This window comes from Hippopotamus amphibius, chromosome 14 (genome assembly GCF_030028045.1).
Source record: "Hippopotamus amphibius kiboko isolate mHipAmp2 chromosome 14, mHipAmp2.hap2, whole genome shotgun sequence".
Taxonomy (NCBI): Eukaryota; Metazoa; Chordata; class Mammalia; order Artiodactyla; family Hippopotamidae; genus Hippopotamus; species Hippopotamus amphibius.
Window position 1 is genome coordinate 12894793 of NC_080199.1, and position 60948 is coordinate 12955740.

At 38.9% G+C, this 60948-nt stretch overlaps 1 protein-coding gene across 1 annotated transcript; it reads right to left on the reverse strand.

The window, feature by feature from the left end:
* Positions 1-20749: 20749 nt before the first annotated feature.
* Positions 20750-56982, reverse strand: RAP2A (RAP2A, member of RAS oncogene family). The gene is made up of 2 exons (XM_057707565.1): positions 56663-56982; positions 20750-24509 (listed from the first exon to the last, which is right to left on the reverse strand). The coding sequence occupies exons 1-2, from the start codon at positions 56974-56976 to the stop codon at positions 24272-24274; spliced, it is 552 nt and encodes a 183-aa protein (XP_057563548.1). The 5' UTR covers positions 56977-56982; the 3' UTR covers positions 20750-24271.
* Between the last annotated feature and the right edge of the window lie 3966 nt (positions 56983-60948).

The following is a 60948-nucleotide window of genomic DNA, read 5'->3' on the forward strand; positions in this document are numbered from 1 at the left end:
TCTGTATGGTGATTAAGGTGATTAAGGACAGACCCTGGATTTAGCTCTGTATAATGTGACCTTCAGAACACGCCAGTGATGTGACCTTAAGCAACATGGCTTAAGCATTATGGGTCTCAGTTTTCTCATCTCTAACATAGGGGCTGCTGTGAGAATTGCATTGGCTAATCATTGTAAATGTTTAGAACAGTGCCTGGTACATAGGGAGGTATGATAGACATTAGCTACTATGGCTATTGAAGGAGACACTCTCCTTGCTATCGTCTGTGTTGAAATCTGCTTAGTTACGCTTGGAACCCCAGATGCACTTTTTAAAAAAAAAAAGTACCCATTTTAAGGCACAATGACCTGGTATGCTTTGCAGAGATTTTTATATTGGGCCATAATATCCTTGTTGAATTCAACTCTCAGTCAGCGAGAGTAGACTGTGCCCATCTTCACTGTGCCTTGCATCACGCTAGCTATGAGAGACTGCAGCAGTGAACAAGAAAAGCCCGGTCCCCACCGTCATGAAAGTGCTACAGAAATCTATAGCTCAGGCTGGGAGTCACATGTCCTCACAACGACATTTAATTTAAAATCAAGCCACTTGAGAAAATTCAGCTGTAAGCCTGGCCTTCTCTCAGCTACCTGAGCACAGGGCAGAGAGCTGCAATAAAGCTGTGAGTCAGACGTTTACCCATCAAGACCTTTAAGGTCTTTCTGTAGATTCCCTTGAGAGTAAATAGAACATCACGGGTCCTTAGCACCTCTATTCCGGAGGAGTCTTCTGGCAGCACGAATGGATTTTCAATCTAAAGTGCTTCAAATCAGGAGAAAAGGGCTTCTGACTACTTTTTCTACAATGAACATGTACTGTTTTTGTAATGAGAACTAAAGATGCTTTAATGTTTTAAAAGTTTACAGTTGCAATAGAGAGTATCCTTATTGAGGTCTTGTGAAGCACATCATAAATTAGACACACAAGGTAACACTAATCATGTTCCAATGATGTGTCTAAAACAAGTAGGAAAATTCTCAATTGTTCATACTTCTTTTTCAACTTTAAGTTGAGAATTGGGAGCCCCAGGATGAAGGGGTAGACTGTTGGAGGCCATCTAGGCAGGTATCGATAAGGAGTAAGAATATCTCTAAGAAAGTGAAAGGATGTCAACAAAAATACTTTTGTTTGTAAATCAAGTCATAAGATGTGCAGAAAATACAGTTAAAATTGCATGGCAACAATTCTTACTTGCTTGGTTTGGGAACACCTTGTAGAAAGTGGAAGTCAACCCTTGTAATCTGACTAACCTTGATCCATTTCCCTTCCACCCTTGTTTTCTAGCAGAACTGAAAGTTCCTGTTTTTACCAAAGTGACCCATGGTGGGTCATGCTTGACTTACCTGGAACTCCAGGACCACTCTTTTCCCTCTTGTCCTAGGTCTGGAGAGCAGACACTGTATTCTAGTTAATCTTTATGTCCAAAGGGCCTAGCATAGTATCTTTACATAGTCAATGTCAAATACATTTGATGGATAAATAGGTGGATGGATGGATGGATGGATGGATGGATGATGGATGGATTGATGGAGATGATATAATTTGGGGATAAGTAAAAGAGAATGCGCTAATGATATAATTTGGGGCTACTAAGAGAATGCGTCCACTATTACTTGAAATAGAGAGTATAGGAAAAGGAAGAAGTTTGCTGTACCATTTTTGGCTCCGTGAAACATCTATGGATCTTGGGTAGTTGTAAACTTCTAGGCTTCAGTATCCTCATGGACAAAACTGAGGGTTTGGAGGAGTTGATCTCTAGGTTACCTTAGGACAAGTCCTAAAGTAACTAAGTATGATACTAAGTATAATGATTAAGGATAAAGAAAAGTAGAATTTACCAAGGTTTAACAATGCCTTAAAAATGTGAGAGTGCTCTGTCATCAGTAAGAAGGCAACTGGATGTTGGGTTTTTCTTTTAATGTTTGGTTTCCTGATACATTCTTCCACTCTTCAAAATGATATAAACCATTTCTGTTTAAATGAAAGTGAATTCAGATTGATTTATCTTTAGCAGATAATTCTTTAGATACTTGTTCAGCACCCTGCAAAAATTAGGTTGGAAGTTATTCTTTTAATGTTTGGAGCTGAATTCTAAGAGAGGTTGGAAATGGCTTCTGAGGAATCATTCAGCTAGGGCAGGGCACAATGGTAGGTTGTTTAAATAGCATCTACCTTTTTTTTTTTTACTGAATTGAACTTGGGTCTGCCTACCTGATGCTCAGCAAAGCCAATCTATTGACACCCAGTTGTGGGGGGAAAAGTACAGAATTTATTGCAAGACGCCAAGCAAGGGCAGTTTGTGCTCAAAAGACCCAAGCTCCCTGAAGGCTTCTGGGAAAGGGGTTTTAAAGGCAAAGTTAGAGGTGTGGATTGCAGGGTACCCGATCAGCTTGCACACAGTTCTCTGATTGGTTGATGGTGAGGTGAGGGTGATGTGCCAGGAATCTCAATCATCCACATTCTGGTTCCAACCTGTCTGGGGTGTGCACCCCGGTGGTCTGCATGTAGTTACCTTCTCCCACCTGGTTTGGGCTTTAGCATCTGCAAAATAACTCAAGGATATGGCTCAGGATATTATCTACAGCCTCTGAGGAGGCGCTAAAAGCCCTTGACCTCGTTTTATGGCTAAACTATTATTTTGTCTTGCTTGACTGCTTTCCTTTGTTTCTACATTTTCTCCCTTCTCTGATTAAATTTGCTCTTTGGAACTCGGGGGAGGCCTAGGGGGCTACAGTTTGTTGCCATAGTCTCTTTTCCCAATCAACAATAATCAGGGGACACAGAGGCATCTGTCACTGGGAAAGCCCCACAGAGTCCTGCTCGGTTTCACTCTAATGAATGAACAAGGTCTCTCAAATCTCGTTCAACCCTTGGATTTTTTGGTTTTGTGGTCTCCACCTTCTACCACTGAGCCAATGTCTTCATTGTCCAGGCCCACTATTTTGCAAACTCTACAGCTCTTTCTGCCAAAACCAAATACTATTTCTTTTCTCTTCCCAATATGATTAACTCACACAACCCTGGACCAACATATACAACCACATGCCAGCAGTCAATGTTTTAGCTCCTCTTCCATCAACATTGTCCCTCTGCTCAGGGCCAAAAAAAGTCAGAAAGATCAGTGCCAAATAGAAATGTGCTTTTCATATTGATTCTCCTGCTTAAAATTAATTTCTTTATAGACTTTTGAATATTTTATTTGTATTAAGTATTCCTTTTCTTTTTTTTTCCTCTTGAGCTCTCTCTCTAGCTGCTTTTTATTTTTTCAAATACTTTAAAGACAACAGGGTTGGATTTAAAATATATCCTGCTATGTTCTATCTATTTGTCTAGGACCTGAAAATTTCTGACTTTCAAAAGGTCAATTGCACATTTACAATATACATAACCAAAATAAAAATGCCATTTAATTTTTATTCACTTTTCAAGCCAACTCTCCAAATATAGTCATTTTTAATATCTAAGTCCTCTATATATATCCACACAAAATCTGCCCCAATTTGTTCCTGGTCCAGTATGGGAGATTCACAATGTATTGTAATTTATCTTTTTCAATAGCTACAATTATAATACTTGTCACAAACTCCTATTCAAAAATTACATAAAAAGTAGACAGAAAGCCATACAGTGAAAATAATCAGGCTTTTATTTACTGTGTATATAAGTCATGTTTAAATGGACAACCTAAGGATTGTAAGATCTCAAACTAATTTTTGAATCTACAGAGATTCAGATACAATCTACGATTCACAGTCTATGATTATGTTCAGAGCAGTTTCAGACGAAGTACATTTTATTAAAAGTTTGTAGTTATTTGGGAATGTGTAAGCTGTCTTTGGTACTTATTGTAATATCAGTGAATCAGAATATTCAACTTACCAGAAAATTCAATTTCTAATTCTCCGTGACATAAAGGAGAAAAGTGGAGGAGCAGGGTGAGGGGGGCAGTCCCCCCGCAAGAAGCCAAACTAGCAAATGTAGCTTCAAACCCACCGTCTGGTCTGTTATTCCAATTGTAGCCATTTGTTTTTGCTAACTCTGTCCTAAACTTAGCTTTTTCTGTGCTGCTATAAGAGTATGCTCTTATCTTCTAGATACAACACATTTTAAAATTGCACATTGTTTTCTATTTTTCTTTAAAAAATTTTGTCCCCTAACTTTAGTTTTCCGGGGCAGAGCCTGGATTTTCAATCCTAGCCACAGGTGTGTCAGGAATTATCTCAAAAAAACTCTTAAAATTGTCCTGATTGTTTAGTTGTGATTACTGAAGTTGGTAGAGGTGAAATAATTTGGACAAAGTCAAGACCTACAGTTTGCAAGTGAGTAACTTAGAATTTTCACCAAGATATGCCATGTCCCAAGGGCCGTGTTCATTTCCTCACTAGTACAGAATGTAGGTACTCTGTACTTTTCATTATATAGAGAATCTCCCTTAACAAGAATTCAAATAACTGTGATCCTCATTTTTTTAATTGAATATCTGTTTCAAGAGAAAGGAAAAAATTACAAGAATGGTAACTCTATTAATAGCAATTAAAATATAGTCATGTATATCTACAATTCCAGGGAGTATTCTGTACTTCCTTTAAAACATATGAGGTCTAATATTCTACTCTTTAATATTATAAATATCATGGAATGATTAATATTTTCAGAGATAACTCCAAGGCTTTTAAATAACTCAAATCAATGCCACAATATTAATTGTGAATTAAACAATACTAACTCAGGGAAGTAGACTTACATATTTTATATCATTTAAAGAAAGTTTAAATCTTATACTTTTCTTGATTTACAGCAGCCTAACTGTTCTCATACATATGCTTTTTTTTGAGGGGGGGTGATTGACATATACACACTGGTTTATTTAAAATAGACAACAAGGACCCACTGTATATTGAACTCTGCTCAATATTCTATATTAACCTAAATAGGAAAAGAACTTGAAAAAGAATAGATACATGTATATGTATAACTGAATCACTTTGCTGTATACCTGAAACTAACATGACATCATTAATCAACTATACACCAATATAAAATAATTTTTTTTAAAAAGTGACATATATTTCTAATTTCTTTTGCAGAATATTTAGAAAACACAGAAAAACATAAAGAAATTCAACATATGCATTCTTTATTCTGCTGCGAGCATTTTACCATGTCACTTATAATTCTTTACTTGCATAAATATACATAACCTAAAATATTCTCATGTGAGTATGTCATATACTACTTTATACTTCCTCGGTTGAATATGAATATTTGAATTGTTATTTATGATGAGGTAATTAATATATTTGGGTTAGATTCCTAGAAATAGAATTATTGGGTCAAAGGGTAGAAACATGTTTGAAGCTCTTGAGGAGTCTTGTTAGATTACTCTCCAGTAACTTCACACCATTTCTCACTCCAGGGTCCACCTTACCACAGCATTACCAGAAGTGGGCATTACTGTGGCCAGTAAAGATTCATAATACGACTCCATTCTAAATTATTTGCTTTACCAGGTTTGAAAAATGACCCTCTTTTTACTCATGGAACACATTTCCCTAAAGGTTCTGTTACCTATTCAATAACAGTAGAACTGTAGCAGGTATTATAAGAGAGAAAATTATCTCAAATCTAATCACACTTCATATAATAACATATATTTATATCAAATATAAATTATATAAAAATATACACGATATAATATAATGTAATATATAATATGCTATATAATAAATATATAATATATTTATACATAAATAAATTCTCTGTATAACTATAATGATTTTCTAGATGAAGAAATTGTCTGCCTTAGAAAAGTTTAGCCCCTCAGGACTTCCCTGGCGGTCTAGTGGTTAAGATTCTGTGCTTCCACTATAGGGGTGAGGGTTTGATCTCTGGTTGGGGAATTAAGATCCCGCATGCTGCAAGGCCGGCCAAAAAAAAAAAAAAAGAAAAGAAAGAAAAGAACAGTTTAGCTCCTTCCCTAAGATAACCCAGCTAGTAGTAGTCGGTACAGCTTCAATCAGGTCTGACTCTGAAGCATATATAAGATTTTATTTATTTATTGTTCATCACGCACTTTAAGATCAGGCACCCAAGATCCACTCCACCGACGTTTCTCTACCTTAGTAAGATGTTTTGATCTCTTCCTTTCCACTTATTTCTCAGATGAACTGTACACAATCATTTTATCAGTTTCCTCAAAATTGGCAGTTTGACTGATGTTGCATTCAGGGAATACGGTAAATTCAAGAAAAACAGCACCTGAATAGTATTGGATCTTCCGCAGCATCATGTCCTTAGGTGCCTTCTTTAATTTTGCAGTTCCCTCCAATGTAGTTTCTTCATGTCTCTTGTTCAGGTGTTTTTATCTGCTTCTTTGCTTTTTTTTTTTTTTTCTTCTCCGTAATGAACAGGAACTTTACTGTATTTTAATTGACCATAGTTAGCACGGAGTCGTGTACATTTACTTGTGTTCCTTTTTAGGTGTAATACTTTTCTAATTGATTTTCTAAGGTTTTCCAAATGAACAATTGTGTACCTGCAATATTTTCTTCTCTTTGTTTCTACTATTTCTTATCTCTATCTCTTCCAAAGAATTATGCAAAACGTCTAGAACAGTGCTAAATATTGATGATATGTAATTATAAGGAACATAGCTTTTTTCCTTTACCATACTGAGATTCTTTCTAGTATTTTGCCTTTAAGTTAATGTAGATGTGTGTGTGAGGGTGTGTATGTGTGTGTTTTAAACTGTAGTAGAATATAGGAATAATGCAGTTAGTAGAAATCCTAACTTGACTTTAGCATGTTATCAATTTTTAGTTTTTAGTATTTTCATGGGCAATTTAATGGGGACTTGGAAACAGGTACATGGCTTCCAAAACTTGCTGCTATTTAAACTCTGAAACTGAATAATTTTTAGGAAGATTTTCAACAAATGATGCAATATATTAGTGCCTAATTAACTTTAAAATTCAATTCATTTCCCTAAGCATCTCAGTCTTCTGAGGTAAGATTATAATCAGCTTTTCCTAATTAGATTTATCCCACACTCTATTATTTTCCATTATGAGTGTTCTTTCCACCGCTCACTAGAATGTATAGTTTTCCAGACCAGGACTAGAGAAAGTTAAACTTGGAGTTAATATGGAAAAAGGCCTTGAGCTGAGAAAGTCCACCAACCACCCCACTCCAGTGCCCTAGAACCCACTGATTTCAGACAGAAGCACTTGGTTCTGGCTGTTCTCATATCCTGAGCTCTTGATAACCTCACACTCAAGTCTAGCCAAAGACTACAAAGAACTGGGACTTCCTGAAGATACAAATATATGGACTGGGACTTTCCTGGTGTCACAGTGGTTGAGAATCCACTTGCCAATGCAGGGGTCATGGGTTCGTTCCCTGTCCAGGAAGATCCCATATGCCTTGGAGCAACTAAGTCCGTGCACCACAACTACTAAGCCTGTGTGCTGCAACTGATCCCACTTGCCCACGCGCCTAGTGCCCGTGCTATGCAACAAGAGAAGCCACTGCAATGAGAAGCCCGCGCACCGCAACGAAGAGTAGCCCCCACATGCAGAAATTAGAGAAAGCCCACGCAGCAATGAAGACCCAATGCAGCCCCCCGCGAAAAAGGACTTTTCCGTCAGTGGATGAGCGGATAAAGAAAATGTGATTTTATACACACACACACACAAATCAGTGCTAACTATAGTCAATTAAAATATAATAAAGAAAAGCTCTCATTCATTACGCTATTACATGTCTGTTGTCGCACATTTGTCCAAACCCATAGAATGTACCATACCAAGAGTGAACCCCAATGTAAATGATGAACTTCAGGGGATAATGATATGTCAATATAGGCTCACTGATTGTAACAAGTGAACCTGTCTGGTGGGTGATGTTGATAGTGGGGGAGGTCCTGCACTTGCAGAGGGCAGAGGGTCTATGGGAACTCTCTGTACTTTCGTTCATTTTTCTCTGTGGACCCAAAAATTAAGTTTATTAAAAATATACCAAACTAATGTAATTTTATATGTCAATTGTATCTAAATAATAAAAAAAGAAAGTAAAACACACATGCACACATATATGTGAGCTTATTTATTTATTTATTATTTTTTTTGAGGTACACCAAGTTCAATCGTCTGTATTTATACACATATTCCCGTATTCCCTCCCTCCCTCTACTCCCCCCCACCCTCCCCGTCCCAGTCCTCTAAGGCATCATCCATCCTCGAGTTGAACTCCTCTGGTTATACAGCAACTTCCCACTGGCTATCTATTTTACAGTTGGTAGTGTATATATGTCTATGCTACTCTCTCACTTCATCTCAGCTTCCCCTTCACCCCCCGATATATATGAGCTTAATAGTACCTCGACGTCATGCCTGGAGAGTTCGTGGACTCCATCTCTGCTCCGGCTGAACGTCTAGCATCTTCACACAGAACGTTCTCTGGTGTCACTGGGTAGGATTCTAAATCCAACAGGGCTAAATTCTAGGAACTGCTCTCTCCTCCTCCTTAATCTGTCTTCCCGCCCCTTTTTCCTTTTGTTTCTTCTTTTATTCCTGCACTTTCATCCCACACCATTCTCCCTATTATGAGAGATCTGAAGAGGATCCTTCTGTAAGATAACCTTGACCTCTAAACTCTGAGACACCTCACAAGAGTCCTTTCCTCATTCACCTCATTTAAATAAGTTCACGGTATTTCCACTGTGCCTGAAATATGAAGCTAACAGAAATCCTCATCTTTCTGTCATACTCTACATGGAATACTTAAAACCTTCCCCATTGCTGAAAATTCAGAAAATTATTCTTTAAACAGTATGCAATGAAATGAATAAAAGAGTGACAGGGAACTCAAGACTAGCAACAGAATAGTCCCTATTCTGGAGCTGATGGTGTCATTTGCTCCATCGTACAGCATGCACTTTATGGAGATCTATGGGAACCTCTGGAACAAATCTCCAGAATTGGTTGTCTTCATCTCAAGTACATCGTGAATTGTACAGTTTTGTTTTCCTCTTTGGCTTTGACTTTGGCGGCCAGGGAACTCAGAGTCAAGTAGAAAGAGCTCAGCTTTCAGTACAGGACCATCTGGCATATATTGTGAATAATAACTTCACCCCCCCAAGTTTTTTTTTTTTTCCTAATTTTTCTACTTTATATTCTGTTTTCCCTTATTTCCTAGTCAATTTTTGTGGTATGATTTTCCAAGATATAGAAAGGAGAGAAGAATACTTTTTAAAATGACAGTTCAATTCTCAGCATGAGTGTCTCTGGCTTTGCAAATTTTTGTTGGCCAGTTTAGTCACATAATTGCCTTCTCTCTGCTATTCGGTACACACTTGAATTACTAAGCTCACAGAATGCAACATCAATGTGAGTGTTCGTTTCATTCAAACATAATAAGCAATCGAAATTTTCAGAAAAGCACCTCCTGCAGTGAATTCCCAAAGTAAGTGAAAATGACTTTAGTATTTACTGTGCTGTTATTCCTAACACTGCTATTATCTGTCCTATTTTTTTCTTTTTTTTTTTTTTTGGCAGGTACACTGTACTTATTTTGAAAAAAAATCTAACCAAAATTTGGTTTGGAAGAAAACTTTCCCCTTCGTAACACAATACACGGATCAGTCAGAACTGTTGCTGCATTCGTTCTGTTTGTATTGTTCTTGTTTTAATGTGACCATGGAAACGTGGATAGTAGCTAATAAATGCTTGATGATACTTAGGCTGTGTTTGATTTTACTGTCCTCCTGTATCTATCGTTAATGTTGGGTTAATTGCAGCACATAATTTACCAGATGGCAACAGTAGCTTTGTGTCATATAATTTTCTTATTCAGACCCGTAACGGTGTCTTGTATATAATAGCTGCTCCGTGTTTGGTGAATGAATGATAGTGAGAATAAAGGAATGAATGAGTGATGAATAAAACCACTCAGACTAAAGCTTAAACATGAACCCTGGCAAGGCTATTGCATGGAAAGGAATTCCACTGTGGGCAACTATGCAACCTTATTAGAAAACACCTGCTCAAAAGAGAACTCAATTTCCCCTTAACATTGAAGGTGCCAGGACATAGCTGTAGGCTTCTGGCAGTCCTGGGAGCAGACATTATTTAAACTGAATCCCTGATGAGGGTCTCTAATGAGATGGCCTAAAGGATTCCAGGCACCTAAATTTTATCCCATGTGCCAACTGTCTTTCCTTACTCACTAAAGATTATAGGGAAAGGAGGTTGGAAAAAACCTGTTACAATGGAAGAGAAACAAAAAACTCAGCATCCAAGCACCATCTCTTATGTGCAGGGCTGCCTACATAATTTGAGAGGAGCCCAGTGCCTAAATGTGAAGTCCCTCTGTCAAAATTATTAAAATTATTAATTTAAAGATTGTGAGAACAGAGCATTAAGCCAAGCATGGGGTCCTTCTTAAGAGCAAGGCCATTTATGATGACACAGTTTGCACACCCATAATACTAGTTTTGCATATGTGTCCTTACTTCGCTTGTTGTTGCTGAGGGAAGAAAATTGAATAGGTCTGATGCAAGCAATTTTTATTCTAATGTAGTGCCATTCAATAGAATTTTCTGTGATGATTGAAATGGTCTATATCTATGCTAATATAGCCAGTAACTACCTGAGGCTATTGAACACTTAAAATGTGGCCAGTGGGACTTGAAATTCTAGTAATACCACTGAAGAATTATATTTCAATTTTATTGAATATTTAATTTTACCTAACATAAATTTAAATAGCTACATGCGAATGAGGCTAGTGGCTGCCATATTGGACATACAAATTTAATGAATCAACCAACCTACAGACAGTAAAGAAAATAGTTCCATATAGAATTTATAGTAATTTTTGTAGCAATGAAATTTGTAACAATGAAAAGCAAACAATGCCTTTTACATTAACTGCTTTGAGCCACTGACAACAGCTGTTTGCCTGTTATCCTAATGTGAAGTTGCAGAATATCTTCTAAACTCATAAATAGAACCAGAAATTTCTTTAAGATACAGAACTGTGAAATTTGGAGGAGATCCCTGCCGCCAAAATTTCCTAAGGATAGAGAGTTTCCATGGCAACAAAGAATCCATCCAAATGTAATTAAAAGTGAATGACTAGGGTATCTGTATCATTCAGTTCTAGTACATTTTACCTTTAATTATATTTTTCTAAGCTACTGATGTGCTAATATGTCAAACAATATTTGTTCAGGACTGAGGCTGACAAGGCTTTGTAGGAAGAAAAAGAGAGGACACAGTCCTCATCTTGACGGAACTCTGCAGATAGAATAAAGCGAGAAGAAAAGATGTGTTCTTTTGCTCCTCTTTGGAATTCCTTGAAGTAGGAATGAGAGGGCCAGCCATTATTTTGGGGTTTTCCACTTCTTGCTATCAGATTTCTCCATCTCCGACTCCTGCCAGGACTTACTCTTGAAAAGACTTTCTGTTGAGTCCCAAGAAGCATCTGTCCTCGTTCCCCAGCTGGTCCAGTATCCCAGCCAATCCTGCCTGTGGCCCTGGAGCTTCTTTCCTGTGCTTCCCACCTGGTCCCAGGCCATGGCCTTGGGCAGCTTTGGGAGGTCCTAGAGGTCACAGTCATTATTGTCCTTCTTTAAAGTAAATGCCGAGAAATCAGTTTTGTTACCTATTTGTGGGGAAAAAAAAGTTTCGGTTTTGTTATGCATTTGTGGGCAAAAAAGTTTGTAATTAAAAAAATTATGCAATGAATACCAGAGGTGTGAATGAATGAGAAGAGTTTCTTATATCTTTATTTGTTTTGTTTTAGTTACAAATCACAGGTCCCTGAGCGGGGAATGAAAACACCGGAAATTGCTGAAGTGAGCTAATTTATTGCTAGAAAAAACAACCAGAGCCACCACCAGACCAAAATCATTCTCAAAAGGAAATAATGTGAATGCTTTAAATAGCAACTGTCTGCGTTTAGGATGTAGAGAAAATCCAGCCACACGGGGCCATGGATGATATGGTGGCAAACGAGGCCAAAGGAAGGAACGAAGGGAGGGAGGAAGGAAGGAAGCCTGTGTTGAAGCTGTGAATCGGTTAAAAGGATAGACAATGGATGTCTACCCTAAATTTTCCACTCAGGTTTCACAGGGTAAACTCCATAATTACTTGTTTGCCCTGGCTTTGGCCACAGGGCAACAGTACCCCAGGGTTTTCTTTCGTTTGTATTGTTCAGCCATAAAGGTGGCAAAAAACCAGAAGTCTGGCTCTTTGGACAGCAACTCTTATGAGTATCACTTGTGTTAATGGAAAAACCTTCACTAATTCCCTGATTCTCAGCAGGAAAGGAGTATAATTCGCAGTCGAAGGAGGTTCCCGAATTTCCAGATCAGGGGAAAGGCTGGCTTTTTCTGCAGAGGTCCACACACAGATTTTTATGCACCCCCTGAGGGGGTGGGACCCCGTTTTCCTTCTTTCGAGATGCTCCGTATGCAATACAATCTGCCTGTGGGACCACGTTGCACACGTGAAAGATGAGGCAGGAAAGATGTTTTTGCTGATCTTTAAAATGTCTCTTTTATTTCCTTAAATCTAGAATAACTCCCCCCCACCCCCTTTTTGTATTTTTTTTTTTTTTTCTTTCGGCCATGCCACACGGCTTGTGGGATTTTAGTTCCCTGACCAGGGTTCAATCCCAGGCCCTTGGCAGTCAGAGCCCACAGTCCTAACCACTGGACCTCCAGGGAATTCCCCATTTTTGTCTTTTGAGACAAATCTTCTTGAAGCGTTCACAGCTGTTTTTGTGGAATGCCTGTGATGTGGATGTGTCTGATGCTTCCCCATGATTCGATGCAGGGGTGATGTTTTTGGCAAGGATACCACGTAGGTGACATAGGATGCTTCTCCTGTGTCACAGCAGAGAACCATGATGGATTTTGGTCTCATTGTTGGTGGTACTAAGTTTGATCACCTGGTTCCATTGGTGTCAGCCAGATCTTTCCACTGAAAAGCTACATCTTTCCCTTAGTAATTAAGAAGTAATTTGTGGAATGCTGTGTTGAGACCATGAGAATGTTTCATTTCCCCATAACATTTTTACCCAGTGGTCTTAGCAATCATGGCAGATCTTTGCCTGAATCTACTTTTACGTGGGGGATTAAAAAATAATGATTTCCCGATTTTATGTCTTTCTACATTCATTAACTAGTATCCTTCTATAAAAAATGGCTAATCACCTTCCTCCTTTATTTTTAGAGATATTTTAAAATATCACTATGGACTTTTGGATTTGGTTTTTTTTTTCTGAAAGATTTTTTTGATGTGGACCATTTTTAAAGACTTTATTGAATTTGTTACAATATTGCTTCTGTTTTTTTATGTTTTGCTTTTTGGCCACAAGGCATGTGGTATTTTAGCTCCCTGACCAGGGATCTAACCCACACCCCCTGCATTGGAAGGCGAAGTCTTAACCACTGGACCACCAGGGAAGTCCCTGGTTTGTTCGTTAATTTTTAACCTCTTTTCTGTTGGACATCAAACAACATGTCTTTGCTGTTTGTCTTAAGATATATTTACTAAACCAGTCACCTGTAAAACACTAATGCTGTGAAATGCTCTGGGGCAAAAGCATTCTGTGGCCAAATTATTTGGGGACAGAATGGATCTTGTATCTCTCTTGAAGTTACCTAATGTACATTAGTATATTGAAGACTCCAAGGCATTCTACAGTAAAGAACCTGCTTAAATTTGTTTAACCAGGTTATTTCTCAAGCTTATTTGATCACGGAATTCTTTTTTTTTTTTTTTCCAACACAGACATAGTGTTTGGTGAAATACATTTAGGGAAACACTGGCCAAGAGCCAAACTTGTCAATTAAATATTTCAATAATAATATAACAAAGACTAATAACAGTAGTTGTATTTTTCTTTGCTCAACAATTTTGGTATGATTAATTATTCTATAATTATTCTATGCTAAGTTCAACTCAGCATACCATTAAGGGCCTGGAGGTCAAGAGCAACCCTGAAGTAAGGAAAGATTTCTTTAAAAGAATACAAAAAAAATAACTAATCATAAAAGAGAAGATTGGTATATTGACTTCATTAAAATTAAGGACTTCTGTTTATGAAAAGACTCCACAACAGTGTGAAGAGGCCAACTTTCCACTGGGATAGTATATTTACAAATATGCATCCAGAAAATATAAAGAAATAATACCAATATACAAAAAAAGACAAACAACCCATTTAAACAATGGGCAAAAGATATGAACAGGTACCTCATAAGAGAGGATAACTAATGGCCAATAAGCATATGAATATTATTGACCTTAGAGAAATGCAAAGTAAAATCCACAATGGCATGCCACTACACACCCACCAGCATAACTAAAACGAAAAACACTGACAGCACTAGGTCTGCATGTGGGTGTGTGGAGTAGGTAGACACCGCGAGGCACTGCCTGGATCTCCTTTCAATGAAGCGATTGTTGCCCCGATACTTAGAGTGCTGAAACCTCCATCTTTAATCCTTCCACGACTGCTTCAGCTGCATCTCATCCAAGGTCACAGTGACTGATGTAGGGCACAAAGGGCTAGCCCACTTGGCCCAACTGGGATCATTCTGAGGGGCCATTCTAACTCCCCTGACCCCAGGTTGTTGTTGGCCCTTCACTGCAGCTCAATTTCTCTCTCCCTCTATCCAGTCTTACTTCCTCCTACCGCCTTCTGCAGGAGTTGATTCCAAGGGTGCTCTGTAATAAACCCTTCACACTAAGCTCTGCTGCAGAACCTGTTTCTCAGGGAGCCCATCCTGTGACGTGTGCAACTTGAGTTCTCACTCACTGCTTGTTCTGGTGTGAACTGGTACAACCACTTGAGAAAACTGTCTACTGTGACCTCGCAATCCCAGTTCTAGATACTTACCTGGGAGAAATGAGCCTTGTGTCTGTCCACCGCCAAAAGCCAGCTAAAGGAATGTTCATAGCAGCTTTTTTTCGTAATAGAGCCGATGTGGAAACAACACAAATGTACATCAGCTGTAGACTGGGTAACTAACTGAAGTATGTTCACACACAGGAATGTGGTACACGGTAAGAAAGAACAAGCTACTGTCTGAATCTCACGGACAAAATGCTGAGCCAAAGCATCTAGACACAAGAGAGCACACACTGTATGATTTAATTTACATGAAGCTCAGGAGCTGGCAAAACTGAGCCCTGGTGATGGATGTCAGAACAGTGGTTACCTGTGGGGCGTGGGTATCGACTGAGCGGCAGCATGAAGCAGCCCTCTGGAGCGACAGGAACGGTCTCTATCTTGACGTGGCTGGCGGTTACATATGTAAAAGCTCCTTGGGGTATACACTTAATTTGGGGCATTTTACTACGTGTTATAGGTCAGTTAAAAAAAAAAAAAGCAACCTCAAACTGTAGTCAATTCCTTATTAGCCCATTGTAGAGTAACTGGCTTGTAGGCTAAATCTGGTTAAGGTGCTACAGTCATCTGTGATATTGTCATTTTCTAGGGAAATTTGGGTGGAGTGGGTTTAGTAATGAGGTCGTCCTGATTAGTCCATTGACTCCTCTGCAGCAGAAAGGACCAAGCTTTAGGCCTTGGTGCTCTGATGGGGGAGGAGAGGAACCCTCCAAGTTTCTTGCTCCTGATTTAATCAAGACAGCTCCTCCCACTCAGATATGTACCACCTGACCTTATCAACTGCCTCTTAATCACCAAGACTCTGGGAGAAACCTCTCTAGGGAGGAAACAATCTCTTTTCATGGGCTGTGAGGATAGTCTGCAAAGCAAACCAGCTAACCTGCAGCCAGGTAAATCCAGGAATTGACAGTAAATCAACCATCACTGGACACTTGAACTGCTTCCTTATTGATATTTATGAACCAATTTTACAAAGAAGAAAAAAGGAATCAGATATTTACTTTTTTAAAAATTAATTTCATTAATATGTCTTCATTAGCCTTGACCAAGAGAGGTTAAAGCAGTAACTTAAAGCTAAGACTTAACCTTCCCACTCCTCACTGCAAACAGCAGAATAACTTCAAGGACCCACCAGTGGAAGAATACTCGGTTGAAATGCTAGTTTATCATTTAATGAAGGCCAGTCAATTTCCTTTGAGTACCGTACTGGTATGGTAGACGGATAGTTGCTTTAATCAGGAAAACTGAATTTAATTTATACCTACTTAATATTCAATACTTACACATAAGTAGTTCTTGCCGTTTTAGTTAACATTGTAGTTAATAAGGACTTCCTGCATGTTTGTGGCACACTGGACATTTTTTTCTAGATGTAGTGGTATACATGAAGGTAGGGGAGGAATTAAAGGCAAGATAAATGGGAAAGAAAGGTATACAGTGAAATCCTTAGGCTGTAAATTATAATTCTCTAAGTAGGGAGATAGTATGTAATAAAACTCACAATAGCGTGTGGTAGGCAGGCTTCTAAGATGGCACCCAATGATACCTGCTTCCTGATTTTCATGCCTGTGTTAGCCAGGGTTTTCCAGAGAAACAGAACAATGGGATCTATATCTATCTATCTATCTAATCTATCTATCTATCATCTATCTATCTATCATCTACCTAAATCTACCTACCTACCTACCTACGTAGCTACCTATCCACCTATCTCTCTATCATCTATTTATACGTAGAGGGAGATTTATTATATGGAATTGGCTCATGAGGTTACAGAGGCTGGCAAGTCCCAAAACTTGCAGGGTAAGTCAGCAAGCTGGAGACCCAGAGGAGCCAATAATGTCGTGCCGGTCTGAGGTCTGAGAACCAATGGGAGAGTTCCAGTCTGAAGGCTGGCAGACTCCAGGTCCAGGAAGAGCCAATGTGTCTCACTTTGAGTCTGAGTGCTGGGAAAGGCCAATGTCCTAGTTCAAAAGCAGTTAGGTGAGAAGGATTCACTCTTACTTGTAGGAAGGTCAGTCATTTTGTACCATTCAGGTCTTCAATGGATTAGAAGGCAGGGCAACTGCCCACATTAGGGAGGGCAATCTTGCTTTACTCAATCTATCCATGTAATGTTGATCTCATCCAAAAATACACTCAAAGAAACACCCAGAATAATGTTTGATCAAATATCTGGGCACCCATGGCCCAGTCAAGTTGACACATAAAATTAACCATCACAGGACTCCTGCATAATCTCCTCTTAAGTGCAGGCTGAACCTAGTGACTTGTTTTTAACTAAGAACAAGGCAAAAGTGGTGAAGTATCACTTCTGAGTTTAAAACACAGGACTAACTTCCATCTTGCTTACATTCCTCTCTTGCTTTCTCACTTGCCCGCTAGGATGAAGCCAGTTGCCATGTTGTGAGCTGCTCTATGTTAAGGCCCATGTGTGCAGCCTTCAGCCCAGCCAGCAGGGAAGTGAGGTCCTCAGCCTAAAAGCCCTAGAGGAACTGAATCCTGCCAACAACCACTGAGGGAGCTTAGGAGTAAACCTACCTTGAGTCCACCCTTAAGGCTACTGAAATAGCCCAGCCCACAGCTTGACTGCAGCCTAGTGAGTGACCAGAGTCATGCCTGGATTCTTGACCCACAGAAACTGTGAGATAATAAATGTTTGCTGCTTTAAGCTGCTAAGTTTTGGGGTCATTTGTTACACAGCAATAGATAACTAATACAGAATGTGTTAATGAACTGAAAGGTAGTGAGTGACAATGCAAACAAAATAAACTGAAGAAAAAAGAAATTCAAACTCTACTTACAGAAAGGTGTTGTGGATTCTGGTGGAGGAAAGGCTGTCCTCCCACCTGTGTTTGTCCTCACTTCCATCTCTATTCCTCTCCCAGGAGGAGGCCAGCTGCTGGATGATGGGTGGATTAAGCCCCCTTTGGCCACAATAGCAGACTGCTCAGGAGGCCCCCTGCAGAAGAAAGGCCAGGGTCTCCCTGCCTTTCTTCCTTCTCCCTTGTGAAATGAGATGATCCTGGAGGGAATTCCTCCGGGAGGGTCCTCTGCCTGTGATGCCTCCCCCATTCTCCCATCAGGACTGGGTAGACGGCCTAGGGGAGCACCTTGCCAGACTCTGGATCAAACTTGCTTCTTCCCTTTCGCTTCTTCACACCAGCAGAGGTGCTCTGGCTTTTCTTTGTGTTGCAGAGGCAAGATTCAGAATCTGGATTCAGGTCCAAGACAGAAGTAGTCAGAGGTCTTTGGATTGCTTCTCATTCTAGGCTCCTCTGGCAACTGGAGCCTGTGGGGGCCACTCAGTGCATTAGTGTTTTGCACCGCAGCTTTAAAATGCAAGCTCCAGCAAGCAATTGCCATTCTCTCATCTTGGTATTTTAGGGGGTGTGTGTGTGTCATTGTGTGAGGGTGGGAACACAGGAGCTTATACCTCCCTCAGGGATGATGTGGATTCAGGAATTCTTGAATATTTTGGCCAATGCTTTCTTAATGGTACCCTAACTCATCATTTCCTGATATGGGCCAAATGCAATGGGGTGGGTACTACGGTGTGGGCAGTGGGGTCCAGGCTGCTGTGAGTTGGCCTAGGAGTAGACATATACACTGGCCAGTATAGGCTTTAAGGAGAAAACTGTCACTATTTTAGATGACTTTTTTCTTTGGTTTTATCCTTCTGCCTTCTTCTTACCTCTCTCAAAAAGGTTAAGCTCTGACGCCCAAGGTTAAGTATGAGTCTGAGGAAAGTGGACAGAGACCACAGTGCTTCTTCTCTCTCTCAAGACTAAACTTCTCAGGTTCAGAACTGATCCAGGCCCCTCACCTGGACAGTCCCCACCGCAGTGTTTGTAGGGAAAACATCTAATAGTAATATTTCCCAAATTTTTCTCCAGAGCATGCTATCACATATTATTTGAAGAAAGTATCCTGCAGTCAGGTTAGATATAGAAATACCAGTGGAATTTTTCTGAGCCTTTTCTAAGAAGTGAGATCTATTATGCAGAGTTTTCCAAACTTACTTGACTCTAGAATCATTTTCTAAAAAATATCTCATGGTGTAAGACTACTTCAGAATACGCTCGGGGTAAAACTTAACCAAAGAAAGAAATGATGCCCACGTGCTGTAACAGCTCAGTAGCTCTCCCTCTGGAACCTGGACTCAGAGTCTAGGCTATGACTTTCTCACCTTCTTACCACACGGACGTGACTAAGGACTAAAATGAAGCCCCTGGCTCCTTTGGTTCACACTTTGTCATTTCTTGTCTAACAAAAAGCAGGGGGAAAAGTTAATATCGAAAAATGTATAGAAAACCAGTTTAAATCATCCGTTTAACAAATGAAGTGCCACTATGTTTTATTCCTAGTTACATGGAAACAGATATTTTAAATTAAGAAACAAATAGAAGGTTAGCAGCTTTTAAAAAAAATTAATTTATTGGCTGCGTTGGGTCTTCGTTGCTGTGCTTTCTCTAGTTGTGGCGCGCGGGCTCCTCATTGTGGTGGCTTCTCTTGCTGTGGAGCATGGGCCCTAGGTGTGCAGGCTTCGGTAGTTGTGGCACGTGGGCTCAATAGTTGTGGCTCGCAGGCTCTAGAGGGCAGGCTCAGTAGTTGTTGCACACGGGCTTAGCTGCTCTGTGGCATGTGGGATCTTCCGGGACCAGGCTTCGAGCCCATGTCCCCTGCACTGGCAGGCAGATTCTTAACCACTGCGCCATCAGGGAAGTCCAAGTTTAGCAGCTTTTCTAGGGCGTTTGTGACAACCTTCTCTGCTTCACAGCTCCCAGAGGTCAGACGGGTTCCTAATTGGTGGCACTTTATTCCTTCAGCTATTTATATTTTTATTCATGGACCTCTAACTATCAGTAAACAGTACAACTTGAGAGAATTTCAAAATACTATTTGCCAGCCACAAAGAAATTCTCCCAATTGAAATTAGAATTTGATAGACTTAGATACTTTACAAATGCTTCAAATGAGATTATGAAGCCAACCAGTAGATATTTATTTCTTTTACTAACATATAGGAATGTTTCCCTTTAAATATTTGAGATTCTGTCTACAGTGCCTCTGTTATAGTCATTCACATTATTCTTATATTCCAAAACAATGAGGCTTCTAAACTGGTGGATTGTTGCCAGGAAATTTCAACAGAGTTTGAAGGCAACATGACCAAAAGGCACAGTTTAAATTGGCTCAGGGAATGAATGGGCTTCTTATCAGAGCAGCTGAAGGCTGTATATAATTAACAGCATCTGTCAACATTCACAGCGTCACAAGCAGGCCCTACAGCCTTACTAAACAGCAACCTTCAGCTTCTGGTACCTTAAAATCCACAAGACCTAAAGAAAAAGACAGCCCCAAGCCATCACTGGAAGGACACTGATACATTTCAGTGATACTAGCAGGGCCACAAAGCAACTGCTAATTCATGTTAATTACCTAGAACAATTCTGTGAATAATAGCACTGAGATTTCAAATTAGCCAGCTACCATTAAAAATATAAAATACCATTTATGAAGATAAGTTTATGTTTGTAATTACAGGTTAAAAAATCTCATGTTATTTTTATTTTTAAGGGTATGAGAATGATCTACTAACCTCCCTTTTTATATGAATTCTCAATTTAATTCAGCTTATTTCTGTAAGAAGAGTATTAAATACATTCTATAGCAGTCTTTAGTTTGTTTTTTTTTTAAATACATTAAATCATTTCACTCACGAACATGTACACAATAACAACAAAAAATCCAGAGGAAATTTCATTAAATAAATTTATTTGTTAAAATAATTTAACTCCAAATACAACTGTTGAATTTGCATTGTTATAACTACAATTCATGTTTTAATTGAAATGTCAAGGTTTTAACAACTGACATTGTTACAAAACAATAAACTGTTGTTCAATTTTAAATGGTCAGTTGTATTAGAGCTCAACAATTAACTGTGAACTATATCTCTGGGAAACCCCAAATCAATAAGGATAAGTCTGTTTCCAAAACCCACTGCAGTCATTCTTGAAACCCTGATCAAGATTTAAGATGCACAATGACACGTTAATTCAAAAAAAAAAAAAAGACCCCCATAGTCTTTAACATTTGCTTGGCTAAGGAGACAATTAAAGCTTACGCAAGTGCTAACACAAGACTACCGAGAAGAACAAAAAACTACAACACCAACAAAAAACTGATGGCAACAAGCAAAATAAGCACTTTCATAGTCACACATATAGACAATATTCCCATGGGACAACTCCTGAAAACAAACAGCAGACATCCTTAGGCAACATTTCTTTATACAGAAAAGCAAGTATCAGTAGTTTTACCACAGAAAAGTGATGGCGACTGTAGCTATTAGAGTCAAAAGTTCAGTCCTAATTCTACAAACCAAAGGAGAAAATCATCAAAGCACCTTTCAACAGTTTAAGGAAGATTTTATGTAATACTTTTGATCAGATGCTGGCTTGTATAAGTTGAACAACATGAAAGGCATCAGTTACCATCACTATCACAGCTTAAAAGAACCAAAAAAAAAAAAAAAGTTGCAACACAGAACAAAAAAGCTTAAAAAATGCTGCCTTTCTTTAAAAGTATAACAAAACAAGACGAAACCAAAAAACAAAAGAAAACCTTATCATAGTAGCTAAAGAAAAAGTGGGTCTTTGGATCAAACCATAACATTGTTAAGGCATGTTAGAAAAACTTTCACTTATCTAGTTGCTAGTCTGATCAGGGCATAAAATAAATAGTGACACAAGGTCACCAACTTTTAGCCACTATTATGTCATGTGCCAACAAATTTCACCTTCCTGTTCTTAAGCTTTGTAGTAACATCTCCACAAACACATTCATTCAAGCAGAGTTATATTCACACCAGATGAGCACATGAGGGTTTCCACGTTTCTGGATCTCCCTGATGCTTTGTCTTTAAATATGCAGGACTGTGTGGAAACGCTGATCAGGCAGTCAAATCAGTGATTAAAATCTTTACAGTAAAAAACCACCTTACTGTCTCACATAAACACTTCTAACTAAAACCCAAATTTTTAGATAATCTTCTCCACCTTGTATTTTGCCATACTTTTCATATTATTTAACTTATTTTTCTTGTCTGCATAGCAATCCACAATGTAAAACTGTAGAACCTTTATAGATGTTTTTAATATGTAATCTTAGTTGCCATAAATTGCCACTAAACATGGAATTCTAAAAAACAGAATCACTGTAAGTCAGAGGCTTCAAAACTCAAATGGTGCACTAACAAATATTTCTATTTCAGTTGATAAAGTCATATTTCTTGAAACTTTGATTTCCCTATAGGACTGAGTCAAATCACCTTTTACATGATGAAATTTGTTTCAATAAAGTTGGTTAGAACTTTTTGTCCTGTAAACAAGGTGCTTCATAATTGTGGATTATAAGAAAAAACTATATTGAAGAACACAAATATTCACAATTCAAAGACTTTTGACAACCACGGCCTGGTTTTACCCATATATCTCTGTTTTCTCATCTATGAAAAGCACTAGCCACCTTTTCTCTCTGCTCTAAACTTAATGTCAGTTTATGAAACACTTGGGAGGTTACTGATGGTTTCAGTAATGTATAAAAAAACAAATAATTTAAAAGAAAAAAATATTTTTGATACACTATATTCTTCAGTACAGATTCTCAGTATAGGCAATTATCTCTGACTTGTGCCGAATTCTTAGGAACAATAAACACACATGCACACGCAAACATACTCTTTGCTCAGTTACACACATAAGACCCGAGGTTACTTGCACAAGAGTGTGAAACCAACAAAATGTGGGGCGGTATGTAGATCACAGGCTCAGTGATATTGCAGTTCTGAAGGCCAAATTTATCTCCAGAGGATCAGCTCAAGATACTCTTCAGCGTTTATAACTCTAAAGTGAGTTGAAAACCTCCTGCACTTGATTGTAAAATTTATGAATAGGTTTTTCCTGTGCCATTAGTCATGCAAATGATCAATACTTTACGGCTATGAAAACCAAAAATGTCAGAACTTGAGCACCTTTTCAAAACAAAATATTCACTCTAGCTTTATTTACCACTTCAGTAATCAGGGCAAAATTGTAATAAGAAAATCTTTATATAATTCTCCAGGAAAATTAAAGTTTTTTTTTTTTGTCTCTTACCTGCCACGCTATAATTTATGTTCTACTTTTAAGCCCCAATTATTTCACATGGTTATTCAACTTTTTAAATGCCTGCAATAAAGCTCTGCTACAGAAAACTTGATTTCAAAAGCAGGTTAGCCAAGAATCACACCACAACCATAGCCCTTAAAGGCAAGAAGGAATTTGCTGCTTTAATGAACGTAAAAATGCGAGATACTTGTACTGTCCTGTGAGGATTCTGCAAACGGGAACATGTGGATGCAACATGGCTTCGTTTTCCTTACACGATGGTACTAGTCAATCTACTAGAATGCTTCTCCTTAGTAAGGCTAGGCAATCTCTTTCCATCACAGTTGCTCCCTTCTTGTTCAGTAAAGTAATAAAGACCATCCCTGCTTGGTTAACAGAGGGTGGGTTTGAGGTTTTAATTTGGCTCAAACCCTTGTGAGAGTCTCCACTTTCTGGGCAAAGCAGGTGATGACCCATTCTAACACCAGGCTGTATTTTGACACCACCTGTTGTGACTTTTGCTCTATCAAGGACCGATGCGTGAGTTAGTTCCGTGTCACAAATTAGGATAACATCTACAATTAAGCATCGATCTTGAAAAACAGAAATGTGTCAGCTGAGCAAAGAATCTCTCCCTGTAATGCTGTAGGCAGATCTGCTGTTGTTCTTACTTGATGCAATACATTGGTTAGAAGCACTATCTCAGTTTCTGAAATTCAGTACTCTCGTAGGAAAATATTTCTCCTTTACTTATTTTTTCTCTAAAGAAGACAAAATATTTTAATTGTTAAGTGGTCATAGGAATTCTTCTGGTTTCTCTCCCGTGATTATTTTTAACGTATACCATAGTTGCTTCTGTCAACGCAGTGACAATGCCATCACAGCTTTCAGAGGAGATCACCCTGTAGATCGACTTGGCTCCTCCTGAAGCTGCAGGTGCCTAGAGAAGACTGAGGACAACAGTGAAGACTGCAGTTACTGAACCCAAATGTTACTCGGAGATGTCAACTGACAATCACTGCTCAACTCTGAACAAGGGCTGCTGTTTCACTGGAGGTTCACACCACACATCCTGCAAGCTCCACGGTCAAGCAGATGAGGTTGGTATCGCCTACGATCTGGGGCAGCTCCTGACCAGGACAGCCACATGTGAATGCTATTGTATGTTACATGCAGAACAGCATGGGTCGTCCTTGTCGGGCTGCGCGGCATAGTTCATTTGCCTCACGATTTCTGCAAAGAGTTCGTCCACCATTGTTTTACTCTTGGCAGACGTCTCCATGAAGGGGCAGCCCCACTCTTCTGCAAGGGCTCTGCCTTCATTGGAGGACACTTCTCTCTCACTTTCCAGGTCTACTTTGTTTCCGACCAAGATGACTGGCACTTTCTCATATCTACGAGAGAATAAAAAAACCACAGATATTGAAGAAGTTAGCACAAAGTTAAACAGGTAAAGAGTATTTTCTCTTTTTTCACTGTATTCTACTACAAACATTCTTCTTAGTTACATGAAGAATTACTTGCTCCAGTTGGTCTGACATTTGCCAGAAGGCATTTAGAAGCAGCTCTCATAGTAGATCATAAATGGGTTTTTCGAAATGATGTTTTTAATTAATCAATTATACATCTTTTCAAATCAATTTACTTTTCCAGATATACTTGGAAAATTATTCTCAGAATCTCAGAATGAATCCCTTTGGATGGATTAATGTAAACTTTTTTCATTATGAGATGCTTACTCAAAATTTCAGATGAGGTAATAGCTCTAAGTGACTAAACAATTTATAATTTCATGTAATTTCAGCATTTTACTATGTTCTAAAAATATACAAACTGCTCACGTTCTAATAGTTCCTAAATAAGAAAAAAGCTAGTAGAACTCATTAAATGGAACCTACCAAATACAACTACACTCTATCCCTTTATACAAACTGCTACAGATTAGCTTGTTGAAAGACAATTACCATTCTTTTTAGCCTAACAAGAACTTAAACATTCCAATTACTAGCTTTATTTGATGTTATCACTTCTTTTCCTTCCTAACGAGAATCAGGGTGCTATAGACTAAATGCGTGTCCCCTTGAAATTCCTATGTCGAAACCTAATCCCCAATGTGTGGTATTAGGAGGTCGGACCTCTGGGATTTGTGCCCTTCTAAAAGAGACCCCAGACAACTCCTCTGCCCCTGCAGCCACGCAAAGATACAGTGAAAACATGACAGTGTATGAACTAGGGAAGTGGGCCCTCACCAGACACTGAATCTTCCAGAGTCTTGATTTTGGACTCCCCAGCCTCTAGAACTGTGAGGAATAAACTTCTGCTGTTTAAGTCACACAGTCTGTGGTATTTTTTGTTACAGGAGTCAGATGGACTAAGATAAGGTGTCTATAAGTAAAGATGTTTAGAAAAAGCTAAACTGACAGATGACAGATAATATAAAAAGAAAAGAGGTCCTAAATCATTCTGGTACTAAAGATGATTCTCTCTGCAATGGTTATTCATGGTGTAAAAATACATGGTGCTGCAGTGCCTATTTATTTACTATTTGTGTTTATGTTGTTCTAAGCAATGTTGCCAATACATTTTTACTTTATACATCATTTTAAAAGTTTTTTGTGAATTCAGTATAAATCAATATGTATGTCTGTGTGTGTCTGTATTTTCCCCAAAGCAGAATGTATCTCTAATTTGTAAAGAAAGCAAGCTGCAAAAGTGCACACGAGCAACAACAAATGAGACTAGACACAGCCGATCCGTTAGAAGAGAAAACCACGCACAGTCAGGAGTTACTAAGGCAGGATATGTACAGCGTTTTTCTCACTCAGGAGTAACAGGCCAGCAGCTAGTGTTAGCGACAGTACTTCCACAACTTCATCATCCTGGCCAGATGGTTCCCTCTACTCACCCTACTTCATAAAGCAAACTATATTCCCAATAGAGTCTCACTTGTTTTTCTTTGGCACAAGGTCAAACTGAGAATGGTCTCAACACAAGGGCACACTCCAGGCAGTGTGCCCCTTAGCAATCTGAAACACACAAATGGCTTAAAAATGAGTGGGGATAACAATATCAAAGGTAAATCAAAGATCTGGATGTTATCATTTTGTAGGAAATGGAGCTGGACAACTCCAATTTTTATCAAAGGACTTTACCTGCATTTACTGTATATCCATGGTGCCTACGCTTTCTGATCGCAGATCATACTGACAGCACTGAAGATATGACCCAAGAGCTTTTCACATCGTCTAGGACCCTCACATACAATTCTGTGAAGCCCTTGGGCTCCGGGAGGACAAATGGCAGCGAGAAAGAAGCTGCATTACAGACACTGTAAATCAGCGGCTTCGCACGCGAGCCCTCCTGACCTGCTGTACAGAGAAGCCTGGTAGGGAGCTGATGCTGCCAGTCCCATCGGGACAAGGTCAGTTCCTAAAACGTTTTACTTGCAAAGACATAACTGCATTTTGTTTTCTTATGAGAGGCTATACGTCAACTGTGTGCCCGAACACTTTGTCTAGCCGTGAAGTAATGTAAACTAATACAATTTAGTAAAATGTATTGATTGAATTTAACTTCATTCTCTGTTTACAATACTTAATAATAAAAAGGAAAGTGATACGACGTCACTTTCTATTACTAATCAAGCAATAACTTTAAAAAAAACTTACAAAAATTTTTATTTATTTATTTATTTATTTATTTGGCTATGTCCGGTCTCAGTTGCGGCACATGGGATCTTTCGTTGTGGCGTGAGGGCTCCAGAGTGCACAGGCTCAGTAGCGGCAGTGCGTGGGCTTAGTTGCCCCATGACATGTGGGATCTTAGTTCCCCCACCAGGGATCGAACCCTTGTCCCCTGTGCATTGGAAGGTGGATTCTTAACCACCGGACTTTACTAGGGTAGTCCCTCAAGTGATAACTATTTTAAATTATACTTTTTTAGTTTAGATACAATAATTAAGTATTATATCATGCTTTATATGTAAAGAAATATTTCTTACACTTTTAATTAAAAACTACAAATATGTGGATTTTAAAAACGTGTAAAAAAAACCATCATAAACCGTTGTATGATACACTGAATCAAGAATCTGAATAAATCCAACAGATTCTCAAAAGGGTAGTAACTAGAACACTGCAAACATAGCTCCACATGTAAGAGTATTGAAAGATTGTTAAATGAAGATGTCCATTTAGTCAGTATCAGAGACCTTGTCCATTACACCACACACTAAATTGTCAGTGGTCTTTTCTAAAACCAAGACGCTGAAGACGCTAGAGAAATCCAGATTAATATCCTCGGAAGACTTTAAAAGACTGAACAAGATGTTCAAGGAAGAAAAGGTATTATGTACACTTCAGAACACCAGACGGTGATAAATTTTGTGGCTCTTTCTGTTAACATGAGTATATGAGACAGGAACTGGAGGCTCAGCTTCCTGTCTGGCCGCTGAGAGGCTGCAAGACTGAGCATATCATTTCCTCGCCTATATTTCATTTCCTCATCAGTAAAACAGGAGTAAGAATATCTGTTCACACTTACACAAGGTTGCTATAAAGGTCACATGAGAGAATCTAGAAAAAACCAAGTGCTGGATAAATGAAGGGTGGTGTTCTTCTCCCTCCTGCCCCCTGGTATGAGACCAGGGCCTCAGGAAGGGTAAAGGAGGAAGAACTGACAGGGAGGTGAGGAGCTCCGGGGTGGGGTGGGGCAGAGGCAGGCCTGGGGTCAGAGGGATAAAACAGACCCCTGACATCAGTGTCTTCTACTCTACCCCCATCTCTCCCCCGGCTGCGCATCGTAACGTGAAACAAGAAAAGAAGAGCCTTCTCCAAATATGGGCACCCGTGGGGAAGGGAATCTGAGAAGGCGCTGGGATGGCAGAATCGGTCCTCTACGTGGAGGGGAGATTTGGAGAAACCTGGATCCTCCTTCAGGAAGGTGAGTGAGAAAGAAAAGGGAAAGCGGCAAAGGATTGGCTTGACAGTGTGAAGTGAGGGCGGGAGGAAACTGGTCCTGCTCTTTGCTGTCGGTGTATAAACATACACAAATGCACGCCCAGACCAGGACTCCAGTTCCAGAACAGCCTCTCGCCAGTACGTGTGAATTTAGAAAATTAACTTAATCTCCTGATTCCTTGGTTTCTTGAACTATAAAATGAGCTGGACGACATAATTTCTAAGGGGTTCTTAAGCTCTGAGGTTCAAAGTCAGAAGAGACATAGTGGATCGCTCCCAAAACAACACTTCTCATTTACTGAGTCATTGCTGAGAGCTCAGCACTGCTCTAAGAACAACACCCAACAGGCTGATCTTTCCCAGAGATACGGATAGACACATCAGGAGTAAGGCCAACATACAGGGGGAGCCCCGTCAGATTCTGTGGGGCCAAGTCACCAGGCAGCAGAGCTTTTCGACTCTGCGAGCAGAGCGGGCGCTCAGCGCACTCTGCCTCCCAGGAAGGCGAAGACGCACACAGGCCCCCGGCAGATCCACTTCACGGACAAAAACATGGGATGTCTTTACCTATGTAAGTACTTAAGGCTCTACTGAAAACTGCCTGCCGCTGCATAAGTAGTAATAAACAATCAATGTATTGTATATTTATTGACCCATTTAACAAAAGTTTATTTGATAAGGGCCTACATGTGCTAGACACGATTCTAGGCACTTATGATACATCAGTGAACAAAACAAAGAGCTCTGACCTATGTAGTCTAGCAGAGGAGACAGTTGTCCACAATAAACCCAAGTAAGTAAATTATTGGTTTACTAAATGGTGTTAAGTGTAATGGAAAAAAAAAATGCAGAACAGGGAGGGGGCTGGGAGCACAGGTAGAACTTCAAAGGAGATGAGCAGGGTAGGGGTGAACAAGATGCGAAGGCAGTATGGGAGTCTGTCAAGCAGGTATCTGGGGAAGAGCATTCCAGGCAGGACACAGACCAGATAGTGTGAAAGCTGGTGGGAGCGTGCGCGGTGGCTGGAGGAACAGCAAAGGGCCCGTGGGGTCCATCTATATAACTTCCTGCCACTCCTGCAGCCAGAAATCCCGAAGCATAGAAAACTCATTCATCTGAGGCTAAACAGAACTTTGGAACCTGGCTGGCAGAAGTGGCCTCAGAAGACAAACATGACATCTGTGACAGGGCCAACTATATTATCTAGGAAGACTAGGTAATTGGTTGGCAGGTGACGGTAGTACTTTCATTTCATGCTCTATATTTATAACAGTTTTGTGAGTTGTCTTTTTTTTTCCCCTTTTCTAAACCTATCACTTGGGAATGAAGTTGAAGATGCAAAACTCCAAAAATATTTAATATACGTATTATTGTTAACATGATCACGAGCGGGATACCACCTTGTCTACATCTTAAACATCAGTTGGTTTCTCACCAGCTTCAGAACATCTTCCTTGATGTTTCCTTTGAGAGCATGACCAGGGGTTTCTGCAGCTCAAATACTTTTATTTTTGTTTATATTCTGAGAACTAACACTTGTTTTATTACCATGAATGTTCATGTTGTTTACTGTATTCATAAGCATGATTACATAATATATTAATAGATAATACCAGTTCTCTTGAGCAGCTCTGCTTAATGCATTGAATGAAACATCTGAAATACCAGCTTGAGTATCACTTAGCTGTAGAATGCTGATGGGCTTCTCAGAAGCTGCTTTGTAAATACGAATATTTCAAAAGTGTTTGATGTTTATCAATGGTCTTTATGTAACTGTCCTGATGTGGGTATATGGGTATGTATATTTTATTCTGGTCGTGTCTAAATTCAGCTGATTACCAAAACAGCTTGAGAATTAAAAATACTGATTCCCAGGCCCAATTCCAGAGCTACTGAATCTGAATTTGTGGGATCAGGACCCAAGACCATGTTAAAAATATGCACCTATATCTATAAGTTCCAAAGACTGTGAGGTTCAGCACGGTTTAGGAATCAACGACCTGATCTACTACTTCGTGACCCCAAACAATACTGTATGTGTATAGTTCATGGTTTTATACTGTGGCAAGTCCAGGATCAATTCCTTCTTCCCTTTATTTATCCACCAATGGTAAGTTGTGGACAGATACTGCTACACTCAGTTCCTTTAACTTCCTTTTGAGGGTGTTGCATTGTAGCATATTAAAAGAAGGCTATGCTTCACATGAATTTTATCACGCTGCCGTCTTCTTAGTCACCTTTGCATAAGCAGGTTGAAATACAATTCTCATTGAATTCAGAAATGAGAATCGGAAAGATTTTTACTTACAAGGTCCCCTTGTTCAACCTTCCACCCATTGTTAAAAATCTCACCTGCCAAGCAGAGTCTCAAGACAAAATGTCAAACACCTGATGCTTTAAACATTTCCATGACAACCCTACCAAATGGTTATATTTGAACATCTTTACTGATGTGGAACTCACATCTCAGGCAACCCATTTTGTCCTTTCCGTCAGTTCTGTTAAATGTTAGTGTTAGAAAGTCAGTGCTAAAAAGTTTATCCCTATCTGACGAGCTGTGATCTATAGCACCTTGTCCCTCCTTTTACCTTTGAGAACGTAGAAATCTTTTCTCCAAAATGAAAACAGGTTTTCTTTCCCAACTCTCTGCTCAAATTAAATAATACATAATAATTTTTAAAAAATCCATGGCAATATTTAAATAGGTAAAGAGGAAAATGAAAAACATTCTTAATCTCACCTCCATGAGAATAACTGCAATAACTATTTTGGTGTGTATCATTTCAGACTATTTTCCTATGCATATCTATATAAATGTAAAGTTTTATGAAAGGGGATTATACCAGTTATATTTAGTAGCTTTGATTTTCACTTATTATCATGGACTATGTATATCAATAAGTGAGACACACCATATTAATGGTTAAATAGTACTCCATTTTATAGTCTCTGTGATAAACGTAACATAATTTAATTACTCCTTCCCCATCTGTACGTGGACTGTTCCCCTCCATTTATTTTTTCACTAACAAACAGCAATCTGATGAACTACACCTAGAGCTATAACTTCTTTCTCAAAGGTATGCATAATGTTGCATAATGCATATACATGTCACATTTCTAGATTAGTTCATCAGATTGCTGTGCACAAAATATGCAGTCTCAACTGACATCTAGAAATTTATACTACAACCAATAGCGCTTAAGTGCCTGTTTCCTCACCGTTGGGATTTTACTTATTTATTTATTTATTTATTTATTTATAAAATGTATTCATTTATAAAATTTATTTGGCTGCGTTGGGTCTTAGTTGCGGCATGCAGGCTCTTCATTGCAGCATGGGGGATCTTTCATTGTGGCATGGGGGAATCTTTCATTGTGGCATGTGGACTCTTTACTGCAGCACACAGGCTCTGTGGTTGCAGTGCATGGGCTTACTTGCCCCGCAGCATGTGGGATCCCAGTTCCCTGACCAGGGATCGAACCCACATCCCCTGCATTGGAAGGCTGATTCTCAACCACTGGACCACCAGGGAAGTTTCAGGATTGATATTTTTAATTTTTCAATAAAATATTATGGTAATTATGAAGAAAGAGAATAGTTGGAGTTGAAGGCTCCTACCAGAGCCTGCCAGCATAAAACATCAATATTTCTCGTGAGGATGGAAAACATAAGCTAAATAAGGCTTCCCTCTTTCTTATTTGTTTTGAGGTGACTAAATATTTCATATGAAAAGGGCATTTCTGGTAATTTAGCTTGAATAATGAAAGGAAACCACAATTCTGTGCTGCGACTTTCTCTTGGTTTCAAACTGAATACTGAAGAACACAAAGAAATTTGTAGATGTGATAGAAAAATTACGTAAGGACTGTAATGACACTAAAAAGATACTGAAAGTTGCTAGGGATACTCCATACTGATGTAAAAAAAAATCTGTTTTTATAGAAATTAAGAGCTGACATTGTATCACAAGGACAGTTTGATGGTGAGGGATGAATTAATCATAACAATGCAACTCAGGCATTTTGAAAGTTGTATGAAAAAGCCATTTGAGGGAGAAAATATTTGCAAAAGACATCTGATAAAAGATTGTTATCCAAATATACAAAGAAGCCTTAAAACTCGACAAGAAACAAACCACCCAATTAAAAAATGGGCCAAAGGCCTTAACAGACACCTCAGCGAAGAAGATACATACATGGCAAATAAGCATGTGAAAAGATGCTGCACATTATATTTTGTCAGAGAAATTCAAATTAAAACAAAGATACCACTACATACGTACTAGAATGGCCACAATCTAGAACACTGACAACACCAAATGCTAGAGAGGATGTGGAGCAACAGGAATACTCATCCTTTCCTGGTGGGAATGCAAAGTGGTACAACCACTTGGAAGACAGTTTAGTGGTTTCTTAGAAAACCACACACACTCTTATCATACAATCCAGCAATCCTTGGTGTTTACCCCCAAAACTGAATATTTCTGAATACAAAAAACCTACACATGGATGTATATAGCAACTTTATTCATAACTGCCAAAACTTGGAAGCAACCAAGATATCCTTCAGTAGGTGGGAAACTTAAAGGCTACATACTATATGGTTTCAACTATATAACATTTTGGAAAAGGCAAAACTGTGGAGACAGAAGATCAGTGGTTGCCAGGAGTTGGTGGGGGTGGGGAGGAAGGGATGAATAGGTGGAATACAGAGGATTTTTCAGGCAGTGAAAATGCTCTTTATGATACCACCATGATGAATACATGTTATTAAACATCTGCCCAAATGCACATCACGTACAACACTAAGAGCATACCGAGGTAAACTACTGACTTTGGGTGATTATGGAAAAGGCTATGCATGTGTGGGGTCTGGGGCTGTACGGGAAATCTCTGCATCATCTCAGTTTTGCTGTGAACCTTAAACTACTCTAAACAAATAAAGTCCTTTAAAAAAAAAGCTACTTGAGGACTAGGGTAGCCAAACTGGCTTAAGTCCACTAAAGTCTTTATTTTATATCCCACTGATCGCAACTAAAACCTCAGGACAAAATACAAAAAGCAACTACCAAACAATTCTGAAAAGTAAAGAAAAGCAGGCAGACTGGGGGAAGAGGGCCAATTCTTGCAGAGAAGACCCAAACGGAGGTTGAGTTTCCTGGTTTTTTCTCTTTTCTCTTGTGGCCTTGAGCTGAGGGTGGGCACTCAGTGGTATGCACACAGACAGAACTCTGGGAGAAATTTTCTACCCAAAAGATCAGGGTAAAGGGATCCCTGTGAGCCGGAATGTGTGTGTGGGTGGGGAAACCTCCCATTTTTCTTGTTTTTGCGTTCACAGCTCACCTACAGTGGGTCACGAGCAGAGCTGGGGTGATGGGCAATGCCAACAGCTAAGACTTCATTAGAAATTTCTGGTTAGAGGAACTGAGAAAAGGGATCCTTAAGGTCCTTCTCTTTTCTCTGCCCACTCTGCTGGGAAAATGACCCCAACTGAGAGAACTGTGCAGCAGTGCAGAAGGATATCAACCAACTTTATCTAATTAATATTTATAGAACACTCTACTCTATAAAGGCAGAATATATATTCTCGTCAAGTGCACCTGGAATATTTACTAAGATAGACCATATTTTTGGCTATAAAAAGTATAACAAATGTAAAAAACTCAAATGATACAAAATATATTCTCAGACCATAATGGAATTAAACTAGAAATCAGTAACAGAAAGATATTTAGAAAAATCTCTGAATATTTAGAAACTGAACCATATACTTCTAAATAATCCATGGGTCAAAGAAGACATTATTAAAAAATTAGAAAACATTTAACTGAGTGAAAATGAAAATGGAACATATCAAAATCTGTGGATGTAGCTAAAGCACTGCACAGAGTGTTAAATGTTTATATTTGAAAAGAAGGTCTCAAATCAATGATCTATGCTACTAACTTAAGAAACTAGAAAGAGCACAAAATAAATCCAAATTAAGCAGAAGAAATAATAAAGAATTAAAATAAAAGGAGTTGAAAACAGAAAAACAATATAGAAAATCAACAAAACCAAACATCTAGTTCTCTGAAAAGGCCGATAAAATTGATATACTTTTAGCTAGATTGATAAAGAAAAAAGATGACACAAATCAACAATACCAGAAAGAGGAAACTTACTATACACCCTACAGACATTGAAAAGAATTTGCTCCTAAAATAGAAACTTAGATGAAATGTACCAATTCCTTGAAACAATTTACTTATACGATGTCATTCATGCTCCTCTTGTCAGGGGGTGATAATAGCTCTTTACTACTGAGCATAGCATATCTAAATCCCTCTGTTTAGCGTCTTCAGGTATCCAAACTCTTCACATCTAACTTGACTTTATTCCCTACAACTTTCCAAAGAGAATCTTCTGTTCTAAATCCTGTATCCTCCTTCATGATGGTCTTCTAACGACAGTGGTCCCCACCAATCCAATTCTAACTACCATTCAAAGCTTAGGTCAAATTTCATCTTTTTAAAAATCTTCCCTTACTTTTATAAATAGCTCATTTGTCTGAACTCATTTACATTTTATATCATTAAGAATTTGGGGTTCATGGGCTTTCATTAATTTATTTCTTGAGTATCTACTAGGCATTGTGTGAGGGACTGGGGATGTAAGACAAAATCCTTGGAATTTATGCTCAAGTTGAAGGAAACACTAAACAAACAACCAATACTAAAGATTGTGATAGCTGTTTCAAAGAAAATCAATATGGATTAATATACAACTTGGGCAGGCATCTCTAGGGAGATGAAATCTAAGCAGAAATTTGAAGATTGAGAGTTGAGTCAGCCACAGAAAAAAACCAGGAATCAAACATTTTAGACAGAAAAAAAATATAAAGGATAGACTGCAGAAAAGTGCTAGGCTTATTCAGGGAACAAAAACGAGACTGGCATGGTTACAGCATAAAGAGCAAGGGGGAAGAAAAGCATGAAGGATGATCGAAGAAGGACCTATGGCCGCTATTCTAAGAACAGGAGAATGTCACTGAAGGTCTTTCAGCAGGGAAGTCACATGGTCTGTGTGCTAAGAGATCAGTGTGGCTAGTACACAGAAAATGTTCTGAAGGGGCACAACCGTAGCAGGAAGACAGGAGATGACTGCAGTGTTGTAGGCAGAAGTCAACAATGACTTGAATTGGGATGATGGCGGTGACAGTGGGAAGAAAGAAAATGTAACATATATTTTGGAGGCAGCACCAACAAAGACATGATAATGGACTGGTTGAAGAAGACAGCAGGTAGTGGTTTTGACAAAAACAGAGAAATCGGTAATGACTCATAGGTAAACTATTGCTTTAACAAGTATAGTTTTATCTCATGACTAAGAACCTAAGACCTCAAGGGAACTACCATATACGCCCCGTTACCCTGTTTCTAATACACTTGCGCTGTGCTCATGTTTAAAATTATCTTGGTTACCAAATCACTGCTTCTTACAAAGAGACTTTTAGTTCTTAACAAACATTAAAAACAATCTCCTCTTAGCTTAAAATCTGATGATGATTTTCCTGTAGAAGTGACTACTTCCTTTTCCTATATAAGTTTAATTTTCTACATATCCTACTTAGGTTATTCACTTCATGTTTACCTTAATATTATACCTGGATTTCTACCTATCCTTTACTGATTACTCGGGAGTCTTTTTAAAGATGTATGTTGTTTCCAGATAAAACTTTTCTTTTATTATGTAAGATAAAAATCATTTGCCACTCAAATTTCACCTTGTTGAAGGTCTTTCTACATACTCTCAAATGACTACCAATAGAGAGTAAGATTTTCACCTTCTACTTTTACCATACACTTGGATATTCTGATTATTTCTAAAAGTTTGTGAATGATAATTACCCAACACTACAGACGTAGTTTTAGCACCTTCCGAATTATTACTTTAATCAAGTCTTTAAAAATCTTAGAAAAATATTACATTGATTAGAAGCTTCAAATACTTTTGGATTGGAAGGACAGGATAAATAAATAAAAACTCCAATACTGTCCTCTTCTTAGGCCCTCCTAAGAAAGAAAAAGTAACTCTTGGGTTATGTTTCTCTATCTGGCCTTTTCATCATTATGCTCTCCTCAGAGCATTAAAAAATTTAAGTTGGAAAATTCTAGTATTTCGGGGGGTGGGGCAGGAGGGAAAAGGAGGGCAAACTGGTAAAAGCTGTCATTGTTCTGGCCTCAACTAGGGAAAAGGTGAATGGTACACAATTTGTCTGAAGGCAGTTGAAGGTGACTCAACCAATTCCTTGAAAAGTACAAACTATCACAACTCACCGAGTTATCAATTATTATTCTATGCATCATGCTTTTAGTGTCATGTGTAAGAACTCTGTCTAGCCCTAGATCATGAAGATTTTCTCTAAAAGTTTTATAGTTTTGCATTTTATGTTTAAGTCAGATCCATTTTAAGCTAGTTTTTGTTAGGATGTGAGGTTTAGCTTAAGTATTCGAGGAAAAGGTACCTGCAATACATGCACCTGACAAAGGACTTCTATCCAAAATGTATAAAAAATTTCTACAAAATGTAAGAAAAAGATGATACAATTTTTAAGGGTACAAAACTTGAATAGGTATTTTTAAAAAGGAGATATGCAAACAGTCATTAAGCATACAAAAAGGTGTTCATCATTTTACATCAGGGAAATAAAATCAAAATGAAGTACCACTAAAATCTTATCAGATAAGCTAAAATTTTAAAAGACTGACCATATCAAATGTTAACCAGGATGTGGAACAACTGAAACTCTTACTAGAGGAAGAGTAAATCGGTACAACTACTGTGGAAAATCATTTGGCAGTACAGTTGACCCATAACAACTTGGGGGTTAATCTGCATATAGCTTATAGCTCTCTATATCCATGGTTCCCCCACAACTAGGGCTTCAACAAACCATGGACTGTATAGCTCTGCAGTATTTACTATTGAAAAGCATCTGCATATGAGCAGACTTGCACAGTTCAAACCCATGTTGTTCAAGGGTCAACTGTATTTACTAATGCTGAGCCTATGCATTTATGACCCAATAGTTCTACTCGGAGGTATACACCACAGGACAGTGTACATATATGCACCAAAAGATTATGTATTAGAATGTTCACAGTAGTGTTACTCATGATAGCCTTGACCTAGAAACTACCCAAATGCCCACCTACAGAATAATGAAATCATGGTGTATCCACACAAGAGGACTACTGTACCTCAATGAAGAATTAGCTACTGCTGTAAGCAACATGGATGAATCTCACAAAGAGGATGCTGAATGATAAAATCCAGAAGCTTAATAATAGACAGAACTAATCTGTGCTGGTCTTTGAGCATGGAAGTGACAGGGATGAAACATGAGGGAACCTGCTGTGTTGCTTTAAATGTTTGTTCTACATCTTTACCTGGGACTTGGCTACCTGGAGTATGCATCCAGCTATCTAATCTTAATTTGTGTATTTTACTACATAAAAGTTACACATCAATAAAAAAAATAAATTAAAACAAAAAAAATCAATAAATAAGATAATTATCTAAACGATTTCCTCATTGAAATAGGAATGGTAAAATAACCTTCAAGACAAACTGAGTGAGCATGCATGTTGGTTATGGGGTGTAAGTCACACAAACTGCATGGTTAAGTCGATCAGTTAGTTTATTATTCGGCTGAATGCTGCTAATCCAGTTTAAATTTCTGTCCACGTCCTATGCTGTTTATTTTATATTCAAAACTGGCTAAAGATTGAAAGCATAAGGAGTTCTATACTAAAGTATATGTTTTTGGAAATAAAAACGATAATAACTCTGAACATTTTCTTCACTGTCAGATCTATAAATTGCATCCATCTGACCACAATTCTTTTCAGGCATATCAAGATGCCACAGTGTGCCAGAGAACTTCAAATATCCATGTCAGAAACAGAAAATAGAATTATGACCGCATTCAACCTGGCTTTTTATTTTTCAGAAACAAAGACAATCTGCCCCAGTAATGTGTCATATGTGAGGAAGTGTTTGCAACTGGAAGCCTTAAACCATGCTATTTAGAAACTAAATGCAAAAATATCTGAATAAACCAGCTGATTCCCTTATTTTTTTTTTAAGCACAATATCCAAGATATCCAAAATAAGGCAGAGGAAAGCAGTTGCTGGTCCACATGTGATACTTTCACGCGTAGCTAAATTTCAATCTGTATTTTAATGTATATACGGTCATCAAATAATCTGTCAATAAAGTACACATCTTCTTACATAATATAAATAGCAAGGAAAATTCAAGCTTGGACACATATTTGAAGAACACATAGCTTTCATCCACCTAAGAAACAAAGGTCTTCAGACATAAAACATGCATTTTATCTTTAGTGAGAGTTGAAATCTAAGACCTCTGCATTAAAAAACAGGTCCAACTACTGTACTTGAAAAGACTAAACTGAGTCAATTGCTCAGGAATACACAAGTTATTTGAATTGTTATCTAAATTTATATCAAATTATAGGATATATCTTCTCAGCATACCCTTATTTTAGAATTCTTGGCAAAAAATGTTAACGAATGAAAATTCATATATATTTGGTACACAGTTCAAGTTCAATTACAAGTACTTTTTAAAAGTTACCTCTGACTGAAGAAGATTTAAAGATGCATCAAAGCTAGGAAGAGCTAAGACTCTTTAAAAACTTTTAAATTATGAACAGAAGAGTATTTTTCCTGGGGTATTTTCCTACTGGTGTAGTAAGACTTTAAAATATTTCTTATTTCCTACAGCTGATTCACTGTGGTGTACCTCAAAAACTGGCACAACAGTGTAAAGCAATTATATTCCAATAAAGAGCTTCAAAAAAAATTCTTATTTCCAAAGGACTACATACAAACAGCACCAAACAGTACTAAAAAACAAAAACACACTGAATGTCTAGAAAGCTCAGGTTATCAGACCAGCAGGAATTAGCTTTTCTTCTCTCCAGCAATAAACAGGTCGGGGAAGAGCACATCAGTTATGCACGACAGGTTGTAACCGGTTGGTTCAACTGGCATAAGTTTGACTGGTGATGTCTATTAAAAAGGTTTTTTCATTTGAAATGGAAGAAGTAACAGGTGACAGATGGCAAAGGCAAAACAAAACAAATGCACGATGAAGCAAGGAGTTGGAAACTACCATTATTGGCAGAGATTACGGTGCCCAACAGCAGCCAATGCAGAGTGATGAGCTGCCGATATTTTGACAGGATTCAAGCCAACAGCCAAGGAAAAGAAGTTAGCAACAGTTATAAGAAGCCATTATGAAAGCGAGGGAGAAAGGGTGGTAAGCAAAAGTCTTCAAAGGTCTCTAAAGTAATTAAGTTTGGGATGAGAGGCTGTAACAACAGGTCTGGAACAGCAGTGATTACAGGGGACCGGCAGAGTGAGAATTACTGGATGTGAGAAAATCCGTCCCTTCATTTTCATTCCTGCTACAAAACCCCTTTCATCTCCCAGACAACTCATACCTGAGCTATGCAACAATCTCTTAACTGGTCCCACCTCCAGTTTCTCACCCCTCTATTCTATTTTGTATGTCACTTCCACAATAGTTATCTTAAAACCCTACACAGGGTCCTCTCCCCATTCCCCCAAACCACCACCTCAGAAAAATGTGCAGTGGCTCCACAACCACTTCATAAAGGCTATCTCTAGGTTAACAGTCGAAGTCAACCACAATTTAGTCACCGGCTAAAATCATGATGGAGCGTACCTCAAGAGGAAGAGAACTGGATGTGGATTTGGGGGACCTAGAAAAAGTCCCAGCTGTGCTCCCTCAGATATGCCATGTGACCTCTCTGAGCCTCACGTTCCTTATCTGTGAAGCAAACATTACTGATCCTCAGGTACTATGTTATGGAAGATGACGGTGATGACTGCTAATAATAGCTACCATCTGTGACGGGCTTAGTAGGTGCCAGACACTGCGCTAAGCAGTTTACATGAATTATCCATTGAAGTATTATGGATACTGTAAAATACTACAAAAATGCAAATTATTCTTTTCTAAGTTCTCCCAAACCATCTGTTAGTAAGTCAGTTCTAGAATTTTAATTGCGGTGATATATCTGCAAGAATGTACAAAAATTGTTACATAGTATCTCATTTCCTAGCTCCAGCTTCCATTCCCTGGCAGGATGGCCAAACCTAACCTTCTATTCTAAAAACCATTAGTTCTTGTGGGAACAATGTGAGAAAAACAGGATGGATACTATTGCCTCTAATATCAGAAGCTGACAATTTTACCATCTTCTCCGAACAGAAGCATCTTTCCTTATTCTTCTCACTCCAAATCCTGCTAAGTCAAGTCACTAGAAATGAACCATGGCTCTGAAGCTCTATAAAACAATGTGGGATAATAAAAAAGAAAATGGAAACAAAACAAAACTGAAGAGAATTAGGAATCCTGAGATAAAGTTTTGATTCTGCTTTAAACCAGCTGTGCCACCTCGGAAGTTAGATCTGGGACCTCAGGAAGGGCAGGGCCATGAACATTTTTTATGTAGCTGTATCTCCAGTGCTGGAATCAATTCTTGACACTTACAGCCATACAAAATCATATGAGTTTATGAAGTGATGATCTTCAAATATGACAGTTTTTGCACGCAGCCCATAGTGAAAATGTCACAGAAACAATGCAAACATATTCGTGATCACCAGGCTGAAAAAGCATTTTGGATGTATACGATCTAGACTGCTTTATTTCTTTATTCTTTACCATGCTTTCCATTAGATGCTGAAATGCTTAAACTGACTTGCAGTTTAAGAGGTCTCCAAATATTCAGAATCCACACTGTAATGAACTGAAGGGACCTTTACTCATAATTCAACAAACATTTACTGGATGCTTTCTTTGTGCCAGGTGCTGGATATCAAAATTGAAGCAGACCACCACCAAACAAATACAAGAAAGCTTTTTTTGTTAACATAAATTAGATGGTATATATCAACTAGTTTCATAAACAATATACACTGTGGGTAGAGTAAAGGGGGAGGGGTCAGTAAGACTTATTATAAGCAGTTGCAAAGCATATACATATATACTTAGATTCTTCTGCTGACACTAAATTTTTTGGACACAATTTTAATGTTATCTTCTAATAAAATTAAATATGATCTTCAAAGTGCATTTAGTCATGTGTGGGTAGGAACAGTAAAATGACACAGGACAGATAAAGTGTGACGGCAGATGGTAGGTGCCTGCATCAGTTTGCCACCTTTTAAGAGAGAAAATACATTCAGTCACTCACTTATCACTTAACCTCAATAAATATTCTGTAAAGATCTTAACAGAGAAACTCAAGGATCAAAAGTACTCTTTTATCAATATAATTTCTAAAATATCAATATATTCACCTAAAAATGTTTTATTGTTCCAGATAATTACTGCTGCATAAAAAACTACCCCAAAACTAATGGCTTAACATAACAATTTTACTATATTTCGTGGTGGTGTGAGTCAGGAATCTGGACAGAGCTCATCTGGGTGATTCTTCTGCTCCACGTGGCACCAACTGGGCTCACTCAGTGGTGTTCAGCTAGGGCTGGGCTGGCCAGAGGGTCAAAGCTGGCTTCACCTCAAGCCTGGCCTGTTGGTGTGCACAGCTGGAAGGGTAGTTCCCTCCCCCACTCTATGTAGCCTCAGGGCCTTTTCATATGTTCTCCTGGAGGGTAGCTGGATTTCTCACATGGCAGCTCAGGGCTCCAAACAACCACAGTAGAAGGTGCTTAGTCCTCTGAGAGACTAGGCTCCGAATTTGCTTAGCATCACTTCCGCCATACTCTCTTGGTCAAAGAGTTACAGGCCAGTCCAGGTTCAAGGGGAGGGGAAACAGATCCCACCCCTCTCTGGGAGTCGGGTCAAACAATCCACAGCTATCTCAGTCTAGCATGTTTAGTAAAAAAAGATGTCATCCTTTAAACGAATAAAATTTCCAGTTCATAAGGATCTGTTGCCTCAAATTAAGAAATGTAATACAGAAAGATGTGGCCAAGTCAAAGAAAGAGGCTGTTTATACAGACGGGATATCACAAAGATACATGTAAAAATGGGACTGAAACTGTCATGATTCTAAAAACAGGGAACTTAAGGTAAGAGTCTAGAGGGACCATACAATTTATTGCCAAGAGACACTTTTGAGATGGAAAGGGGCACTGCAAATAAATGTACCAAGGCAACAGGCATAAACCTGAACTGTCCCAGGTAAACAGAGACACGGGGTCATCTTTGGAGGAGAGAGAACAGAACAAAGCAGTGGTACTTATTCAAAGGAAAATATTTACGGGACTGTTAGAAGCCCAACAGTATGGCCTCCAAAAGCTTCAGGACTTGTGATTTTAACAGGGTGTGCTGATGAGAGCAACAGAACAAACCTCCTTCCCCCAAATAGTCCCTTCCTCCATAAATGTCCAAGTATTTCTTTCAGTAAAACCAGATGATGTGCTCAGGACAGCCCAAAGAATGAACAGCGTCATCAGGAGTGGCCTTTTCAAATGGATGCACCTCTGGGAGGCGTCCTACCATCCAGCACTGTTTACATCCTTCCCCTCCGAAGGTAGCAGGATGCCGACGCCGGTTGATGGCCATTTGAGAGCAAGAACACGCAGAGTTTATGCAGACATTACAGCTCTTTAAGGCAAGACCACTGAAAAAAGGTCTGTCATCAGCAACATGTGTAAACTGATTAATCACTGAGAAGTTATTTTCTCATCTCCAGCTCTTCTAAAGTAAACTTAAAAATCGCCTTAACTTGCTCGTTAGTGTTCATGTATGCACGCTCTTGTCTTACAAGGAGCACCCAGGCCCTCACTATGCCCACATGACTGATGGCCAAAGTCTGTCTGGAGTGTTGGTCCACAAAGCAGAAAAGAAAACAGTCTGAGTGTATGTGGGTCATCTGGCTGGGGGGGGGGGGGGGATTATATTTCAGATAGTATAGTTTTATATATACCATATTTGGATATTTCAGTTTTATGAAATGAAAAGCCAAAAAGCTGATTTGAAGATAAAGCTTATTCTTTGTTTCTTAATCTATATTAAACTATCCCTGATAATGAACTTTTATCTTTAGCTAATCTTCCAGCTATCTTCCCTGGGTACTAGCCAGTCTACTCTGTTTTCTCTCAATTATCCAAAATTTACTTTTTAAATGCTTTCTAAGATAACAATTCTGCTCAAACCATTCAACAACCAAATACAAACAGAAAGTAAGATTTGATTTCCGGGGAGGATCAGTACTAAATATAACAAAGCAAATACATAATTGGTGGCATTAGTCTTACAGACAAATTTCTGACTTTCTATAACAAGTCAGAATGCATCAAACAAGCTTCTTCTAAACAAGTGAGAGAAACAGGTGAGGGGGATTAAGAGGTACAAACTTCCAGTTACAAAAGAAATGATTCAGAGGTATGAACTACACAGTATACATGTGTACAGGGGAATACAGTCAATAATAATGTCATTTCTTTGTATGATGGCAGGTGGTAACTAGACTTATCACGGTGATCATTTTGTAATGTACAGAAATATCGAATCAATATGTTGAGCACCAGGAACTCACATAGCGTTGTAGGCCAATTTTACTTCAAAAACAAACAAACTCACAGAAAAAGGGAACAGATCTGTGGTTACCAAAGGCAGCGGTGTCTGGCAGTTGGGGGAGGAAGCAGATGAAGGCAGTCAAAATGTACAAGCTTCCAGTTACAAGTAAATAAGTACTAGGGATGTAACGTACGTGATCAATATAATTAACACGGCTGCATGTTCTACATGGAAGTTGTTGGAGAGTAAATCCTCAGAGTCTTATCACGAGGAAAACATTTCTTTTCCTATTCTCTAATGTTTTATCTGTATGAGATGTTAGATGTTCATTAAACTTCCTGTGGCCATCATTTCATGATGTGTCCAAGTCAAGTCATTATGCTATGCACCGTAAAATACGGAGTGCTTCATGTCAGCTATAGCTCAATAAAATAGGAAGGGGAAAAAAAAAAGTTGTACCAAAAAAAAATTCCTTAGAAAAAGTGGCCTAGTAAAAGCAACTATTCTTAGCAAATAGTTTAAAACTCAGAAATCAGATTGCTTTAAAAAATGTATTCTGTCTCTCTCTTCATATATAATAAACTCAACTCTGTCATATATTCATTTGCAGTACATTTTGGCATACCAGATGGACAAAGATAGTATCTTGTACTTATTCTGCATAATGCCCAGGGTGATGTTATGCAAATAAAGTGGTTTAAACCATAGTATCTGATGTTGACAGTGATGACTCTTATACAAAGACAAAATTTCTAGAATCAATTTATTAAAAAGCTCTGTCACATTTTCCTCCATTGCCCCGCCCCCGTGTGTGTGTGTGTGTGTGTGTGTGTGTGTGTGTGTGTGTGTGTAGTTATATGTAACCAGCCATAAACACTATTAAAAATCATCTTCACCCCATGTATAGTTTTGGTAGTCATAAAAGGTCTATTATTATTATCAACTGTTTAAAGAAGAAAAGTGTTATTTAACAAATACTTATATGCCTGATCACTTTCTATAAAGTATTTTTTATATTTTAAATACATGTACTAAAAAAAAATCAATTATTTGTAACAAAATCATATTGTCACCATTTACAGGTGACAGAGTCTCCTGTGGAAGGCAAAGACAGCAAGTATTCAGGGTCTATGCTGTAAGTTCTGTTAACACACACACTGCACGAGCACTTCAGAAACAGATGATAAAGCAATGGAAAAATGGAAATGCAATACTAGCGTAGCCAATATATATTTTTTCTAGATACGGGAAGGCAACTGATTCTAATGCTTAAGAAATCATGTGGCAGTATACTGACTTATAAAGTCAGAAAATGCTTGGGTCTCATTTCTATTGCTGTGATTTTTGGTGAAACTTTATTACTGATATTTTAGGGTTACTATGTAAAGAAACTTCACATTCATTACCTCATTAAATATTATACCTATACTCCAGATGAGGAAGTTGAGAGACAAAGAATGCTAAGTTGCTCCTAATCACACAACTAATAAGTACTGAAGCTCAGCTTTAACTACATTAACACTTATGGTCTTCATAGAAAAGATTAGATCAGTATGCACAATAAGATTAGATACTGAATTAGAGCAATTATAACATATACAATATTTGTTACGTTCATTGTAAAGCTAAGGATGCATGTATTTAGAATTAAGAACAAAACAAAATTTTCCATCCAAAACCAGAGAAAATGCTCTCAGATTTCATCTGCAGAAAGATGTAAAGACATCTGGTAAGATGAAAATATTAAGATGTACTGAATTATTAATATGTTGTAGGATTTCCACATTTGAATTATTAATTTTTAAGGGCTGCTGCTAGAAAAGCATGAAAAACAACACTCTTAAATGTTTTAAGTAAAGGTTCATAATGTTTCTCTGGGGTAATTTTACTAAGTGATTTTAAGATAGCTATAATTACAGTCATCTTCATCTATTTTTACTGTCTTAAAGGCAGAGCGGAATCAATATTACCCTGGACAGATGCAGCAAACCTCTTATAAAGATCAGTCTCCCAAGTCTCCACAGCAACCTGCTGTAGAAATAAATACATTCTGGTTGGGATCGGACTGCGACATCCCATTCTCTGTCCTAAACTTCACAAGACGGGAGCTGTCCTGTCTCATCAGAATGAACAAAATTACATGAGAAATATGTCCTCATATTTGTGATATGCCCAACAAACAGTAATAAATGCTTCCTCAAAAGACACACTTTATGTATCTTTTTGTTCCCTGACTAAAGGTATCTTTCTCCCTGACAGAGGGTAGCTGGAAATTCATTTCACTTCTGGAGCATTTACATAGCACTGGTGGAAAATGGAAAAGCAGGAAGAGAAGATAAAAGTTGTTTCAAACTATGAAAGAGAGTTCTGTTTATTTTTCTTAGAGTAAAATGTTCCAGGATAGCAGTTTTCAAACTGTGTGATGAGATCAACTTAGTGGATCAAGAGAAGCACTTAAAAACAATGAAATAAAATAGAAAAGAATAAAACAGAAAATATAATGCCAGCAACATGGGAAGTGTAACTATTGTTTCAGGAAATTTTGGCTTCAGTTATACATATTTATGCCTGTATGTGCACTGTAAAATGTATTTCTGAGAACCATGATTAAGAAAAGGTAAAAAACCACTGCTGAGTGAATATAAAGAAGTAGACATGGTTTTTTTATTTTAATATTTTGTTTTTTGACAGATAATAACAATTTTAAAAAATGATAAGACACTGATGAAAGAAATTGAAGACACAAATAAATCTAAGGCTGTCCCATACTCATGGGCTAGAAGAATACTGTTAAAATGTCCATAATACCCAAAGCAATCTACAGATTGAATGCAACCCCATCAAAATTCCAATGGTATTTTTCACATAAATATAACAAACAATCCTAAAATTGTATGGAATCACAAAAAATCTCAAACAGCCAAAAGAATCTTGAGAAAGAAGAACCAAGCTGGAGGTATCATACTTCCTGATTTCAAACTATATTACAAAGCTACAACAATAAAAAAAAAAAAGAGAGAGACATAAAACAAACATATAGACCAATGGAACAGACTAGAGAACCCGAAATAAGCCCATACATATATGGTCAACTAATTTACAACAAAGGAGCCAAGTGTATACAATGGGGAAAGGATAGTTTCTACTGTAACTGGCGCTGGGAAAACTGGACAGCCATATGTAGAAGGAACTGGAATACTATCTCATACCACACAAAAAAATCAACTCAAATGGATTTAAAGATTTGAACATAAAACCATAAAATTCCTAGAAGAAAACATAGTGGGGTAAGCTCCTTGACATTGGTCTTGGTAAAAATTTTTTGAATTTGACACAAAAAGCAAAGGCAACAAAAGCAAATAACAACAAGTGGGACTACATCAAATTAAAAAGCTTCTGAACAGCTAAGGAAACCATCAACCAAATGAAAAGGCAATCTATAGAATGGAAGAAAATATATCTCATAAGGGGTTAATATCCGATATATACAAAGAACTCATACAACTCAACAGAAAAAAAATCCAATTAAAAAATGGGCAGAGGATTTGAACAGACATTTTCCCAAAGGAGACATACAGATGACCAACAAGTACATGAAAAGGTGCTCAACGCTGCTAATGAGGGAAAGGCATGTCAAAATCACGAGATATCACCTGTGAGGATGACTATCACCAAGAAGACAAAAAACAAAAAGTGCTGGAGAGAATGTGGAGAAAAGAAAGCCCCTATGCACAATGGGTAGGTATGTAAATCTGTGCAGCCACCATTGAAAACAGTATGGAGGTTTCTCAAAAAATAGAACTTAAAAATAGTTCTTAAAAACAGAGCAACATATGATTTAGCAATGCCACTTCTGGGTATTTATCCGAAGAAAACAAAAGCACTATCTTGAAGAGACAATCTGACCCCGCAAGTCCACTGCGGTATTATTTACAATAGTCAAGACATGGAAACAACCTAAGTGTCCACCGATGGATGACCTGATAAAGAAAATGTGGTATATATAAAACAGAATATTATTAAACTGTAAAAAAAGAAAAAAGGAAACCCTGCCATTTGATACAGTATAGATGGACCTTAAGGACATTATGCTAAGTCAAATAAGTCAGAAAGAAAAAGACAAATAGTGTATAATTTCACTTATATATACAATCTTAAAAACAAAACAAAACAAAACCCCACAAAACTGAACTCACAGATACAGAAAGGAGATGGGGGAGGGGTTGGGTGAAATGGGTGAAGGTGGTAAAAAGGTACAAACTGCCACTTATAAGATAAATGATAAATAAATCATAAAAGGTGTCACCACACACAAAAACAGTGTAACTATGTGTGGTGATAGGTGTTAACTAAACTTACTGTGATCATTTTGCAGTATATACATATATGAAATCATTATGTTTTATGAGAAATAACTCCTAATGTTTTAAGGAAAGGTTCACAATGTTTGTCTTGGGTAATTTTACTGAGTGAAAAAACCCTAAAACTATTACAATGTTATATGTCAATTATATCTCAATAAAAATAAACTTTAAAAACTCAGAAAAATAACTAATGACCATATTTCTCCATAAAATATCAATTTGTTTGTTTTCAAATCTTAAGCATATTAAGGAAACAAAAAACAAAACAAAATCAACAATCCATCCAATTCCACCAGTGAGTACATTTCAGCATTTTGATTAAAAAGAATGTATAATTTATAAGTATACTTTATTTACATGCTGCAATCTATTTTAAACAGCTTATTCAGAAAGAGTTCTTAGCAGTGTGTGATCAGTATGTTTCCAACATTAAGTAATGAAATGCATTGAACTCCAAACTCCAAAGAACTCCAATGCTGTTTTGTTACTGGACTTCCCAAACCACGCCTTCAGTATACTATGCTGCTGACATTTGGTTCAGATACCCAATAACCTTATTCTGACGCACATGCGGGAAAAAAATCTTATTTCATAGCAGTGACCTTTAATTTAAACCAAAATTTATTAAAAATCAGGCTAATGTAGTTGTCTGTTTTTTATTAGCATTTTCCTACAAGAATAAAAGGTGAAGTAGTTGAAATATTAGGTCTGACATTTCTAAAGAGGTTTCAATCTTTTAGAAGTATAATTTAAACAGTATTCACTATATACTATGTGAAAATCTTAGCAACCATAAATATGCTATTTTAACATATTTTGATAACCTTAAACCCTTAAACTTTATCAATATATTTATATTTTACTTATATACTTTACTGAAATGCATGTCTAAAATCACAGCATTCTCATTATTGATATCATTGTACTTAAAAGGCTTGGTTTGATCTGGTAAAGTATAAAAGTGTGTTTAAGAAATTTAATTTTTCTGTCAGGCTGAGAATGATTTTTAAATATAATGTACCACAACTGTCAAAGTAACAAATAAATAGGCACATATATACACAACATATTTCTTTTCCTTCTTTTTTTTTTTAGGATTCCAACCAAAATTTAATTCAGTCCAAATACTCACGAATAAGTAGAGTAGCTGTGGAACTGCCCATTTACCTTACAGGCCTGTAATCTTCTTTTTTTAAATTTAATTATTTTTTTTATTGGGGTATAGGTGTTTTACAATGTTGTGTTAGTTTCTCCTGTACAGTGGAGTTCCCTGTGCTATACAGCAGCTTCTCATTATTATCTATTTTATACATATTAGTGTATATATGTAAATCCTAATCTCCCAATTCATCCCACTTCCCCCTTTCCCTCCTTGGCGTCCACACGTTTATACATGGCATATTTCTGTACACCATTAACATTTCATGATACGTTTCCTATAGAAATTTTATCTGTACATTTTCACTTCTGCAACTATTGTGTCTCCATCAGTTTTATCTTGGGTTAAAGTCTACTAACATTCAAACTCAAATATTTTTCTCCCCAAAAGGTAGAGTACTTAGAACTCTTTTTAGACCACAGGCCAGAAAAATATAACAACGTGAGAAAACAGTAGGTAAGAACAGATGGAGAGAAACAGATAACAGGGAAAAGTCGAAACAGAGGCAGAGGAAACCCTAGAGTGGGAATCACACTTCCCTCCCCAGGGGCTTAGGTTCTGAAGACAACCGCTAAGAGAGAAACCATGTAAAGTAAAAATTATCCTTGAAAAAACATCCCTTAAGTATGGTGTACACAGTTTTATGTAAAGATCACTGATTAGAAATATGTACAAATATATAATCTATGCATTTTAATGTGCCAAATATAATGTCTGAAAAGATGGCATATAGAATTAAATCTCTGGAGTGTACTGTTACTAGAAAACTTGAACAAATAAAAAGATTCCAAATTTGGTGGCTCTTCCTGTTGGTTGTGTCATCCAGAGACATTTTATTAGTTCCTCCTCCTTAATGTTTATCTGTTAATTATTTGACTTTTTCCTAAAGGAGAGATAGAAAGGCAGTGTCATCCACCTGCCTGGGGCCTGAATATTTCTCATTCAGTGGCCAGTCAAATCACTTTCTGAATCATCCCTTTGTTTCATTTGTCAGAGGATTTATCAATACTCGGGGATAGCTGATATCTTTTGTCTGTGTGTAGTAGAATGGTTGGCTGGCTATTTAAATTCTTTTTGCGCCCTCTACCTTTAAAAAAAAAACAACATTGTAATGATTCCTCTAATTGGAAATTTTATTGATACAATTATCACAAAATCTTAAATAGATAAGACTTGCAGGTCACAGGCTGCTGATTCTTTAAGGTTCACATGAAGCTACTTCTTCCCTTATCGCGCTAACTAGATAGAAGTATTCTCAGAATATAGAACTGGGGGGAGATCATCTACTCCATCTACAACGTGAACTTAAAAAATTCTAATCCTGGGATGGTAAAAAGGAAATGACTATCCTGTAATATTCCAATTTTACAATGCAGCAAAACTAAGTTTCCCCTTCAGGAAAAAACTCTGGGCTATAAAAAGTGACTCACAGCTATTAGGTTCTGTACCTTGGAGGAGCTTTCAATTACAATTTTGGTTTCTGGGAGTATCAAACTGGAGAAGGAGGTGTTTGGGGAAGAAGGAATTGGTGGCTGACTCCAGAAATCACTTACTGGGACAAACATCACTGGCTGTATTTTCTGGTTTCAGCTCCACAGCGCCCGTCTGTTGTGGGGCATAATCTATGTGTTAGCAGCTGGCAACCTACCTCTACCTTAGAGCAGGCTTTTAGGGCAACTTACTGGCAACAGAAAATGTGCAATCAGCTGGGTCACTTAAAAGTGATCACTTAAATGATACAGAAATAGGAATAGGAATAGTAAAAAAAAAAAAAAAGTAACATTCACTTTGGGTGGTACAAATTAACCACCCCTTTCCCCATTCTTTAACCCAGTCTTAAAGCGTGCCATTTCTTCTAGCCTAATGCAATGTAGGAAGTCTCCTCTAGGTATCTTGCAACTCTCAAGTTCTATCCTTGGCCATATTCAATTCTAATTTCTATTCCTGGCTATTCACTTTTATCTCTCTATACTCTACCCAGCAGGTTTCATCTATTTGCCAAATCTGAATTACACACATGCTCCCAAGTCTTTATATTCATACAGAAAGCGACCTTTCAGGCTTTATTCCAATATTCTAACTGCTTATCAAGTGCATCTATCTGGATAATCACCATCTCCAAAGGTGAAATAATCTCCCCCAGCTATTCCTCCCTAATCCTATTTGCTCATGTTCAAAATGTCAAGGTTACTTTTGACCTTTCCCTCTCCCACTAATTTTGATTGTTACATTATTTGTATCCATTCTTTCCTTTCTGTTCCTACAGACACCATGTTTTAATTCAGAATCTTTACACTTCATATAGAAATGAGATTATGACAATATTTTACAACTCTTCCTTCTGAGTCTGGTCCATTACCAGTAAGCCATTTACCATTATCACCATTGTGTTACTATTTCTATAACAATTCTGATCATGGTCCTTGGCTGCAAGATCAAGTCCGAAGTCTTTAACCTTCTGTAATTTAGCTTTATGTACTTTAACCTTAACTCCTCTCACACTTTTATATAAATTCCTGGTTTAGCCAACCTGGCCTATTTGATAGCCAACAAACATACTCAATGCATTTCCCATGCCATGTCCTTCACCTGGAAGACATCGTGCTCCTGATTCCTTAAGGTTCTTATTAAACTACCTCTTCCCTGGTTGCCCTTAGTAGATAGCAGTACTCTCACAGAATGTTAGGGTAGAAGGGACATCGTCTACTCCAGCTGCAAAATGGGCTTTAAAGAATCACCTCCATCTATAAAATTCAAAAGCTTGGGAAAATGGAGGCCACTAACATAATTTTCTCTTTCAACACTAATGTTTTTCAACACATTTTTCTTGATGGTTTCCTATGTGCCAGGAGCCATGCTAGCCACGTGGGATTAGAGTTTAATAAGAAAGACCTATTGTACTTAAATTATCGCCCAAATAATTCAACTTTGATGAGCACTAGTAGCAGTAGAGGGGAAGCACAGGGTGCCCCTGATGTCTGAAGTACGAGTGGTTGAGGGAAGGGGGGAGGCGTGAAGTTAATAGAGTGTGGGAAGACGGGAAGGAGTAAATTCAGTTTGGGAAGATGAGGAAGGCTTCCCTGAGGAGGAAATCTTTTAAGCAGGGCCAAAGAGTAGGAATTAACTCTGCAAAAGGTTAAGTGTTTTCTACATGTGGAAGGAAAGTCCAGAGGTAGACACTGTCATGGAACTAAAAGAAGGTGTGGGTGCTGGAATCCAAGGGGTGAGGAAGGTCACCAGAAGTTGGAAAGGCAGGGAGGGACCAGAGCATGCTGGCCCTGGGACGGTCATGCTGAAGACTTCTGCGCTTTATCCTAAGAACAGGCCTTGGATAGCATGTTCCAAGGTACTCCAAGTCTGGACCACAGCTTACCCTGGGAGGAATGGCAGAAGCAACTATGAAATTAGAAAGAATTTCAGTTTTATTTCAATTGAAATATTTTCTGTATCCCTGTCACTCTTCCCTATGTGTTTGATCTCATCCAAAGTCAATTTGAAAAAACCATATGAATTTATAAAACCCACCATTTTAGCTAGCCTGCTTGGCTTGGACAGGAGCTTGTGTATGTACATATATCCTGTGGTTTTCAAAAGTTGCTTTATGCCACTTCACTTTTATGAAAGATCTACATTAGCACCTGTCTTTGATACCCAAAAGAAATCAGAAGACAATTTCCGTTTTATGAAAAAGGGCAAAAAGTGAAAATAGTGTTCAGCGTTTGGTTTGCTGTGAGCAGTTGAGAGGTAGCACGTACCCCATCAGGGAGAGAGGCACCTCCAATCTCCTTCCCCAGGAACCACACTCAGCATCTCAGCATCAAGCCGCCATACCTTTGGACTGATCTGTGAACATCTGCGCTTTACCTAGATCTTTTTTGGCACATCTGTAAGCAAGATGCGTCCTACGGTAATTGCTTCTTTGCTTTATGCCATTTTGGCTTAGGAAAGGTTTCTTAGGAACGCTCCACTGTCAGATAGCAGGGAGAACCTGTACATGGATGTCTGTGAAACTACAGACACTTAAGGGAGTAGGGGCCTGTTTTACACCTTTTATAAACAAAACATTCCATATAAGAACAATCCAGTGAAAAGCTCCACTTCACTGTTGGCCATGCTTTGGTGCTACAGTTAAAGTTAGATATTCATTCTCTTGCCCTTTCCTATAAAATCTTTAAAAGGAAAAAATATTTTAAGAGAATACCAACAAAAGTTTTCCGAGGACTGTTTTAGTCACAATCGCTTTTTTTAGTATCATCTTGTCTGCGTTTGGTAATGACTTTCAAATCGCAATCACAAATTTACTTCCTCTAAAACTACATTTGTATCAAGGACAAAATTTTAAACAGACGGTGACAAAGTTAAAGAACAGCTGGAATTTTGGAGCAATTTTTGTGTTCAAGGTCTCAACACCCTAAAATATATGATCTTATTTAATCCTAACGACTCTGGAAGATGCATGCTATACTCTAATTCACAGATAAGGAAGATGGAGCTCAGAGAAGCAAGCATTTCCCAAAAATATATACACCTTAGACCTGCACTGTCCAATATGGTAGCCTGGAGCCACATGTGGCTGTTGAGCAATTAAAATACAGCTAGTCTGAACAGAGATGTGCAGTAATTGTAAACTGAACACAAGATTTTGAAAATTTAATATGAAAAAGAAAACTACTAAAATACCTCAATTTTTGAATACTTATTACACGTTGAAATGACGATATTTTAGAGTGGGTTAAATAAAATACATTATCAAAATTAATTTTACGTGCTTCACATTTTTAAAAAAAATAAGCCACCAGACATTTCAAAAATCACACATGTTGGCCCACAACTATATTTGAATTGAATAGTGCTGCCCTAGACCAAAGGCTGGATTCTTGAATTTGCCAGTAAACATCCAGTTCAAAGGCAGCCTGCTATAGAAGAAAAGTACATGGATTCATGCAGATCTTGGTTTAACTCTCCTCTCCACCAATGACTAGTTTTGGGCAAAATATAAACCCTCTCTGCATTTCACTGATATCATCTGCATTATGGTGATATTAAAAATCCGCGAACAACTGCTGCATATAACATGTAAGGCAGTAACTGGTAGAGGGGAGGGAATAACCATGAATACCTCATATGGCAACTGATCAATTTAAAAACTGATTCCCCCAAAGAGTAGAAAATTCACTTATTTGAAAATCATGTTCTATTCTCTTTAAGTGGGAAAAGTTAAAGAACCAACACATTGAATGCCTGCTCTAGCATAATATACATATTATTGTAATATACTTAGTATACACACATCCCTTCTCTCTTTCAACGTTGTTTATAATATGCTATAGGCTGGGAGGCCAGATGGTGAGGTTAGGGTGAAGTAAAATTTATCAGGACACAGAAGGGCCCAAGTGGTTCTTATGGACACAATGGATGAATTCCAGTGAAAAGAGTTTATGAACTACACTTTAGCTTTTCAACTTTTTACATCAGGAACTGAGACTAGTGAGTAAAATGACATCTGGGCAAGTAGAATTCTACTCTTTTTTTTTTTTTCTTCCTGGGACATGTGCAAACAAATAAATTGTTTCAATACACTACGTTTAGACTAACTCATTATTAGTAATCTCTACTAAATCATAAGAAACTACAAAATCTTACGGACTGTCCTATCCAATGACATTTCGCCATATTCTGTGCCCCAGGCGTGTGTTAAGAAGTTTGCCCTGGGCATGTGACTTTATCAATGCATGTATTATCTATATATTTAAATATAAAGGGTGGAGCAGTTGGGGAACTTACTTTATTATTTGATGTATGTTTATGGCCTAAGAGGGACATGTGACAATGTATTAGAATGCCCTGTTTTGCAGGGTTCTTTTTTTTAAAGTCGTATGGAGGGGGAGTTAAAGATATGAGTCACTTAAATGTAGCCTCTTAAATATCATATACTTAATAAATTTAACACCAAAATTGTTCCTATGTTAACTATAGCAATTACCTCTTAAGAAAATGAGACTGAAAAAGTATAACGCCACCAGATGCACACATCTTAGAACATCATTAAAGGTGATCAAAATATCCACTTTATTCTAGTTTAAAATTTAATGAAAGAAGTAACATACCAAATTTTAGTTTAGCTGTTAAAGTGTATATTCAGTGAGTTAAGAGGGGTGGGATGGCTTCAGGAGAGGGCCTCCCCTTTGATCTTATACGTGGCATTAAAAATCTGTTTCTTGTAATGAATTTTTGAGCAACCCCTGAGTACACATGACTTGGTATTTGCTCTTTCAAAATGAGTAGACTCAAACTGACTAAAAATGAGATTACGTCTACAGTACACTTACAACTAGTTTTCAGCAAACGTCTGCAAATTTACGGCTATAGTTAGAATTGGGTAAGAAAAATAAAATTACACTAAATCAAAATTATTAGCAATTATTAACTAATAAGAATCAGACAAAACAGTAACATGTACTTAAGCAGTAATTAGAAAAATTTGCTAAAACTCTGAACTCAGATATTACATTTCTGATGCTTGAAATTATAGGAAAAAATATACTCAGTCAATTTAAGGGAAAACAAATATAATAAGCCATTTAGGCTACCATCCATATTTCTAAAATGCACACTTTAGCAAAAAAGAGTTCATATCAGGAAAGATCTTATTTGCATTTACTTTAAATTAGCTAATATCTGAATCACACCTTTGAAGAAACTTGTTTTATTTCTAGGAATACCTTTTTCCCTCCCTTTTCTTGCTTTCTTTTTTGCTTTTGAGAGGAATGAGGCAGCTAGACTTAAAGTTAAGTAGCATTCTTTAATGTGAATGGGATACTTGTGATCCTATATACTAATACTCTCTTAACCCCACTGAGTCATGTCTTCAAATCATTTGATAATCTGTCTTTAAAGTTTCATCTTAATTGGAGAGTTCATTTTTTGTGAAACGCCTTGGCACCATCCAATCTATGAAATGAGAAAGGTCTCTTTCCTTTGGACTTGACATCTTTAACTATATACCTGTGAGCAATTTTTGCTGTCAAATACTGCAAAGATAGGGTTTTTCTGTGGTTGTTCAATCTGAAAATGTCTCCACTATACTTACACAGCTGCCCTTTTCCCAGCAGAAACCAACCCGCCCCTCTCCCCCTTGCAAGTTTTAAACTTTGTTTCCTTTGGGGTTCTGCACAAGCGCTACTAGTAACATCCAGGAGACAAAGAGCTGTGCTGTGGGTTCACAGAATGCCAAATTTGAGTTGTGAAACAAAGCACTCAAACTGGAGATTCAAGATGATGAGGAGGATGATGCCGGTAAAAAAGAAAGAAAAAAAAAATTACCATAAAGCGTCAGATCCCAGAGCCATCTCCCTAGACAGCTCCTCCCGCCCACGGCCACCCCAGAGCACGCGGGAGGGAGTTCTGGCCCCGGGACAGTGGCTGCCGGCCGCATCGCGAAGCCCCCTGCCCGCGCCCCCGGCCCTCTCACCGCTTCACTCGGATGATCTGGTCCCGCATGGGCTTGATGTCCTGGAAGCTCTGCTGGTTGACGAGACTGTAGACGAGGATGAAGCCCTGGCCGTTCTTGATGTACAGGTCCCGCATGGACGCGAACTGCTCGGTGCCCGCCGTGTCCAGGATCTCCAGCACCGACGGCGACGAGTCCACCTCGATCTCCTTGCGGTAGAAGTCCTCGATGGTGGGGTCGTATTTCTCGATGAAGGTGCCGGTCACGAACTGCACGGTCAGGGCGGATTTGCCGACCCCGCCCGAGCCCAGCACCACCACTTTGTACTCGCGCATCGTCCCTCCGCGGCCGCCGCCGCCGCCGCCGCCCGCGACATAGACCTACGCCCGCCGCGCCGCGCGCCCGGACCCTGCGCCGGCTGCCGGCCCCGCCGCCTCCCGCGGCCGCCCCCACCTCGCGGCCGCCGCGGCCCCCCGGGCGCCAGCGGAGGGAGCAGCAGCCCTGGGCATGGGCCGAGCCGGGCGGCAACGCGGCCCCGCAAGCGCCGGCAGACACCGAGGGCGAGCAGGGAACGGGAGCCAAGGAACCGCCGGAGCCGCCGGAGCCGCCCGAACCGCGGGCCCGCAGTGCCGCCCAGCCCCGCCCCGCTTCGCCCCGCCCCTCGCGCCTCCACGCCCAGCTCCCCGCCCGCCCGCTCTTCCCGGCGCCAGAGCGCGCGCCCGAGCCTGAGCCGCAGCGCTGCCGGGGGCGGGGCCCGGCGGCCCGGGGGCGGGGCCCGGCGGCGCAGCCCCACCCCTGCCCCTCCCGTCGCCTAGGCGACCGGCCGCGCGCGCTCCCGGGAAGTTCTGCGCCGCGCGGAAGCCTCGGCCCGCGCGTAGATAGACAACCGCCCAGGTTGCCCAACACCACCCCCACCCGGTCTGCCCTGTCGAACCCCGGGCCTGCGTCCTGAGCATGCGCAATGCTTCCTCCGGGGACGGGAGCCGTTACTACTCTAGAACGCCACGTTCAGAATTTGCCGGAGACGAGCTGTTGGAGCGGCTGGGGAGACCTCCGGGCTTTAACCTTGAGGCGGGGAGAAGACACCGGCCAGGTCCAAAAGGAGGCCTGGGCGTGAGGGCCTCGCTGGACACCAGTCTGTCAGCATTCCTGAGGGCTTTGGTTTTATCTTGTATAAACAGGAGAAGCAGCTTTGTTCAAGGGAGGAGCATAAACACAACGACACGCAGCTTTGTTTTAAGCGTCAGGACACCGAGGGCGAGATCGCCGGCCCCCACCTAACACACCGCCCGAGGCGGCGAAGGCCAAAGACCGCGGAGGCCGGAGGACGTCGCCGGGGCCCCGCCCACCTTCCCAGCCCCGCCCTCCTTCGCTGCCCGATAGATGTCGAGCTCTTCCCACGCCCTGTCGGCTACGGGCGCTCGGAAAACCCGGAGAGCGGGGGAACCCCCCCGCCGCAGTCAGAAGGCCCAGGGACCCCTCACAGCAACAGCCAGCCTGGGCCCCTCGTAGGAAGCCGGGATTCACCCCAACCAACCAGCCCGCGTTTGTGGACCCCGTGGTATCATCCTCGGCCAATAGAGAGCAGCTTTGTACCACGTGACGCACACCCATCAGCCAATGGGGAAGAGCTCTGGTCGCAGGCTCCGCCGTCCCGTTTCCCACTGTTGGCCGGGCTGGGCGTTTGCCTCCGCACACGCTCTCGCCAGCGAATCGTGGGCGAGCTCAGGAATGACGGAGACGTGCGCTGAGCCAACCAGAATTCGCGATTCCGTTGCCGCCAAGGGCCGGTAGTAGGGAGACGGGGGCAGGCCTGGTGGGGTGTGGGAGGGGTCCATGATTGAGGGGTCGGTAGCAGCACCCTGTTCTGGCAAAGGAACAAGATGTGTTGCAAGCGAGAGTGATGGATTTCGCTTTCAACGTCGTCTCCGTGGCATTCTGCCTAAATGATGGACACGGAAATAGTGCTGAGGGATGTGGGCTGAATCTACAAAACAGGGACTCTTGTCTTTAGGGTGAGAAAATTTCCAGTGGTTAAGGAGGTACAGCAGGAGTTGCCTGGTCCTCCATGCATGCCTCCTAAAACGTTTTTAACAACTCAGTTTCGAAACGTACTGTGCTCTCTGTGGCATTAGATCTTAATTACACACTCTCTTCCACCTATAACGTCAAATTTAGGAGAAGTTATGTCCTTAAATATTACTGGATTATATTTTGCAATAACTGGTTATTGGATTTACCCTCCTTAAACCATGTCCTTCTCCAGCTAGTCTACACCCATCCATTAGTATATCACATTTCTTGGGGTAATACATTTCTATAGTTCTAAGGTTTGATTATGGCATACCTCCTCACCCTTCCTCTTTCCCACAAGGTCATCATGTAGAGAGGATTGTGGTCTGAGTTCGGCAATAAAACAGATGTTCTTTTATCATCTTTTTTTGTGAATTATCAAACTACTACAAAGATGTACTCAGATTTAACAGTGTCCTACAGCCCGTTATCTTAAAATGGGTAACTTACCTTTGCATTATCTTGCCATAGTATAACAGCAAGTTTTTACTTAAAATCATTGCGGGCAAGTGTCCTGTCAAAATAATGTAGTAAAATATAACTCAGTCATTATTTGTTGGTTACTTATCAAAATATGAGTTATATTAGAGCCACCAGAATCAACAGTGAAGGCAGATGGCAAAAGAACTAGGAATAGAGGAAAGTTTTAAGAGAATTGAAACCAAAGAGGGTCTGATACTTCATCTTAATCTAGGCATGTGAATAAGTGACTTAAGAGCTCACATGGATTTGAAGTGAAGCTTCATATCTGAACTTTTTTGGCAGGCATGTTTCAAGAAGACTTTTTTAGGTGAATACAGTGTTCAGTTAGCTTTTTAGAAGTCTCATATATTGTGTAAAACATATGCTTTTTGTGGTTTCTTTAGTAACAGCTACACTTCTTTCACAGAAAAGACGTACTGTCTCTTTTAAGGTCCAACTTGTGTATTGTGGTAATAAGAAGTCCCTAGGCTTGTTGGGGGTTAAATAGAGCCAAGAAGCATCAGACTTTCTCTCTTTGTATAGATCATTACAACCTGTATAGTAGCTTGTATTACAGTGGAACTGAAAAACCATTCACTTTGCAAGGAGTAAAGGTCCAGCGACCTTTTTTTTTTTAAAGAAATTTGCATTGGAATCTTGGGTCCGAAATGTACCCTTAAACAACTGTTTTCATTTCCTAGGTCCCCAGAAGTTGAGACACTCTGGATTGGAGTGCATCTGATAGAAACTGTCACAAAAAAATAATGAGTGGGTTCCCAGTTACTCCACTTACAATTATAGAGAGAGGAGAGGTTTTGGGGGACATTTCTCAGGTTATTTTCCCTGACCTTTCATCACTGCTGACTTTCTTGATAAGGAGAAGTGTAGATACTGCAGCTCTTAGAGTAGTTGTACCTCATTTATATTTCTCATAATGACAGGCCTTAATTTCCATTTCTCAATGTTGCTGTAAAGGTAGAGTTTTAATCACTAAGAGACAAAAGAAACATGTTAAGTAGGAGCATATTTTCCTACCTACTCTGTCTTGGTAGTGACCTGATTTGAGGCTCTATGTAAAATGCTGGTTGAAGGATTAGCTGCTATAGGAAAGGATTTGGGGATGTGTACAGAATTCTGAAGATTTGGGTGAGAATTGGGCGTGTATCTCCTGATCCCTTGATCGTGTTCATTGCTATGCTAGCATGAACTCTCTGTTCTGTGAGTGATTTTAGAAATAAAATGTCTCCATTCATTTGTGGGAAAGACAAAATAAAAATGAGATAAAATGAAATTGAATTTTCTCCTAGAGCTGTAAATCTGTATGATAGTAAAAACTTAACAGTGTACACTGACACTTCAGGGTCTCTTTAGCTTCAGAAGTGCATTGCTGGGAGAAAAAAAGGAAGAGAGAAAAACTTCATTTTTCCTCTCCCCTCTGAATCTGAGAGTTATCTCACCTATGCCCATATGTCCTCAACTGTCACACTTGTGTTACCATGGAAACCTGGCTCCTTTCTTTGCTTCTGTGAAAGATGTTGGAAAAGGTGGGATGAAGTGAGAAATACACTGTGTTCTGGGACTTTCTGACGATAGCAAGAAGCAAGTATGCAAGGAATTTAATGTAAACAAGTTAGTAGAGGGCATTTGTAATATGACCAGTGCTTCTTGGCTATAAGACCCTGATTCCTTTTGCTTCCTATAAAAGCCTGCATATCTCTGATTAACCATAAAGGGGAAGGACAAGTCAAATACATTTAGCACCTATGAGATGC

Bases quoted from the DNA above. Each gene is read 5' to 3' on its own strand.
- RAP2A (XM_057707565.1), bottom strand. From the start codon at position 56,976: ATGCGCGAGTACAAAGTGGTGGTGCTGGGCTCGGGCGGGGTCGGCAAA. The intron at 24,510-56,662 runs GTGAGAGGGCCG...ATTCTCTCGTAG, and splicing joins CAGATCATCCGAGTGAAGCG to ATATGAGAAAGTGCCAGTCA.